The sequence below is a fragment of the Hyperolius riggenbachi genome, chromosome 2, assembly GCF_040937935.1.
Source record: "Hyperolius riggenbachi isolate aHypRig1 chromosome 2, aHypRig1.pri, whole genome shotgun sequence".
NCBI classification, from domain to species: domain Eukaryota; kingdom Metazoa; phylum Chordata; class Amphibia; order Anura; family Hyperoliidae; genus Hyperolius; species Hyperolius riggenbachi.
Genome location: NC_090647.1, coordinates 570,359,175 through 570,431,263, shown reverse-complemented (window position 1 = coordinate 570,431,263; position 72,089 = coordinate 570,359,175). Strand labels below are relative to the sequence as shown.

The window sequence follows — 72,089 nt, the reverse complement described above, 5'->3', positions numbered from 1 at the left end:
AATGCCGGCCGGAACATGCTCGTGATGTAGTGCTCTGAGCGGCCGCTGCACTGCACATATTACACACGTATGCTCATTATTTGCCTTGAGGAAGGGACCCTGCGACATCCTGAAACATAAGATTACACTTTTACAATAAAGACCACATCATTGCTTTTCGGAGGTCTTGCTGAGTCCTTGACCTTGTTTGTTGTGATTAGGGAGGAGTCATTCATCTCTGACTTCATCCTGAAAAGTGCTGGTTGTGCGCCCCTCACTCACCCTCCGCCCTTTCCATAGAGCAGGGAACATTTCTGTATAGATAAAACCCTGTTCAACCTCTCCCTATCCACATGCACCTTCCCCTCAGACTTCAAGCAGGCCACTGTACTACCCCTGCTCAAGAAACCCTCCCTCGACCCCTCGCTACCCTCCAACTACCGCCCGATCTCCCTCCTCCCCTTTGCCTCAAAACTCCTTGAGCGTCTGGTTCACAAACGCCTGACCCAGTACCTCAATGCCAACTCACTGCTAGACCCACTGCAATCTGGATTTCGGCCTGCCCACTCAACCGAAACTGCTCTTACCAAAGTGGTCAATGACCTTGCCTTAGCTAAAGCTGAAGGTAAATACTCCATTCTCCTCCTCCTTGACCTTTCAGCAGCTTTTGACACAGTAGATCATCCCCTACTCCTCCAGTCCCTCCAGTCCATGGGCATTCACGATCTCGCCCTGACCTTTCATCCTACCTCTCCAACCGCTCCTTCACGACCGCCTTCAATGAGTCCTCGTCCACCCCCAACCACCTCTCAGTGGGAGTCCCCCAAGGCTCGGTCCTTGGCCCCCTACTGTTCACCCTATACACATCCTCCATTGGCAAGGTTATCTCCTCCATGGGTTTTAACTATCATCTGTATGCAGATGACACCCAGATCTACCTCCACACCCCTGACATATCCACCACTACCATGGACAAGGTCTCCTCCTGCCTATCTGCCATCTCCTCCTGGATGTCCGCTAGGTTCCTGAAACTAAATCTAGACAAAACGGAATTCATGATCTTCCCACCCCGGCCATCCACGAACCTCCCAGATGTGCATGTCACTGGTAACCACACTACCATTCGCCCTACCTCTCAAGCCCGCTGTCTGGGTGTCACCCTGGACTCAGCACTCTCCTTCACTCCCCACATCCAAAACCTCACAAAGTCCTGCAACTTCCACCTTCGTAACATCTGTAAGATTCGCCCTTTCCTGACCTCTGCCACCACCAAACTCCTCATCCATGCCCTCATAATTTCCCACCTTGACTACTGCCATGCCCTTCTGTCTGGTCTTCCTATGACCTGAACAGCCCCACTGCAGTCCATCATGAATGCGGCAGCCAGAATTATCCACTGCTCCCATCGCTCCACCACAGTGGCTCCCCTCTGTGAATCCCTCCACTGGCTTCCTATCCAGTCCAGAATCAGATTCAAGATATTGTGTCTGACCTACAAATCCGTCCACAAAACCTGTCCAACCTACATTTCCGATCTTACTCAGAGATACACACCAAGCCGCTCACTCCGCTCCTCCAATGAACTTCGCCTGACCGTCCTCTGCATCACCCAGTCCCATGCACGCCTCCAGGACTTCTCAAACACTATGGAACTCCCTACCTCCACCCATTAGGGCAGCCCCCTCCTTCAACATCTTCAAGAAAGCCCTCAAAACTCACCTTTTCACTCTGGCCTACCACCCCTCACAAGTGCTCTAAACATACAGCTGAACTCTGGTCCCCTACCTTTCTTGTCCCTACCTCTCACCCTAGATTGTAAGCCTTTGGGCAGGGTCCTCCTCCTTGTGTCTCCTACCTGATCATGCACCTCCATTACTGTGCACCCATGCTATGCATCTGAGTGAACCCAACTTGCCTAATCTCCATGCTCCATCCAGTGACTAAGCATTACCTTGTACTAATACTGTGCTGTGTGATCTCCATGCTCCCCTCCAGTGACTAAGCATTACCTTGTACTCATACTGTGCTGCGTGATCTCCATGCTCCCATCCAGTGACTAAGCATTACCTTGTACTCATACTGTGCTGTGTGATCTCCATGCTCCCCTCCAGTGACTAAGCATTACATTGTACTCATACTGTGCTGCGTGATCTCCATGCTCCATCCAGTGACTAAGCATTACCTTGTACTCATACTGTGCTGCCTGATCTCCATGCTCCATCCAGTGACTAAGCATTACCTGGTACTCATACTGTGCTGTATGATCTCCATGCTCCCCTCCAGTGACTAAGCATTACCTGGTACTCATACTGTGCTGTGTGATCTCCATGCTCCCCTCCAGTGACTAAGCATTACCTTGTACTCATACTGTGCTGTGTGATCTCCATGCTCCATCCAGTGACTAAGCATTACCTTGTACTCATACTGTGCTGTGTGATCTCCATGCTCCATCCAGTGACTAAGCATTACCTTGTACTCATACTGTGCTGTGTGATCTCCATGCTCCCCTCCAGTGAATGACTAAGCATTACCTTGTACTCATACTGTGCTGTGTGATCTCCATGCTCCCCTCCAGTGACTAAGCATTACCTTGTACTCATACTGTGCTGTGTGATCTCCATGCTCCCCTCCAGTGACTAAGCATTACCTTGTACTCATACTGTGCTGTGTGATCTCCATGCTCCCCTCCAGTGACTAAGCATTACCTTGTACTCATACTGTGCTGTGTGATCTCCATGCTCCCATCCAGTGACTTAGCATTACCTTGTACTCATACTGTGCTGTGTGATCTCCATGCTCCCATCCAGTGACTAAGCATTACCTGGTACTCATACTGTGCTGTGTGATCTCCATGCTCCCCTCCAGTGACTAAGCATTACCTCGTACTCATACTGTGCTGTGTGATCTCCATGCTCCATCCAGTGACTAAGCATTACCTTGTACTCATACTGTGCTGTGTGATCTCCATGCTCCATCCAGTGACTAAGCATTACCTTGTACTCATACTGTGCTGTGTGATCTCCATGCTCCCTCCAGTGACTAAGCATTACCTTGTACTCATACTGTGCTGTGTGATCTCCATGCTCCCTCCAGTGACTAAGCATTACCTTGTACTCATACTGTGCTGTGTGATCTCCATGCTCCCATCCAGTGACTTAGCATTACCTTGTACTCATACTGTGCTGTGTGATCTCCATGCTCCCATCCAGTGACTAAGCATTACCTTGTACTCATACTGTGCTGTGTGATCTCCATGCTCCCCTCCAGTGACTAAGCATTACCTTGTACTCATACTGTGCTGTGTGATCTCTATGCTCCATCCAGTGACTAAGCATTACCTTGTACTCATACTGTGCTGTGTGATCCCCATGCTCCCATCCAGTGACTAAGCATTACCTGGTACTCATACTGTGCTGTGTGATCTCCATGCTCCCCTCCAGTGACTAAGCATTACCTCGTACTCATACTGTGCTGTGTGATCTCCATGCTCCATCCAGTGACTAAGCATTACCTTGTACTCATACTGTGCTGTGTGATCTCCATGCTCCATCCAGTGACTAAGCATTACCTTGTACTCATACTGTGCTGTGTGATCTCCATGCTCCCTCCAGTGACTAAGCATTACCTTGTACTCATACTGTGCTGTGTGATCTCCATGCTCCCATCCAGTGACTTAGCATTACCTTGTACTCATACTGTGCTGTGTGATCTCCATGCTCCCCTCCAGTGACTAAGCATTACCTTGTACTCATACTGTGCTGTGTGATCTCCATGCTCCCCTCCAGTGACTAAGCATTACCTTGTACTCATACTGTGCTGTGTGATCCCCATGCTCCCATCCAGTGACTAAGCATTACCTTGTACTCATACTGTGCTGTGTGATCTCCATGCCCCCTCCAGTGACTAAGCATTACCTTGTACTCATACTGTGCTGTGTGATCTCCATGCTCCCCTCCAGTGACTAAGCATTACCTTGTACTCATACTGTGCTGTGTGATCTCCATGCTCCCCTCCAGTGACTAAGCATTACCTGGTACTCATACTGTGCTGTGTGATCTCCATGCTCCATCCAGTGACTAAGCATTACCTTGTACTCATACTGTGCTGTGTGATCTCCATGCTCCATCCAGTGACAAAGCATTACCTTGTACTCATACTGTGCTGTGTGATCTCCATGCTCCCATCCAGTGATTAAGCATTACCTGGTACTCATACTGTGCTGTGTGATCTCCATGCTCCCCTCCAGTGACTAAGCATTACCTTGTACTCATACTGTGCTGTGTGATCTCCATGCTCCATCCAGTGACTAAGCATTACCTTGTACTCATACTGTGCTGTGTGATCTCCATGCTCCATCCAGTGACTAAGCATTACCTTGTACTCATACTGTGCTGTGTGATCTCCATGCTCCATCCAGTGACTGACTAAGCATTACCTTGTACTCATACTGTGCTGTGTGATCTCCATGCTCCCATCCTGTGACTAAGCATTACCTTGTACTCATACTGTGCTGTGTGATCTCCATGCTCCATCCAGTGACTAAGCATTACCTTGTACTCATACTGTGCTGTGTGATCTCCATGCTCCCATCCAGTGACTAAGCATTACCTTGTACTCATACTGTGCTGTGTGATCTCCATGCTCCATCCAGTGACTAAGCATTACCTTGTACTCATACTGTGCTGTGTGATCTCCATGCTCCATCCAGTGACTAAGCATTACCTTGTACTCATACTGTGCTGTGTGATCTCCATGCTCCCCTCCAGTGACTAAGCATTACCTTGTACTCATACTGTGCTGTGTGACCTCCATGCTCCCATCCAGTGACTAAGCATTACCTTGTACTCATACTGTGCTGTGTGATCTCCATGCTCCATCCAGTGACTAAGCATTACCTTGTACTCATACTGTGCTGTGTGATCTCCATGCTCCATCCAGTGACTAAGCATTACGTTGTACTCATACTGTGCTGCGTGATCTCCATGCTCCCATCCAGTGACTAAGCATTACCTTGTACTCATACTGTGCTGTGTGATCTCCATGCTCCCCTCCAGTGACTAAGCATTACATTGTACTCATACTGTGCTGCGTGATCTCCATGCTCCCATCCAGTGACTAAGCATTACCTTGTACTCATACTGTGCTGTGTGATCTCCATGCTCCATCCAGTGACTAAGCATTACCTTGTACTCATACTGTGCTGTGTGATCTCCATGCTCCCCTCCAGTGAATGACTAAGCATTACCTTGTACTCATACTGTGCTGTGTGATCTCCATGCTCCCCTCCAGTGACTAAGCATTACCTTGTACTCATACTGTGCTGTGTGATCTCCATGCTCCCCTCCAGTGACTGACTAAGCATTACCTTGTACTCATACTGTGCTGTGTGATCTCCATGCTCCATCCAGTGACTAAGCATTACCTGGTACTCATACTGTGCTGCGTGATCTGGTTTTCTTGTATTCCTGTATTGTCATATTGCTGTATGTCACCCCGAAATATTGTCTGTAACCTAAACTAATATCCAGCGCTGCGTAATATGTTGGCGCTTTAGTAATACAATAAATAAATAAATAAATAAATAGAGGGACACTGATAGCCCAATATAGTGTAGTAAGCACTGGTATTATTATTATTATTATTTATTAGATTTATATAGCGCCAACATATTACGCAGCGCTGTAAATGCAGATGTGTGGAAAAAGTATGTGCAATATACCCACAAGAGTGGGTTACCACACAGGCAACCACTGTATAGGCAGGTGAGGAGATTAGACCTGTCCCCACTCAGGGTTAAGAAGTCGCTATCTGTAGATCAAGGAAAAAAGGGGGTAACACCCCTCCACCAAGGGTGGATATGTATGACGTAGTATGGATACAGAGGCGCCAGAAGGGTAAAAAGAGCTAAAACGTATAAAAATGAGGAGGTAGGGGTGGACTTACCTCCTCCGGGCAGACACAAGAACATGCCGATGGTGCTTGGCCTAGTGCCAGATCTGTTTTGTATCTGCTCCATCTTATTGCCTGAGGAAGCGGAGCACTCCTGCGAAATGCGTTGTATTTTACTGGAGTATGTAAATAAATTGTTTTGCTGAAAATTGATGGGCATTTTCTTGTGTCTGCCCGGAGGAGGTAAGTCCACCACTACCTCCTCGTTTTTAAACGTTTGAGCTCTTTTTATCCTTCTGGCAGCTCTGTATCCATACTACGTCATTCCTGTGTAGATAGCACACTATGCGGGCGTCAGTCACCTGTGCCAATCATGGCTCACCTGGAATCGGGTGGATTGTTATGGAGGTTCTATTCTCAGAAGCTGGATTTTTGATGACACAGGTGAGCGTTAAATCCTTCTTGAGTCTCAGTGTCACGTATGTCGGTTTGGAGGACACCCTTGCTCCAGTGGAGTTCAGCCACTCATAGCTGGTGACATCGCTCTCAGCAGACTTGCACGTCACAATTATTTCCTCTTTAGTACTGGAATCATTGATGGTGGGCTTGGAAAGACGTTCTGGAAGAAAAGGACATCAGTCAGACAGGAAACACAAGCAGCACAGTGCGGTCCTTACAGGGAACGTGTTCTGGACAAATATTTTAAGGTAACATTGCGATCAATGCATTTTATGGTATTTTTAATTTAAGTACATGGAAGCGTTTTTTTAAAGGAGAACTGTAGTGAGAGGTATATGGAGGCTGCCATATTGATTTCCTTTTAAACAATACCAGTTGCCTGGCAGCCCTGCTGAGCTATTTGCCTGCAGTAGAGTGAATCACACCAGGAACAAGCATGCAGCTAACCCTTGTCAGATCTGACAAAAATGTCAGAAACACCTGATCTGCTGCATGCTTGTTCAGGGGCTGTGGCTAAAAGTATTAGAGACAGAGGATCAGCAGGACAACCAGGTAACTGGTATTGCTTAAAAGGAAATAAATATGGCAGCCTCCATATACCTCTCACTACAGTTCTCCTTTAAAGAGAACCTGTATAAAAAAAAAAACTGTCCCTGGGGAGGGGAAAGCCTCCGGGTCCCAATGAGGCTTCCCCCTCCCCTGTAGCTGCAGGCAGTCCAGCGCTGGCTCCCCCGAATCCTCCTGCAATCCTCCCCGACAAGGCTTGATATATTTACCTATCCGTGATCCTGCGCAGGCGCAGTAGCGCCTCTTCCTTTGGGCTAGGCGGAGATAGCCAAACCCGATCATATCCGTTCTACTGCGCAGACGTAAAAGGACTCTCACCTGCGCAGTAGAGCGGATCGATCGGATTCAGCTATGTCCGCCTAACGAAAAGCCACTAGTACGCCTGCGCAGGATCACGGAGATGTAAATATTTACATTTCCGCACTTTGGCCTCTATTCATGAAACATTTGGGGCGAAAAAATTAGTGGAGGGAAAATACCGCATCAGTATTTTAGACTTCTGGGTGGTCATTCATAAAAATGTTGTCAGCTGCGATAACAGAGCGGAGATCTCCTGCTGTAGGCTGGCGGAAGGCTGTCGGTACGCATGCGGAAACAGGAGAAGCTGGCCGAGTCCCTCCGTGCGCTGCTCTCTCTGCTGCTGCTTGGGAGGTCTGTCCCATTCACTTACATGTACTCAGCACGCTTCTTGCTACATCCGAGGAAGCTGTATTTCCCGTCCACATACCGCTTCCTCTAAACTTTATGAATGGACATTTTGTTACTTTTTCTAGATAAATCTAGAAAAACACTGGAGAAGGTGGAAATTTCTCGCTCTGCTGGGGGATTGTAGATTTTCATGCGGGAACAGCTTTTATGAATGCCCACTTTGCTAAATGGTCGGGAAAGTCCGCTGTTTTGAGCGGTAAACTTGCGGTACAGTTTTATGAATAGAGGCCTTTGTGGGACCAGGGCAGGCTAACAGAGGCACGCAGGAGGACGGGGGAGGCTAACAGAGGCACGCAGGAGGACGGGGGAGGCTAACAGAGGCACGCAGGAGGACGGGGGAGGCTAACAGAGGAACGCAGGAGGACGGGGAGGCTAACAGAGGCACGCAGGAGGACGGGGCAGGCTAACAGAGGCACGCAGGAGGACGGGGGAGGCTAACAGAGGCACGCAGGAGGACGGGGGAGGCTAACAGAGGCACGCAGGAGGACGGGGGAGGCTAACAGAGGAACGCAGGAGGACGGGGGAGGCTAACAGAGGAACGCAGGAGGACGGGGGGAGGCTAACAGAGGCACGCAGGAGGACGGGGCAGGCTAACAGAGGCACGCAGGAGGACGGGGGAGGCCTCGTTAGGATCCCCCCTCACGAGAAGTACCCCCCAGAGGAGTATTTTTTTTTTAAAACACAAGAAGGACCCGCAAAGCGCTTTTTGGTGTGACAGGGCCCTGAGAGTGAGCTGGGGGAGAGATGCAGAGAGCGCTGTTTCTGCCTGTGGGTGCTCTGCAAGTGTCTGAATCCATCCACCCTGCTGTGCTGCCGAATTAGAATAGTAACTATCCAGCAGCTACAGTTATGCCATAGTTACGGTAACATGCAGAACACCACATCCTCCACCTATGTGGTAGGGCCCCCCACTGACCCGGGCCCCTCTGCAGGGGTGATAGGTAGGCCACTATGAATCACAGGAAGTAGCAGGACGAGTTGTCACTGCGTTTGCCTTCCTCAGTCGACGTGACAATGATTGTTGGTTCCGCTGAAACGTTTGGCTGTTTCACAATTTACAATGGAAGTGTAGACATGAAGCCGGGAATACGAGTAAACGGGTGAATAATCCCATCTCTGTGTAAGACGATGCCGAGCGTAACATTTCTGCACCCACATGAAAATAGGTGGGTGTACAGGCGCTCGACCATAAACAGGGGAGAAAGCTCAGTCGCACGCAATGAGATTGTGTGACCAGCAGGGGGCACTGCGTACAGATATACCTCTCACCCCCCATCACTGACCTGCACACTAAGAGCTGCGAAAATAATTATAACAAACCCTGGTGCGCAGGACAGGTGGGGCCCCAGGTTCTACCGCCACTCGGGACCCCCAACCCGCATGCTACACCAGAGAGGAGCTCAATACTCCGGCTCTGTAAACCTTTAGCACTGTGCTTGCCCCGAGGAAGCGGGATCAGATCCGCGAAACGTGTTGCCTGTGCTTATTATATAATATTGACATATGTGACTGTCGTTTGAGGTAAGCCACCTCCCCCTTTTTCCGATTTTAGTGTTTTTTAAACTAGTCTTATACATTCCTGGGCGCTACATTTCCCTATTGTACACCAGGAGGGCCCCACTGCTCCCACCACCAGGGAAATTACCCACAACTGCCCCTCAATTGAAAGCCAAGCACAAGAGAAGCGAATGCTCACTACCAGACAGCGGTCTGCCATTTACAATGGTCCAGAGCCAGCCTGTCAGCCAATAAGGGACACATACTTACCAGAGACATAACATTTCTTCTAACCTCTTGCGGACGGCAGTAGCTGAAATCTATGCCCCGGTTGTGTCCTGTTATTCCTGCCAGGGCGTAGATTTCAGCTGCTCTCCCCACGCAGACCCGCCGCTCTCGCCACGCTGACATCGCTGTAGCCCGATCGCGTCGCTGACATAATCACAGCAAAGTCGTGTCCGCCGGTCATTGGCGCCCGGACCTGTGATCACTGACAGCAAATTACAGCTCTGTTCTGGGGAAAAAAGAAAGTCGCTGGTCCTGAAGAGGACAGAGACCATGGGAGCTGGAAGATTTGCTAATATGGGGGAGGGGCATAATGCTTCATCATAGCGTGTATACATACCTGCAAAAATCTTATTTCCGGGGCTCCTTCCTCTCTTCAGACTCTGCCATAGAATCGGTTCAATATCCTCGAACAAGCATCCCGCACCTCTATCCTGACACGTGTGCAGCCCCCCTTCCTCTCCAATGTCCTCACTCCCCCACCCTTCAGTTGGTTGAGGAGGCGGAGTGGAAGTGCAGAGACCGTCTACCAGACTTATGTTTAGTGTGTCATGACATCATCATTATGTGCCTGCACCACCAGAACCTGGAGAGGGGCACAAGTGACCTCATCACAGCTGGAGCACATGGACACAGCACCCCGGCGACCATGCTATGCTCAAGGCAGTGACATCACATGCAGGGAGTGTTATTTTGCCTGCCCTGGAACCGGCATTATACCTATATCTGCATTTAATCACACACAGGGAGGGTCAGTGGTGTTATTGTGTCTGCCCTGGAACCAGCAATGTCTATATGTGCATATAATCACACTTACCGTACACCGTGAGCTTGTAATCTGTCTCCTGGAATCGGTTATCTATCAGCGCCTCTGCCTTGTAGTCCCCGGCGTCCGTCTTGTTAAGACCGGTTATAGTCAGACTCCCATTCTGCTGTATAGACGACCTGTCTCTGTTACGATAAAACGTTGGAGGCTGCGGTGGGATCAGCTCCATGTCCACATACTTATCGCCATTCACCTTCCAGTTTATCTCTGTGGGAGTCCCAGTGAACTTTGCTACCAGAGTGATGTTTCCTCCGACCACAGCGTTTGTATCTCCCTGCCCTGTAGAGAGAGGAGGGAGAAATCACCTTCACGCTGACACCCAGGCACGTGCAGCCAGGAAGGGGTAACAGCTATATAAGCCCTGCTGCAGATGGATAGTATGAAGGTGCATGAGGGATAGGGTGTGTGGCTAGGTATATGGGGGAAGTGGGGGTTAGGAAGGAGGGATAGAGGGTGTGGCTAGATATATGAGAGGGGCGGGGTCACAACAAACATACAGGCAGTCGGTATATTACTAAATTATTATTTATTAAGTGTCGACACATTATGCAGCGCATGGGAGTATGGGAGGAGAGGAGCCAGGCCAGTGTGGTGTCAAGTTAGTCTTATTATCGAGTTATGATAAGGGCTTGTTTGCACTATACAGCACAGGAGCAAATGTGTCAACCTCGGGGGCAGCTCTTGCAATCCCATTCATTGCTATGGATAGGATCGCCGGCACAGTCGCCCAAAAATGCAGGCAGCCATGCGCTGCGATTCAGTGGTGACCCGCAGCTCATGTATGGAAACATCAGCATACCACCCAACATTGTGAGATAAGAGGGACACTTAAGCCACACCTCTTCCCTGCCCCTGATCACACCCCCATCACACCCCTAGGCACACAAAGATTTCATAAGAAAAATGTGTTTTATTATTCAAACCACACTGGTCCTTTCTATCCTGGTTCATTTTCCTTCATTTTAACATTTTACAATTAGTAATATATCCATTTAAAAAGGATGCTTAATACAGTTTAGACTAGAGAAAATTAAACATGTTTTCAGTAGATAAAATACATACATTTACACAGATCTGTCCATCAGTCCTGAAAGAGGGACACATGAGGGGGAAAGAGGGACAGAGGGAGCTATGTATACACATATTACACAGATCTGTCCATCAGCCCTGAAAGGAGGGACACATGAGGAGGAAAGAGGGACAGAGGGGAGCTATGTATACACATATTACACAGATCTGTCCATCAGTCCTGAAAGAGGGACACATGAGGAGGAAAGAGGGACAGGGGGAGCTATGTATACACATATTGCACAGATCTGTCCATCAGTCCTGAAAGAGGGACACATGAGGAGGAAAGAGGGACAGGGGGAGCCATGTATACACATATCACACAGATCTGTCCATCAGTCCTGAAAGAGGGACACATGAGGAGGAAAGAGGGGCAGGGGGAGCTATGTATACACATATTACACAGATCTGTCCATCAGTCCTGAAAGAGGGACAAATGAGGAGGAAAGAGGGACAGGGGAGCTATGTATACACATATTACACAGATCTGTCCATCAGTCCTGAAAGAGGGACACATGAGGAGGAAAGAGGGACAGGGGGAGCTATGTATACACATATTGCACAGATCTGTCCATCAGTCCTGAAAGCGGGACATGTGAGGAGGAAAGAGGGACAGGGGGAGCTATGTATACACATATTACACAGATCTGTCCATCAGTCCTGAAAGAGGGACACATGAGGAGGAAAGAAGGACAGGGGGAGGTATGTATACACATATTACACAGATCTGTCCATCAGCCCTGAAAGAGGGACACATGAGGGGGAAAGAGGGACAGGGGGAGCTATGTATACACATATTACACAGATCTGTCCATCAGTCCTGAAAGAGGGACACATGAGGAGGAAAGAGGGACAGAGGGGAGCTATGTATACACATATTACACAGATCTGTCCATCAGTCCTGAAAGAGGGACACATGAGGAGGAAAGAGGGGCAGGGGGAGCTATATATACACATATTACACAGATCTGTCCATCACTCCTGAAAGAGGGACACATGAGGAGGAAAGAGGGACAGAGGGAGCTATATATACACATATTACACTGATCTGTCCATCAGCCCTGAAAGAGGGACACATGAGGAGGAAAGAGGGACAGGGGGAGCTATGTATACACATATTACACAGATCTGTCCATCAGTCCTGAAAGAGGGACACATGAGGAGGAAAGAGGGACAGGGGGAGCTATGTATACACATATTACACAGATCTGTCCATCAGCCCTGAAAGAGGGACACATGAGGAGGAAAGAGGGACAGGGGGAGCTATGTATACACATATTACACAGATCTGTCCATCAGCCCTGAAAGGAGGGACACATGAGGGGGAAAGAGGGACAGGGGGAGCTATGTATACACATATTACACAGATCTGTCCATCAGCCCTGAAAGGAGGGACACATGAGGGGGAAAGAGGGACAGGGGGAGCTATGTATACACATATTACACAGATCTGTCCATCAGCCCTGAAAGAGGGACACATGAGGGGGAAAGAGGGACAGAGGGAGCTATGTATACACATATTACACAGATCTGTCCATCAGCCCTGAAAGAGGGACACATGAGGAGGAAAGAGGGACAGATGGAGCTATGTATACACATATTACACAGATCTGTCCATCAGTCCTGAAAGAGGGACACATGAGGAGGAAAGAGAGATAGGGGGAGCTATGTATACACATATTACACAGATCTGTCCATCAGTCCTGAAAGAGGGACAAATGAGGAGGAAAGAGGGACAGGGGGAGCTATGTATACACATATTACACAGATCTGTCCATCAGTCCTGAAAGAGGGACACATGAGGAGGAAAGAGGGACAGGGGGAGCTATGTATACACATATTACACAGATCTGTCCATCAGCCCTGAAAGAGGGACACATGAGGGGGAAAGAGGGACAGGGGGAGCTATGTATACACATATTACACATATCTGTCCATCAGCCCTGAAAGAGGGACACATGAGGAGGAAAGAGGGACAGATGGAGCTATGTATACACATATTACACAGATCTGTCCATCAGTCCTGAAAGAGGGACACATGAGGAGGAAAGAGAGATAGGGGGAGCTATGTATACACATATTACACAGATCTGTCCATCAGTCCTGAAAGAGGGACACATGAGGAGGAAAGAGGGACAGAGGGAGAAACTTTCTCTCCAAAAGAGGGACAGTTGGGAGCTATGCATCAGTCAATGCATCAATTTTCTACATTTATTTTCAAGAATCACAATCAATTTTTCTGATTAATTTTAATGCCTGGTACACACCATGCAATTTCCCATAGACGGGTTGAATCGATTATTTCCGACAAGTTCAGTCTGATTTTCGATACATTTTTTGAATATTCAGCGCAGCGTAATACAATACGTCAGCCCTGCGTAATATGTTGCCGTTTTATAAATACAATAAATAAATCACTTACAGTGCTGCCTATAATTATTCATACTCCTAGCAAATTTTGACTAAAAGTTACTTTGGTACTTATCCGTTAGCCGGGCGCATCCGGCAGGTGGCGCTAATTACTATTCCCCCTCCAGGCCGACATGGATAGTAGGGAAAGATGTTTCTCTGGTGGAGTTTTGTCGCCACCTAGAGGATGCGCCCGGCTAACGGATAAGTACCGTTACTTTTATTCAACCAGCAAGTAATTTTCTGACAGGAAATTACATAGGTGTCTTCTTAAAGAGGAACTGTAACGACAAAACGTCCCCTGGGGGGTACTCACCTCGGGTGGGGGAAGCCTCAGGATCCTAATGAGGCTTCCCACGCCGTCCTGCGTCCCTCGGGGGTCTCGCTGCAGCCCTCCGTACAGCTGTGACGCAATATTTACCTTCCTGGCTCCTGCGCAGGCGCTCTGATGCCTCTCGGCGCCGAAGTAGGCGGAAATACCCGATCGCCGTCGGGTCTGCTCTACTGCGCAGGCGCAAGTTTCCGGCGCCTGCACAGTAGAGCGGACCCGACGGAGATCGGGTATTTCCGTCTATTTCCGTGCAGAAAGTCGCCACAGCGCCCCCGCTGGAGCCAGCAAAGGTAAATATTGAACTGACAGTCGGCACAGTCGCCGGCTGTTCGGAGGGCTGCAGCGAGACCTCCGTGGGACAGATGATGGCGTGGGAAGCCTCATTAGGATCCTGAGGCTTCCCCCACCCGAGGTGAGTACCCCCCAGGGAAGGTTTTTGTTGTTACAGAGTCTCTTTAATGATAATAAGATGATGTACAAGAGGCATTACTGTGGGGGGAAAAAAAAAACACATTTCTCAGCTGTTATTTACATTTGAGCAAAAAGTGTCTAGTCCAAAATTATTCATACCCTTCCCAAACTGTCACAGTCTGTGGGAAAATCCAAAGTTCTATACCATTCCAAATACTCCAAGCTGTTCTAAAGCATCCTAATTACCCTGATTAATTGGGAACAGCTGTTTTAATCAACTCAACAGGTGAAAAACAGCAGCTCTTTGCAGTTGGTTTGTGGACAGTCATGGCTAAGACAAAGGAGCTCAGTGAGGACCTGCGGCTGCGCATTGTGGCTGCTCACAAGTCAGGAAAGGGCTACAAGGCCATTTCTAATTGTTTTCAAGTTACAGTGCAAAGTATTATTAAAAATACAAGATGTTCCGCACTGTGGAAAATCTCAGAGGATGTGATCAGAAGTCAAAAGTGACACCTGTGCTGGCCAGGAGGATAGTGAGCAGTGCTGCCAACTTATCCCTTTAATTACTGACATAAATACAGGTTCTGGGGCTACTTACACATAATCAGTGCCTTAACTGCATCTACCTAGCCACAAAACCTGTATAATTCATATTTGTCAGCAGGGCTGTGGAGTTGGAGTCGGAGCAATTTTGGGCGCCCGGAGTTGGAGTCGGAGTCGTTGATTTCATAAACTGAGGAGTCGGAGTTGGAGTCGGATGATTTTTGTACAAAATCCACAGCCCTGTTAAGTATTAGACTAAGGACTTGAGGAGTCGGAGTCATTTTGGGTACTCGGAGTCGGAGATTCATAAACTGAGGAGTCGGAAGATTTTAGTACCAACTCCACAGCCCTGTGTGTCAGTAATTAAAGGGCCCGTTTCCACTTGTGCGGTGCGGAATTGCCGCTGACTAAATAAATCGCATGCGGGTGCGATTCCACATGAGTATTTTACCGCGATTTTGCATAGGTTAGTATTTATGTGATTTTAACCATGTCACTGCCTGTGCGATTTCACATTAGTTTCTATGTGAAATCGCAGTAAAATACGCATGCAATTTCCCTATTAAATACATTAGCAGCGATTCGCATAGCGGTGTGCGGGGTATGAATTCTCTGCTCTTCCGTGCAGATTTCTCCCGCACAGAAAAACGCTCAGGATTACTGACAAGTGGAAACAGGGCCATCCACTTGTATTGGCTGTGCGAATCCGCATGCGGATTCGCGATAGTGGAAACGGGCCCAAAGGGATGAGTTGGCAACACTAATAGTGGGAGAGCTGAAAAAGAATCCAAGGATCACCACCAAGGCCATCCTGGTGCATCTGGGCTCTGCTGGTGGCAATGTCACAAGGCGGACAATCCAACGGACACTGCTCACTGCTGGGTTCCACGGATGCAGACCAAGGAGGACGCCACTTCTCCAGATAAAGCACACAAAAGCTCGCTTGGCCCGTGCAAATGCTCATCTGGACAAAGAAGGCTTCAACCCAAAGGACACATCCCTCACTGTCAAACATGTTGGTGGGAGCCTAATGCTTTGGGGGTGTTTTTCAGCCAATGGACCAGGGAACCTAATCACAGAAAACGGTACCATGAAAAAAGAGCAATACATGAGGATTCTCAACGACAACTTCAGGCAGTCTGCAGAGAAACTTGGCCTTGGCCACCACAGCAGGACAATTCAGCATGACAATGACCCAAAACACACAGCAAAAGTGGTGAAGAAATGGTTAGCAGACAACATCAACGTTTTGGAGTGGCCCTGCCAGAGTCCTGACTCAAATCCAATTGAGAATCTATCGAGTGAGCTTAAGAGCAGAGTGATGGCAAGAAGACCCTCCAACCTGAAAGATTTGGAGCTCATTGCTAAGGATGAATGGGCAAAAATACCTGTGGAGACATGGAGAAAGCTGGTCTGCAATTACAGGAAGCGTTTGATTGCTGTAATAGCCAATAAAGGCATTTCTATTAATTATTGAGAAGGGCGAATGATTTTGGACTGGACACTTTTTGCTGTAAATAAAAGCTGAGAAATGTCCCCCCCACACAATAATGCCTCTTGTACATCCTCTTATCTTTCGGGAGACACCTAATGCCATTTCCCGTCAAAAAAATAGTTGCTGGTTAAATTAAAGTAACTTTACATCACAATTTGCCAGGGGTATGAATAATATGGGCAGCACTGTATGTAGAGAATCTAATGGAAATCACATTGAACCTGTCGGAAATAATTGATTTGTCCCGTCCATCTGACGGGAAACTGCACAGTGTGTACCAGGCATTACATTTATAATACTCTGAGCAATGTACTACACGCTTATTCAATTATTCCCCTATTACAAAATAAAGGAATAAAAACTCTGAAAACATTGCTTTGGTCTATACATTAGCAGATTGACAATCTACCCTACACCAGTCAATTTTCATAAAATATGATCAGAAAAATCCACCACTCCTGATTGACTTATATAGAAACAATCGGGAAATCTGACTAAATTTCCCGCTTAAATTGGAAAAAAAAAAAATCACTTTCAATTTTTTTGGGAAAACTAAGTATCGAATTGCCACAAAACTGGATCCTCTATTGTATCATGTGTGGCCACCTTTAAATGACAACTGTAGCGAGAGGTATATGGAAGCTGCCATATTTACCTCCTTTTAAACAATACCGGTTGCCTGGCACCCCTGCTGATCCTCTGCCTCTAATACTTTTAGCCATTGCCCCTGAACAAGCATGCAGCAGATCAGGTGTTTGTGACATTATTGACAGATCTGACAAGATTAGCTGCATGCTTGTCTCTGGTGTGATTCAGACACTACTGCAGCCAAATAGATCAGCAGCGGTGCAGTGCCAGGCAACTGGTATTGATTAAAAGGAATTGAATATGGCAGCCTCCATATTCCTCTCTCTACAGTTGTCCTTTAACCACCCTGGCGTTCTGATTAAATCGCCAGGGTGGCTGCGGGAGGGTTTTTTTTAAATAAAAAAAAAACTATTTCATGCAGCCAACTGAAAGTTGGCTGCATGAAAGCCCACTAGAGGGCGCTCCGGAGGCGTTCTTCCGATCGCCTCCGGCGCCCATAATAAACAAGGAAGGCCGCAATGAGCGGCCTTCCTTGTTTTGCTTATATCGTCGCCATAGCGACGAGCGGAGTGACGTCATCGACGTCAGCCGACGTCCTGACGTCAGCCGCCTCCGATCCAGCCCTTAGCGCTGGCCGGAACTTTTTGTTCCGGCTGCGCAGGGCTCAGGCGGCTAGGGGGGCCCTCTTTCGCCGCTGCTCGCGGCGAATCGCCGCAGAGCGGCGGCGATCAGGCAGCACACGCGGCTGGCAAAGTGCCGGCTGCGTGTGCTGCTTTTTATTTCATTAAAATCGGCCCAGCAGGGCCTGAGCGGCAGCCGCTGGCGGTGTTGGACGAGCTGAGCTCGTCCAGACCGCTCAGCTGGTTAAAGTTTTATACATACCTGGGGCTTCCTCCAGCCCCATCAGCATGGATCGCTCCCACGCCGCCGTCCTCCGCTGTCTCTGTCCGCTGGTACCAGGTCCTGTCATTTCGGCCAGTCGACGCAAGTGCAGTGCGCTCCCTCTGTACTGTGCAGGTGCATGCGTACAGAGCCAGAGGGAGCCCCTGTGCATGCGGAAGACTGGCCGCGTTCGGCGGAAGTGATGGGACCCGGTACCGGCTATAGAGGCAGCGGAGGACGGCGGCGTGGGAGCGATCCAGGCTGATGGGGCTGGAGGAAGCACCGGGTATGTATAAAATCTTTTCCTATTTTTTAGTAGGTTCATCTCTGGTTCCCTTTAAAAAGCATACCTAAAGCGAGAGGTATATGCAGGCTGCCATATTTACTTCATATTAAGCAATACCAGTTGCCTGGCAGCCCTGCTGATTCTCTGCCTCTAATACTCTTAGCCACAGCCCCTGAACAAGCATGCAGATCAGGTGCTCTGACTGAAATCAGAATGGATTAGCTGCATGCTTGTTTCAGGTGTGTGATTCAGACACTACTGCAGCCAAAGAGACCAGCAGGGCTACCATGCAACTGGTATTGTTTAAGGCAGGGGTCTCAAACTCGCGGCCATTTGCGGCCCTCGATACATTATTTTGTGGCCCTCGCTGGCAAAAGCTTCCTTATAGTTCGCTTCAGTGCTCCCAAGTAATCCGCTGCATCCCCGCCGCTAAACGAGGGCTGCAGAGCCCCCAAATCGCCCGGTGGGCAATCCGCTGGCATTTCCTGGAAGGGGCAGAGCTTTCAGCTTCAGCTCTGCCCCTCCTGACATCGCCGCACGGATCGCCGCCTCGCCCCGTCCCTCTCTGTGAAGGAAGAGTGAGAGGGGCAGGCAGAGGCGGCAATTGATGTCAGGAGGGGCAGAGCTGAAGCTGAAAGCTCTGCCCCTTCCAGGAAATGCCGGCGGATTGCCCCTTGGGCGATTTGGGGGCTCTGCAGCCCTCGTTTTGCGGCGGGGACACAGCGGATTGTAATGGGAGCACTGAAGTAAACTATAAGGTCAAATAGGCAAAATAGTTCGCTTCAGTGTGAATTTGATTTTGAAATAAAAATCAATGCAAGGGACGGTGGGGGGGGGGGGGGGGGGGGGGGGGGAAGGAGCGGGAGCTGCTGATTGTGAAATCCCTTATACGGCCCAGCCTCATCCTGACTTTGCCTCCTGCGGCCTCCAGGTAAATTGAGTTTGAGACCCCTGGTTTAAGGGCTGGTTCAGACGGGCGCCTGCGGAGCGTTTACCGTCCGCGTTTGGGACTTGGCGTTAAACGCTCCCATTCAAGTGAATGGGAGCGTTTGTATGAGGCTTTTACGGGCGTTTACGCGAACGCGGTGTTCGGATCCCGATTTTCCCTGGTGTTCAAGGCGCCCCTGGGGGCTACATGTAGAGTCCTGGGGCGGTTAACCGCCATGGGTAATGTTCCCCTAGGGGAAGAAAACCGCCGACCGCATCCGAAAGCTACGCAAAGGCTGCTGAAAGGCCAAACGCGTCACCACCGCGACGCCACCAAACGCAACGCCACAGAAAGCCGAGGAAGACGCCCGTGTGAACCAGCCCTAACAGGAAATGAGCCTGGCAGCCTCCATGGCCCTCTCACTGCAGCTGTGCTTTCAGGTGGGACACTCCTGTGACAGGCTGTGCTGGGGGGGATAGAGCGGGGAGTGACGTCACAGGGGGCGGGGCGTGCACAATAGGGGTCCGCAGGGCTGTCAGTCAGGGTCGCTGTAAGTCTATGGGCCAGTACAGGGGGCGTGGTCAGAGAGAAGCCCCTCCCCTCCCCGGGCACTCACCCTGACACGCGGCCGCCAGCAGCAGGAGGAGGAGGAGCGCTGTCACCGCTGTGCTGCGGGGCGAAGCTCGGGGCCCGGGGCCGCCAGACGCCATGACTCTTCCCCGAGAGGAAGTCACGCCTCTTCCGCTACCGGGGAAACTGAAAGCCACAGCGGGGCCCGCCCACCGGTGACGGAAGCCTTCAGGACTCCGCCCCATTTATAATATATCATTATGGTTGTTGCGCATGTCATATTTGGGCTGCCGGCGTGACGTCATGTGCTGCGGCCCCGCCTCCTGCCGCTCGCGCTGCGGGAAGGCAGAGGGGAGGGCGTGGCCTGTTGTACGGGAGGGGCGGGGCCTGATGTGCTGCGCTGTGTGGAGTCGGGCGTTTCCCCGCCGTGTCCGCCTCACCTTGTGAAGCTCCGCCTCCGAGTCACCGCCCACCTTTCGCTGCAGAGACTGGTAGGGGGCGTCTCCCCGAGTGACGTGTATATATATATATATATACCACACAGCCCCACCCCCCACACCTGTCTGTACAGCCCCTCATAGCTCCTAACTGTCCCTCTTTCCTCCTCATTTGTCCCTCTTTCTATGTAAATATATATATTCCTCTACTAAAAATGTGAATGACCCTAAACTTTATTCCCAACCTGTAAATGGATTGATTACTAATTGTAAAATGTTACTATGAAGGAAAATGAACCAGGATAGAAAGGATTTAAATTGTAAAACAACATATTTTTCTTATGAAATCTTTATGGTATGCGTGACTAGGGGGCGTGCAATGGGCGTGGTATAAGTGTCCCTCTTTCTCATCTCAATAAGTTGGGAGGTATGCAAATCCCTTTATACATCAGAGCATATGATCCTGTGGGAAGCAGTAGATTTGGGCGCATGAGACAAGTGGACAAAAAGGGCGCCCCATTCACTTCCATTATAAATATCGTTTAATGGGCGCCGAACAGGGAAAAAAAGGCGCCGGAGATTATTAACGTTTTAACAAAGGCGCCCGGAGATTTTTAAGGATTTATAACTATGTTTGTGATGATTTAACTTTACAAAATGAGCCCGTGACGAATAACGTTTATACAGATACTAAATCACTATTTCTAAAACATTTCTAAAACATTATTATCCACCCAAAAAAATTATTTACATTTTTTTATTTACATTTTTTATTTATTAATGTCTGTAAAACATTATTATCCATAGGGGTCTTAGGTTTAGGCACCACCAGGGGAGTCTTAGGTTTAGGCACCACCAGGGGGGTCTTAGGTTTAGGCACCACCAGGGGGGGTCTTAGGTTTAGGCACCAACAGGGGGGTCTTAGGTTTAGGCACCAACAGGGGGGTCTTAGGTTTAGGCACCAACAGGGGGGTCTTAGGTTTAGGCACCAACAGGGGGGTCTTAGGTTTAGGCACCAACAGGGGGGGTCTTAGGTTTAGGCACCAACTGGGGGGTCTTAGGTTTAGGCACCAACTGGGGGGTCTTAGGTTTAGGCACCAACAGGGGGGTCTTAGGTTTAGGCACCAACTGGGGGGTCTTAGGTTTAGGCACCACCAGGGGGGGTCTTAGGTTTAGGCACCAACAGGGGGGTCTTAGGTTTAGGCACCAACAGGGGGGTCTTAGGTTTAGGCACCAACAGGGGGGTCTTAGGTTTAGGCACCAACAGGGGGGTCTTAGGTTTAGGCACCAACAGGGGGGTCTTAGGTTTAGGCACCAACAGGGGGGGTCTTAGGTTTAGGCACCAACTGGGGGGTCTTAGGTTTAGGCACCAACTGGGGGGTCTTAGGTTTAGGCACCAACAGGGGGGTCTTAGGTTTAGGCACCAACTGGGGGGTCTTAGGTTTAGGCACCAACAGGGGGGTCTTAGGTTTAGGCACCAACAGGGGGGGTCTTAGGTTTAGGTACCAACTGGGGGGTCTTAGGTTTAGGCACCAACAGGGGGGTCTTAGGTTTAGGCACCAACAGGGGGGTCTTAGGTTTAGGCACCAACAGGGGGTCTAGGGGTTAGGGATAGGTACAGGGAGGGTTTTTAATAAACGTAAATATAAGTTTCACTTTACAAACAGGGAAGATTAACGTTTTAAGAATTGCCGATCTCATACACATTATTTAGTGATTTATAAATTCTTAAAACACTATTTATAAACGAAATTCTACACAATATTTCTATAAACGATATTTCCATTTAACGTTTATACCACGCGCCCTTTTTTCCCGACGCCCTTTTCGTACGTACGCGATCCTGTGGCCGGGAGTGTCCTGCGCAGGTGCAGTACTAGCAGATTACTACTGCACAGCATGCTTCCGGCGACAGGAGCGTGATGAGGACGCGCGCGGCCAGCGCAGTGCACAGTGACAGAAGGGTAAGCGAGCCGCGGCGGGGGAATGGAGGATCGCTTGATAACTTCGTGGGCCCAGGTCAGCTGCAGGGGGCTGGCAAACGCCCCAGTTGAGTGAAACACTTTGGTTTTTTTTTCAATCTTCCTGCTTTACAGGAAAAAATTAACTGTCAAGAAAAAAAAAAAAGTTTCACTCACCATGGGCGTCCCCAACCCCACTGCAGCCGTCCTGTGCCCTTGCCACTCCTCAAGTGCCCGCCGGTCCCCCTCGAAGCTTAGTTTCATTTTCGGCCAACTGACAGTCGCCTGCATGCATACGCACTACACTTGCGCCTGCTTGGATTCAGTACAGTTCAGCAGTCCAGGCTACCACAATGTAAATCCATTTCGGCAATTTCAGGTTCCATCAGCAAAAGGGAACAGTCATGGTGAAGATCATAAGCTCTGCACAAGGTTTTCTACTAAAATGTTAGTACATGCTCTTACAGTGGGTTGCAAAAGTATTCGGCCCCCTTGAAGTTTTCCACATTTTGTCATATTGCTGCCACAAACTTGAATGATTTTTATTGAAATTCCACATGAAAGACCAATACAAAGTGGTGTACACATGAGAAGTGGAACGAAAATCACACATGATTCCAAACATTTTTTACAAATCAATAACTGCAAAGTGGTGTGTGCGTAATTATTCGGCCCACTTTGATCTAAGTGCAGTCAGTTGCCTATAGACTTTGCCTGATGAGTGCTAATGACTTAATAGAGTGCGCCTGTGTGTAATCTAATGTCAGTACAAATACAGCTGCTCTGTGAGGGCCTCAGAGGTTGTCTAAGAGAATATTGAGAGCAACAACACCGTGAAGTCCAAAGAACACACAAGACAGGTCAGGGATCAAGTTATTGAGAAATTTAAAGCAGGCTTAGGCTACAAAAAGATTTCCAAAGCCTTGAACATCCCACGCAGCACTGTTCAAGCGATCATTCAGAAATGGAAGGAGTATGGCACAACTGTAAACCTGCCAAGACAAGGCCGTCCACCTAAACTCACAGGCCGAACAAGGAGAGTGCTGATCAGAAATGCAGTCAAGAGGCCCATGGTGACTCTGGAAGAGCTGCAGAGATCTACCGCTCAGGTGGGGGAGTCTGTCCATGGGACAACTATTAGTCATGCACTGTACAAAGTTGGCCTTTATGGAAGAGTGGCAAGAAGAAAGGCATTGTTAACAGAAAGCATAAGAAGTCCCGTTTGCAGTTTGCCACAAGCCATGTGGGGGACACAGCAACCATGTGGAAGAAAGTGCTCTGGTCAGATGAGACCAAAATTGAACTTTTTGGCCAAAATGCAAAACGCTATGTGTGGCAGAAACTTAAAGAGAACCCGAGGTGGGAATTACTTTTACTATTGGGGCACAGAGGCTGGTTGTGCGCACTAAGACCAGCCTCTGTTGCCCCATCGTGTGTCTCCATGTCCCCCCTGCTCGCCGCTATACCCCCCGCATTGCTGGCGACACGCAGCGTGTCGCCAGCTCAATGTTTACCTTGCGCTGTCAGTCAGCGCCGCTCCCCCGCCTCCTCCGCATCGGCGCCACCCGCCGCGTCACTTCCCTCCTATCAGCGGGAGGGAAGGGACACGGGCGGGTGCGCCGATGCGGAGGAGGCAGGGGAGCAGCGCTGACTGACAGCGCAAGGTAAACATTGAGCTGGCGACACGCTGCGTGTCGCCAGCAATGCGGGGGGTATAGCGGCGAGCATGGGGGACATGGAGACACACGATGGGGCAACAGAGGCTGGTCTTAGTGCGCACAACCAGCCTCTGTGCCCCAATAGTATAAGTAATTCCCACCTCAGGTTCTCTTTAAAGCGGACCCAAACCAAACATTTTTTTAATTAAAAATATTTAGTTGCACCACTCTGACACATACAAAGATAAATAAACACTCCTTCAAACCTATGATCATTTCAGTGCATGCTTTTCACCCTTCTCTTTTCATAGCTAGGGTTATACTGGGGGCAGCGCAGCCATTAGCAATTCCTCCATTGCCAGACACCATCTACTCCACCAGTTTGCCGGAAAAATCCCGGCAATTTGAAAGGAAAGGAGGGGTTTCTCCAATAAATGTAAAATAATTTATATTTGTCATCATGCAGCTGAAAAAAGGCTGCTATTTATTATTATAATTTAGAAAATAGATTTTATTTCTGAAATCTTGTATTTTTAATTTGGGTCCACTTAAACAGTGCACATCACTCTGAACACACCATCCCTACTGTCAAATATGGTGGTGGCAGCATCATGCTCGGGGGGTGCATCTCTTCAGCAAGGACAGGGAAGCTGGTCAGAGTTGATGGGAAGATGGAAGGAGCCAAATACAGGGCAATCCTGGAAGAAAACCTCTTGGAGTCTGCAAAAGACTTGAGACTGGGGCGGAGGTTCACCTTCCAGCAGGACAACGACCCTAAACATAAAGCCAGGGCAACAATGGAATGGTGTAAAACAAAACATATCCATGCATTAGAATGGCCCAGTCAAAGTCCAGATCTAAATCCAATCAAGAATCTGTGGCAAGATCTGAAAACTGCTGTTCACAAACTCTGTCCATCTAATCTGACTGAGCTGGAGCTGTTTTGCAAAGAAGAATGGGCAAGGATTTCAGTCTCTAGATGTGCAAAGCTGGTAGAGACATACCCTAAAAGACTGGCAGCTGTAATTGCAGCAAAAGGTGGTTCTACAAAGTATTGACTCAGGGGGCTGAATAATTACACACACCCCACTTTGCAGTTATTTATTTGTAAAAAATGTTTGGAATCATGTATGATTTCCGTCCCACTTCTCACGTGTACACCACTTTGTATTGGTCTTCACGTGGAATTCCAATAAAATTGATGCATGTTTGTGGCAGTAATGTGACAAAATGTGGAAAACTTCAAGGGGGCCGAATACTTTTGCAACCCACTGTATATCTTCTTGTCTGGACTATTGTAACATCCTGCTTTGTGGACTACCAGCTAACAGACTGGCACCGCTCCAATCTGTTCTGAACTCAGCTGCTCGTCTCCTTCATCTCTCTTTCCGCTCTTCCTCCTCATTGGCTGCCAATTAGTGATAGGATCCAATTTCGGCCCCTTTCATACTTACCAGTCATGTTACAGTACTCTCCCCTGCCGCACCTCACCGCAGTGGCCATGAATGGCTATAAGACATGCCCGGCAGTGTGCACGAGACTGAGGGGTAAGGTTCGAGTCCGCAAGTGTCCGGGGGTCCAGGTCCGGGGGCCGCAAAGAGACCGTACGGGTCTCTGCGGTGGCCACAAGGCGGCACAAGTTGCGGATCCGGAATGTATCAGTTCCGGCTACAATAAAGTAGCCGGAACTAGATACATTGCAGTGCCAGAAAGGCACCGCAAGCATGGGGGATACCGGCGTGTAGTCCGGGCCCCCCAAGTGGCACAGGACCGGTGCTGGAAGCATCCGGTCCTATTGCCAGTGTGATGAGAAACCTCCGTTTCTCATTGCACAGCATGGCCGCATGTGGTGGGTCAGGATACGGCCCGGGTGCGTGGGCCGGATGACCGGACCGGAAAAATAGCGCATGTTGGAAAACTGTCCGGAGTCCGGATCCGATCCGGCTCCGTTCTGTACGGAACAGACGCATGTGTACGTCCGCATAGACTTTGCATTGCTATGCGGAACGTACGTTCCGTTTGTACAGTATACGGTCCGGATCCGATCAGGCGAATCCGGACAGCGAACGCTAATGTGAACCAGGCCTAAGGCTACATACACACTTGAGATAAAAATCTTTGGAAAATGAAAGATCACAGACCAATTTTACCCCCTTCCATGTAGTATGAAAGCCATACCTACACAGTCTATTCTATGGAGCTGCACTCCCCATCAGATAGAAATCTTACCCCCTTCCATGTAGTGTGAGAGCCACACCTACACAGTCTATTCTATGGAGCTGCACTCCCCATCAGACAGAGATCTTACCCCCTTCCATGTAGTATGAGAGCCATACTCTACACAGTCTATTCTATGGAGCTGAACTCCCCATCAGACAGAAATCTTACCCCCTTCCATGTAGTATGAGAGCCACACCTACACAGTCTATTCTATGGAGCTGCACTCCCCATCAGATAGAAATCTTACCCCCTTCCATGTAGTATGAGAGCCATACCTACACAGTCTATTCTATGGAGCTGAACTCCCCATCAGATAGAAATCTTACCACCCTCCATGTAGTATGAGAGCCATACCTACAGTCTATTCTATGGAGCTGCACTCCCCATCAGACAGAAATCTTACCCCCTTCCATGTAGTATGAGAGCCATACCTACAGTCTATTCTATGGAGCTGCACTCCCCATCAGACAGAAATCTTACCCCCTTCCATGTAGTATGAGAGCCACACCTACACAGTCTATTCTATGGAGCTGCACTCCCCATCAGACAGAAATCTTACCCCCTTCCATGTAGTATGAGAGCCATACCTACACAGTCTATTCTATGGAGCTGAACTCCCCATCAGATAGAAATCTTTGCAAGATGCTGCACACACAGATGCTGTACACATGCAACAGATCAGTATCTGCAAAAGATCCGTTCCTGCAAATTGCATTCATAGTCTATGATATCTGCAGATCATCATACACACCTTGTTTAACAGACATTCATCTGCAGATCAGATCCACCAGGATGGATCTTCAGATCTGCAGATGATTGTCTGATCTGCAGATGAATGTCTGTTAAACAAGGTGTGTATGAGGATCTGCAGATATCATAGACTATGAATGCATTTTGCAGATACTGATCATGTGTACAGGCATCTTTGTGTGCAGCATCTTGCAAAGATTTTATCTGATGGGGAGTGCAGCTCCATAGAATAGACTGTGTAGGTGTGGCTCTCATACTACATGGAAGGGGGTAAGATCTCTGTCTGATGGGGAGTGCAGCTCCATAGAATAGACTGTGTAGGTGTGGCTCTCATACTACATGGAAGGGGGTAAGATCTCTGTCTGATGGGGAGTGCAGCTCCATAGAATAGACTGTGTAGGTGTGGCTCTCATACTACATGGAAGGGGGTAAGATCTCTGTCTGATGGGGAGTGCAGCTCCATAGAATAGACTGTGTAGGTGTGGCTCTCATACTACATGGAAGGGGGTAAGATCTCTGTCTGATGGGGAGTGCAGCTCCATAGAATAGACTGTGTAAGTGTGGCTCTCATACTACATGGAAGGGGGTAAGATTTCTGTCTGATGGGGAGTGCAGCTCCATAGAATAGACTGTAGGTGTGGCTCTCATACTACATGGAGGGTGGTAAGATTTATGTCTGATGGGGAGTGCAGCTCCATAGAATAGACTGTGTAGGTATGGCTCTCATACTACATGGAAGGGGGTAAGATTTCTGTCTGATGGAGAGTGCAGCTCCATAGAATAGACTGTGTAGGTGTGGCTCTCATACTACATGGAAGGGGGTAAGATCTCTGTCTGATGGAGAGTGCAGCTCCATAGAATAGACTGTGTAGGTATGGCTCTCATACTACATGGAAGGGGGTAAGATTTCTGTCTGATGGGGAGTGCAGCTCCATAGAATAGACTGTGTAGGTGTGGCTCTCATACTACATGGAAGGGGGTAAGATTTCTGTCTGATGGGGAGTGCAGCTCCATAGAATAGACTGTGTAGGTGTGGCTCTCATACTACATGGAAGGGGGTAAGATTTCTGTCTGATGGGGAGTGCAGCTCCATAGAATAGACTGTGTAGGTGTGGCTCTCATACTACATGGAAGGGGGTAAGATCTCCAAATCCAAATCCAAATCCAAAAAAGCTTTATTGGCAGGACCAAATACATTTAGCATTGCCAAAGCAAAACAAGACAAAACATTAACATGGGGGGGGGGTTTGTGGGAATAGGGAAGGATATAGGGGGTTGGGGTATATAGTCCATAGGTGTGTGGATGATGTAAGGGGCAGCATGGGGGACTGGGATATACAGTCCATAGGGGGGTATTGGGGGGGAATACAGTCCATGTGGTATCATGTTCCTCTCAGTTGGTGGCAGGCTGTGACATATCAGGCAGCTATTTGCACGGTTGTTTCCTCCTCCCCCAGTAGGATGTAGAGTTTCCGCTCCTCATCTGTGGAGGTAAAATCCTGGATGTGGGCGGAGAGTCTCTGGAAGTGGGCGGTCCTCACAGGTGCATATTTGCTGCAGTGTAGCAGGAAGTGGGCCTCATCCTCCAAGACCTCCTGGTCGCATTGTCTGCAGTCTCTCCTCCCGGGGCTTCCATGTCTGTCTGTCTCGCCCTGTCTCTATCTCCAGGCTGTGGGCACTCAGACGGTACAAACTCAAGACCTGTCTGTCTTTGTGGTGATGTAGCCTCCCCAGATATGGAGCCATTGTGTACTCCCTCTGTAGTGATTGATAGACAGCGAGTTTCTTGGAATTCTTTATGTCACTTCTCCATTCCTCTATGTATCGTTCCTTGCAGCTTTCTATAGTCTGTTTTATTTGGGCTTTTGTCAGCCTGTGTTGGTGGCCTTGGCTGGGCTGGCTGCTGATGCTTTGCTTGAGAGCGCGTGGTATGGCCTCGCCCCCCTGGCTCAGTGAGGCTTTATGGTGGTAAGTGCTGGGGTTGCTGCTCTGTATATGCGCCCAGTATGAGAGTGCCCTCTGCTGGATAGTAAGCCATAGTGGGAACCTGCCTAGCTCTGCCCGGCAAGCTGAGTTTGAAGTGCTTCGATGGACTTGGAGGAGATACTTGCAGAACTCTAGATGGAAGATTTCTGTTGGGCTGGAGTCCCATTTTGATTGGTCAGGGTAGGTGACCGGGCCCCATACCTCACTGCTATAGAGCAGGATTGGGGTGATGATGCTGTCGAATATCTTTGCCCACACTCTCACTGGTGGTTTTAGGTGGTAAAGCTGTCTTCTGATGGCATAAAATGTTCTGCGGGCTTTGTCTTTCAGGGCCTGTACTGCTGGTTTAAAGCTTCCTGATTGGTTGATCTCCAGCCCCAGGTCTGTCTGATGGGGAGTGCAGCTCCATAGAATAGACTGTGTAGGTGTGGCTCTCATACTACATGGAAGGGGGTAAGATTTCTGTCTGATGGGGAGTGCAGCTCCATAGAATAGACTGTGTAGGTGTGGCTCTCATACTACATGGAAGGGGGTAAGATTTCTGTCTGATGGGGAGTGCAGCTCCATAGAATAGACTGTGTAGGTGTGGCTCTCATACTACATGGAAGGGGGTAAGATCTCTGTCTGATGGAGAGTGCAGCTCCATAGAATAGACTGTGTAGGTATGGCTCTCATACTACATGGAAGGGGGTAAGATCTCTGTCTGATGGAGAGTGCAGCTCCATAGAATAGACTGTGTAGGTGTGGCTCTCATACTACATGGAAGGGGGTAAGATCTCTGTCTGATGGGGAGTGCAGCTCCATAGAATAGACTGTGTAGGTGTGGCTCTCATACTACATGGAAGGGGGTAAGATCTCTGTCTGATGGGGAGTGCAGCTCCATAGAATAGACTGTGTAGGTGTGGCTCTCATACTACATGGAAGGGGGTAAGATCTCTGTGTGATGGGGAGTGCAGCTCCATAGAATAGACTGTGTAGGTGTGGCTCTCATACTACATGGAAGGGGGTAAGATCTCTGTGTGATGGGGAGTGCAGCTCCATAGAATAGACTGTGTAGGTGTGGCTCTCATACTACATGGAAGGGGGTAAGATCTCTGTCTGATGGGGAGTGCAGCTCCATAGAATAGACTGTGTAGGTGTGGCTCTCATACTACATGGAAGGGGGTAAGATTTCTGTCTGATGGGGAGTTCAGCTCCATAGAATAGACTGTGTAGGTGTGGCTCTCATACTACATGGAAGGGGGTAAGATTTCTGTCTGATGGGGAGTGCAGCTCCATAGAATAGACTGTGTAGGTGTGGCTCTCATACTACATGGAAGGGGGTAAGATTTCTGTCTGATGAGGAGTTTAGCTCCATAGAATAGACTGTGTAGGTGTGGCTCTCATACTACATGGAGGGTGGTAAGATTTCTGTCTGATGGGGAGTGCAGCTCCATAGAATAGACTGTGTAGGTGTGGCTCTGATACTACATGGAAGGGGGTAAGATTTCTGTCTGATGGGGAGTGCAGCTCCATAGAATAGACTGTGTAGAGTATGGCTCTCATACTACATGGAAGGGGGTAACATTGGTCTGTGATCTTTCATTTTCCAAAGACTTTTATCTGAAGTGTGTATGTAGCCTAAGGCCCGGTTCACATTGGCGTTTCGAGCCAAAAGGATTTGGTGAGCGGATCCGGTTTCCGCTTCACTGGATCCGGATGGCTATGTCCGCAGCCAGGTTCACATTAAAATTAAAAGTGAAAACGGATCTGATCAATGATTGGCTCAAATTCGCCCGCAAATACATACCTAATCTTCTGTAGCAGGCTGCGGTAGAGGCTTCCTCTTCTTCCGCTGTGACTTCACAGCGCGTCATGTGACTAGTCACATGACACGTCATGTAGTCCCATGACACGGAAGAAGATGGAAGCCTCTACCGCCGGCTGCTACAGAAGATTAGGTATGTATAAACCCTCCCTCACCCACCCGCCCGGCTGCTGCACCCTCCCCTCACCCGCGTCAGCCCATGCCCCCATCCCCCATGGAACGGTCCGTTTCTTCACTAGTGTGAATAAACCTTCAGTTTTCCATTGCCCCAATGCTGCAGCATTTTTTGTCCGGATCCGTTCCGCTGGGCAGAACGGTCCTGAAAATTAGGGCCTGCAGCAATTTTTAGATCCAGGGACCGGAAACGTACGGAACTTTTCCGTACCAACGGACGCATGTGAATGGATCCAGAGGTTAACATTGGATCCTTTCACATCCGTTCCATTTGTACTGTATACATTCCGGTTCCGAGCCACAAAAAACGCTAATGTGAACCGGGCCTAAGACGGGGGGATATGGAGGGTGCCATGCATTCTGTCGTCTAAGTCTAAAAAGTGATGACATATGTTGGCTCTAGTTGGGCCCCTTTATGTACCGCTTATTGTTTTCTTACTTTGTACAGCGCCACGGAATATGTTGGTGCTTTATAGATCAATAATACTGTAATAATAGGTGGTTTAACAACTTTCTAAAACCTTTATCCTCTCTACTATGGATAGTGGTTGGTGATCTTTGCAGCACTGGAGGTCTACCTTTCCCTATGCCTGTGGTCACGGACTTCCTCACCAATAGATTCCAAGTCATCAAGCTGGGTGCCATCTCCTCACAACCAAGGGTTACCAACACACGGCCCCACAAGGCTGCATCCTGTCACCGATCGTGTTCCCCTCTAGACAAACAACTGCAGATACAAGGCAGACTCTGTCAAAGTCATCAAGCTGACAACACCACTATAGTTGGCCTCAGTACCAAAAATGACGAGCAGGCATACCGCCAGCAGGCTGCCAGAATAGGCCACTGGTGCAGGGAGAACAAGCTGGTCCTCAACACGGCCAAAACAGTACAGATGATCATTGACATTAGGAAGCATGCCCCCACCCCCACCGCCAATCTTCATGTATGGTACGGAAGTCATCAGCGTACCATCCGTTCACCTCCTGGGCACAACCATCTCCAATGACCTGACCTGGAAGGCCAACACCGCCAGCCCCCAAAATAAAGTGCAGCAGAGACTATTCTTTCTTCGACAACTGAAGAAGTTTGGCATGGCCCAAGAGCTTCTGGCAAGTGATTCTGATTTCAGAGACTAATCGTGGGATTGTTTTATGGTTTCCAGGATTCAAGCTTTGCGTTTTGTCAAGAAAGGCTACTACAGTGGTACTACTCAAACTGGGGGTACTTTGGGCGGACTTTCTGTAAAAGATGAATCCTCTAACCCTGGCCTTGGAGCTGGATTACACATTGATGCAGGACTCCCAACAGAAGCTTGGTCATCTGGGGCTGGGCAGTCTCTGTCTTCAGATGGTAAATCCACACTGACAGGCTTGCTGCTCCTCTCCCCTATCTATAGCACAGTACATGCTACTGCTCTCCCCTCTCCATAACACAGTACATGCTGCTCCTCCTCCCCTCTCCATAGTACAGCACATGCTGCTCCTCTCCCCTCTCCATAGCACAGTACATGCTACTGCTCTCCCCTCTCCATAGTACAGTACATGCTCCTCCTCTCCTCTCTCCATAGCACAGTACATGCTCCTCCTCTCCTCTCTCCATAGCACAGTACAAGCTGCTCATAATCCCCTCTCCATTGTACAGTACATGCTGCTCCTCTCTCCATAACACAGTACATGCTGTTCCTCCTCCCCTCTCCATAGTACAGCACATGCTGCTCCTCTCCATAGCACAGTGCATGCTGCACCTCCCCTCTCCATAGTACAGTACATGCTGCTCCTCCCCTCTCCATAGCACAGTACATGCTGCTCCTCCCCTCTCCATAGCACAGTACATGCTGTTCCTCCTCCCCTCTCCATAGCACAGTACATGCTCCTCCTCTCCCCTCTCCATAGCACAGTACATGCTGCTCCTCTCCCCTCTCCATAGCACAGTACATGCTCCTCCTCTCTCCATAGCACAGTACATGCTGCTCCTAATCCCCTCTCCATAGCACAGTACATGCTCCTCCTCTCCTCTCTCCATAGCACAGTACATGCTGCTCCTAATCCCCTCTCCATAGCACAGTACAAGCTGCTCATAATCCCCTCTCCATTGTACAGTACATGCTGCTCCTCTCCTCTCTCCATAGCACAGTACATGCTACTGCTCTCCCCTCGCCATAGCACAGTACATGCTCCTCCTCTCCCCTCTCCATAGCACAGTACATGCTGCTCCTCTCCCCTCTCCATAGCACAGTACATGCTCCTCATCTCTCCATAGCACAGTACATGCTGCTCCTAATCCCCTCTCCATAGCACAGTACATGCTCCTCCTCTCCTCTCTCCATAGCACAGTACATGCTGCTCCTAATCCCCTCTCCATAGCACAGTACAAGCTGCTCATAATCCCCTCTCCATTGTACAGTACATGCTACTGCTCTCCCCTCTCCATAGCACAGTACATGCTGCTCCTCTTCCCTCTCCATAGCACAGTACATGCTGCTCCTCTCCCCTCTCCACAGCACAGTACATGCTGCTCCTCTCCCCTCTCCATAGCACAGTACATGCTCCTCCTCTCCTCTCTCCATAGCACAGTACATGCTGCTCCTAATCCCCTCTCCATAGCACAGTACATGCTGCTCCTCTCCCCTCTCCACAGCACAGTACATCCTGCTCCTCTCCCCTCTCCATAGCACAGTACATGCTGCTCCTCTCCATAGCACAGTACATGCTGCTCCTCTCCATAGTACAGTACATGCTGCTCCTCTCCCCTCTCCATAGCACAGTACATGCTCCTAATCCCCTCTCCATAGCACAGTACATGCTGCTCCTCACCCCTCTCCATAGCACAGTACATGCTCCTCCTCTCCTCTCTCCATAGCACAGTACATGCTGCTTCTAATCCCCTCTCCATAGTACAGTACATGCTGCTTCTCACCCCTCTCCATAGCACAGTACATGCTGCTCCTCCCCTCTCCATAGTACAGTACATGCTGCTCCTCCCCTCTCCATAGTACAGTACATGCTGCCCCTCCCCTCTCCATAGTACAGTACATGCTGCCCCTCCCCTCTCCATTGTACAGTACATGCTGCTCCTCTCCCCTCTCCATAGCACAGTACATGCTGCTCCTCTCTCCATAGCACAGTACATGCTGCTCCTCCCCTCTCCATAGTACAGTACATGCTGCCCCTCCTCCCCTCTCCATAGTACAGTACATGCTGCTCCTCCCCTCTCCATTGTACAGTACATGCTGCTCCTCTCTCCTCTCCATAGTACAGTACATGCTGCTCCTCTCCTCTCTCCATAGCACAGTACATGCTGCTCCTCTCCTCTCTCCATAGCACAGTACATGCTGCTCCTCTCCCCTCTCCATAGCACAGTACATGCAGCCTCCTGCCTCTCTATAGCACAGTACATGCTGCTCCTCTCCCCTCTCCATAGCACAGTACATGCTGCTCCTCTCCCCTCTCCATAGCACAGTACATGCTGCTCCTCTCCCCTCTCCATAGTACAGTACATGCTGCTCCTCTCCCCTTTCCATAGTACAGTACATGCTGCTCCTCTCCCCTCTCCATAGCACAGTACATGCTGCTCCTAATCCCCTCTCCATAGCACAGTACATGCTGCTCCTCTCCCCTCTCCATAGTACAGTACATGCTGCTCCTCTCCCCTCTCCATAGCACAGTACATGCTGCTCCTCTCCCCTCTCCATAGCACAGTACATGCTGCTCCTCCCCTCTCCATAGTACAGTACATGCTGCTCCTCTCCCCTCTCCATAGCACAGTACATGCAGCCTCCTGCCTCTCCATAGCACAGTACATGCAGCCTCCTGCCTCTCCATAGGACAGTACATGTAGCCTGCTCCCTCTCCTCCCCTCTCCATAGTACAGTACATGCTGCTCCCTTCCCTCTCCATAGTACAGTACATGCTGCCCCTCCCCTCTCCATAGTACAGTACATGCTCCTCCTCCTCTCCTCTCCATAGCACAGTACATGGTGCTCCTCTCCCCTCTCCATAGTACAGTACATGCTGCTCCTCCCCCTCTCCATAGCACAGTACATGCTGCTCCTCCTCTCCTCTCCATAGCACAGTACATGCTGCTCCTCTCCATAGCACAGTACATGCTGCTCCTCCTCTCCATAGCACAGTACATGCTGCTCCTCTCCATAGCACAGTACATGCTGCTCCTCTCCATAGCACAGTACATGCTGCTCCTCTCCCCTCTCCATAGTACAGTACATGTTGCTCCTCCCCTCTCCATAGCACAGTACATGCAGCCTCCTGCCTCTCCATAGGACAGTACATGTAGCCTCCTCCCCTCTCCATAGTACAGTACATGCTGCTCCCTTCCCTCTCCATAGTACAGTACACATGCTACTGCTCTCCCCTCTCCATAGTACAGTACATGGTGCTCCTCTCCCCTCTCCATAGTACAGTACATGCTGCTCCTCCCCCTCTCCATAGCACAGTACATGCTGCTCCTAATCCCCTCTCCATAGTACAGTACATGCTGCTCCTCTCCTCTCTCCATAGTACAGTACATGCTGCTCCTCTCCTCTCTCCATAGCACAGTACATGCTGCTCCTAATCCCCTCTCCATAGTACAGTACATGCTGCTCCTCTCCTCTCTCCATAGTACAGTACATGCTGCTCCTCCCCCTCTCCATAGCACAGTACATGCTGCTCCTCCCCTCTCCATAGCACAGTACATCCTGCTCCTCTCCCCTCTCCATAGCACAGTACATGCTGCTCCTCTCCATAGCACAGTACATCCTGCTCCTCTCCATAGTACAGTACATGCTGCTCCTCCCCTCTCCATAGCACAGTACATGCTGCTCCTAATCCCCTCTCCATAGTACAGTACATGCTGCTCCTCTCCATAGTACAGTACATGCTGCTCCTCCCCTCTCCATAGTACAGTACATGCTGCTCCTCCCCTCTCCATAGTACAGTACATGCTGCTCCTCCCCTCTCCATAGTACAGTACATGCTGCTCCTCCCCTCTCCATAGCACAGTACATGCTGCTCCTCTCCATAGCACAGTATATCCTGCTCCTCTCCATAGCACAGTACATGCTGCTCCTCCCCTCTCCATAGCACAGTACATGCTGCTCCTCCCCTCTCCATAGCACAGTACATGCTGCTCCTCCCCTCTCCATAGCACAGTACATGCTGCTCCTCTCCCCTCTCCATAGCACAGTACATGCTGCTCCTCCCCTCTCCATAGTACAGTACATGCTGCTCCTCTCCCCTCTCCATAGCACAGTACATGCAGCCTCCTGCCTCTCCATAGCACAGTACATGCAGCCTCCTGCCTCCCCATAGGACAGTACATGTAGCCTGCTCCCTCTCCTCCCCTCTCCATAGTACAGTACATGCTGCTCCCTTCCCTCTCCATAGTACAGTACATGCTGCCCCTCCCCTCTCCATAGTACAGTACATGCTCCTCCTCCTCTCCTCTCCATAGCACAGTACATGGTGCTCCTCTCCCCTCTCCATAGTACAGTACATGCTGCTCCTTCCCCTCTCCATAGCACAGTACATGCTGCTCCTCCTCTCCTCTCCATAGCACAGTACATGCTGCTCCTCTCCATAGCACAGTACATGCTGCTCCTCCTCTCCATAGCACAGTACATGCTGCTCCTCTCCATAGCACAGTACATGCTGCTCCTCTCCATAGCACAGTACATGCTGCTCCTCTCCCCTCTCCATAGTACAGTACATGTTGCTCCTCCCCTCTCCATAGCACAGTACATGCAGCCTCCTGCCTCTCCATAGGACAGTACATGTAGCCTCCTCCCCTCTCCATAGTACAGTACATGCTGCTCCCTTCCCTCTCCATAGTACAGTACACATGCTACTGCTCTCCCCTCTCCATAGTACAGTACATGGTGCTCCTCTCCCCTCTCCATAGTACAGTACATGCTGCTCCTCCCCCTCTCCATAGCACAGTACATGCTGCTCCTAATCCCCTCTCCATAGTACAGTACATGCTGCTCCTCTCCTCTCTCCATAGTACAGTACATGCTGCTCCTCTCCTCTCTCCATAGCACAGTACATGCTGCTCCTAATCCCCTCTCCATAGTACAGTACATGCTGCTCCTCTCCTCTCTCCATACTACAGTACATGCTGCTCCTCCCCCTCTCCATAGCACAGTACATGCTGCTCCTCCCCTCTCCATAGCACAGTACATCCTGCTCCTCTCCCCTCTCCATAGCACAGTACATGCTGCTCCTCTCCATAGCACAGTACATCCTGCTCCTCTCCATAGTACAGTACATGCTGCTCCTCCCCTCTCCATAGCACAGTACATGCTGCTCCTAATCCCCTCTCCATAGTACAGTACATGCTGCTCCTCTCCATAGTACAGTACATGCTGCTCCTCCCCTCTCCATAGTACAGTACATGCTGCTCCTCCCCTCTCCATAGTACAGTACATGCTGCTCCTCCCCTCTCCATAGTACAGTACATGCTGCTCCTCCCCTCTCCATAGCACAGTACATGCTGCTCCTCTCCCCTCTCCATAGCACAGTACATGCTGCTTCTCTCCATAGCACAGTATATCCTGCTCCTCTCCATAGCACAGTACATGCTGATCCTCCCCTCTCCATAGCACAGTACATGCTGCTCCTCCCCTCTCCATAGCACAGTACATGCTGCTCCTCCCCTCTCCATAGCACAGTACATGCTGCTCCTCTCCCCTCTCCATAGCACAGTACATGCTGCTCCTCCCCTCTCCATAGTACAGTACATGCTGCTCCTCTCCCCTCTCCATAGCACAGTACATGCAGCCTCCTGCCTCTCCATAGCACAGTACATGCAGCCTCCTGCCTCTCCATAGGACAGTACATGTAGCCTGCTCCCTCTCCTCCCCTCTCCATAGTACAGTACATGCTGCTCCCTTCCCTCTCCATAGTACAGTACATGCTGCCCCTCCCCTCTCCATAGTACAGTACATGCTCCTCCTCCTCTCCTCTCCATAGCACAGTACATGGTGCTCCTCTCCCCTCTCCATAGTACAGTACATGCTGCTCCTCCCCCTCTCCATAGCACAGTACATGCTGCTCCTCCTCTCCTCTCCATAGCACAGTACATGCTGCTCCTCTCCATAGCACAGTACATGCTGCTCCTCCTCTCCATAGCACAGTACATGCTGCTCCTCTCCATAGCACAGTACATGCTGCTCCTCTCCATAGCACAGTACATGCTGCTCCTCTCCCCTCTCCATAGTACAGTACATGTTGCTCCTCCCCTCTCCATAGCACAGTACATGCAGCCTCCTGCCTCTCCATAGGACAGTACATGTAGCCTCCTCCCCTCTCCATAGTACAGTACATGCTGCTCCCTTCCCTCTCCATAGTACAGTACACATGCTACTGCTCTCCCCTCTCCATAGTACAGTACATGGTGCTCCTCTCCCCTCTCCATAGTACAGTACATGCTGCTCCTCCCCCTCTCCATAGCACAGTACATGCTGCTCCTAATCCCCTCTCCATAGTACAGTACATGCTGCTCCTCTCCTCTCTCCATAGTACAGTACATGCTGCTCCTCTCCTCTCTCCATAGCACAGTACATGCTGCTCCTAATCCCCTCTCCATAGTACAGTACATGCTGCTCCTCTCCTCTCTCCATAGTACAGTACATGCTGCTCCTCCCCCTCTCCATAGCACAGTACATGCTGCTCCTCCCCTCTCCATAGCACAGTACATCCTGCTCCTCTCCATAGCACAGTACATCCTGCTCCTCTCCATAGTACAGTACATGCTCCTCTCCCCTCTCCATAGCACAGTACATGCTGCTCCTCTCCATAGCACAGTACATCCTGCTCCTCTCCATAGTACAGTACATGCTGCTCCTCCCCTCTCCATAGCACAGTACATGCTGCTCCTAATCCCCTCTCCATAGTACAGTACATGCTGCTCCTCTCCATAGTACAGTACATGCTGCTCCTCCCCTCTCCATAGTACAGTACATGCTGCTCCTCCCCTCTCCATAGTACAGTACATGCTGCTCCTCCCCTCTCCATAGTACAGTACATGCTGCTCCTCCCCTCTCCATAGCACAGTACATGCTGCTCCTCTCCCCTCTCCATAGCACAGTACATGCTACTTCTCTCCATAGCACAGTATATCCTGCTCCTCTCCATAGCACAGTACATGCTGCTCCTCCCCTCTCCATAGTACAGTACATGCTGCTCCTCTCCATAGCACAGTACATGCTGCTCCTCCCCTCTCCATAGCACAGTACATGCTGCTCCTCTCCCCTCTCCATAGCACAGTACATGCTGCTTCTCTCCATAGCACAGTATATCCTGCTCCTCTCCATAGCACAGTACATGCTGCTCCTCCCCTCTCCATAGCACAGTACATGCTGCTCCTCCCCTCTCCATAGCACAGTACATGCTGCTCCTCCCCTCTCCATAGCACAGTACATGCTGCTCCTCCCCTCTCCATAGCACAGTACATGCTGCTCCTCCCCTCTCCATAGCACAGTACATGCTGCTCCTCCCCTCTCCATAGCACAGTACATGCTGCTCCTCCCCTCTCCATAGCACAGTACATGCTGCTCCTCCCCTCTCCATAGCACAGTACATGCTGCTCCTCCCCTCTCCATAGCACAGTACATGCTGCTCCTCCCCTCTCCATAGCACAGTACATGCTGCTCCTCCCCTCTCCATAGCACAGTACATGCTGCTCCTCCCCTCTCCATAGCACAGTACATGCTGCTCCTCCCCTCTCCATAGCACAGTACATGCTGCTCCTCCCCTCTCCATAGCACAGTACATGCTGCTCCTCCCCTCTCCATAGCACAGTACATGGTGCAGAATGTCACGCTGCTTTATTTTGTTTTACTGTGGATGTCAGCCCCTCCAGGCACTCTGTGTGGTAGCGTGTGCGGTAATGTGCAGTAGCGTGTGCGGTAGTGTGTCTTAGCGTGTGCGGTAGTGTGTGCAGTAGCGTGTGCGGTAATGTGCAGTAGCATGTGCTGTAATGTGCAGTAGCATGTGCGGTAATGTGCAGTAGCGTGTGCTGTAATGTGCAGTAGCGTGTGCGGTAATGTGCAGTAGCATGTGCTGTAATGTGCAGTAGCATGTGCGGTAATGTGCAGTAGCGTGTGCTGTAATGTGCAGTAGCGTGTGCTGTAATGTGCAGTAGCGTGTGCGGTAATGTGCAGTAGCATGTGCTGTAATGTGCAGTAGCGTGTGCGGTATTGTGTGCAGTAGCGTGTGCTGTAATGTGCAGTAGCGTGTGCGGTAGTGTGTGCAGTAGCATGTGCTGTAATGTGCAGCTCACGTGTTACATGTGTGTTGGTGCAATACTAGCTCTTGTTGTGTCTATACGGGGTTGTTTTCCAGCAACAATCAGTGCTGTGTGTGTTGGAAGGGATCAGATCCTGCAGATATTTTGGTTGTAGGATAACCAGGGATCAGCACAGGAGGAGGGGGAGGGAATGCCAGGAATGTGCCCTCAGGATTAACTCCTTACTGCCAGCATTACAGCTGCACCTTGTACAGAGGGACTCCCTTGAGTAATGCTGCCTCTGAGTCTATCCAGGGACTCAACATTCCCTAAACTTCCTGGGTGAGGAGAGGGGAGGGCTGGGGGAGCGGCTGGCTGCCTGAGGCCTGTATGAGGGCCTTGTACAGACTGGCTCAGCACTGCAGACGGAGATCTCACCATTACCTCAGCAGGTATTTCCTCAGCAAAGGCTGGCCCAGGACTGGAGACCTTCCTGAGGAACAAATGAGGATATCTTACCACCTCAAGAACTCCAGAGAAGCCTGTGAGGAGATCTTACCACAAACTGACCCAAGACTGGAGACCTTCCAGAGGAACTAGTGAGGAGATCTCACCATAACCCCAACAGGTATTTCCTCAGGACAGACTGGCCCAGGACTGCAGACGGAAATCTCACCATTACCTCAGCAGGTATTTCCTCAGCAAAGGCTGGCCCAGGACTGGAGACCTTCCTGAGGAACAAGTGAGGGGATCTCACCACCTCAAGAACTGATAAAGTCCCAGAGGCGCCTGTGAGGAGACCTTACCACAAACTGACCCAAGACTGGAGACCTTCCAGAGGAACTAGTGAGGAGATCTCACCATAAACCCAACAGATATTTCCTCAGGACTGGAGACCATCATGAGGAACTAGTGAGGAGATCTTACCACCTCAAGAACTGCAGAAGTCCCAGAGGGGCCTGGGAGGAGACCTCACCACCTTAGCACAAGCTGACCCAGGAGTGGAGACCTTCCTAAGGAACTAGAGAGAAGATCTTGCCACCTCAAAAACGGCAAAAGTCCCAGAGGAACCAGTGAAGAGACCATTACCTCAGCACAAACTGGAACTTGTGAGGAGATCTTATCACCTCCAGTACTGCAGAAGTCCCAGAGGAATCTGTGAGGAGACCTCAGCACAAACTGACCCAATACTGGAGAAGTCCTGAAGGAGATCCCACCACCACAGGAGCTACATCCTCAACATAGACTGACCCAGAATTGGACAAGTTCCGTAGGAACCTGTGAGGAGAGCTCACCACTTCAGCACAAACTGACCCACAACTGGAGAAGTCCTGGGGGAGGTCCAACCATCCCAGCAGATATTTCCTCACCTCTACAGCATGGCACTACTGGGGTGTGACTGAAACCAGGCCTGCTCATCATGCAACATGTGGATTTCAAGTTCTAGTAGAAGAATGTGGCACCATGGTTGCCATAAGTAGATGAAGTCCAGAATCTTCAGGTTAAAGTTCTAAATGTGTCCCAAAGTTGTCCAGGACTTTGTGTTCCAATGAATTCGTGTCTGGAGTCCTGGGAAAGGGCCTCTCTTTACTGATTTCCAAGATTCCAAGATTTTGGATTTTATAACTTTGATTGGTGGTTAGTCCACTTGTCTGGATTTCCAGGTTCTTCTTTCCTTCTCTTTAGTGGACTTTCTGGAATCACCGCTCTGGGGGACATGGCGAAAACCGGCTCCCTGGATGAGATCTCAGCCGAGCTGCGGGCACACTGCCCTCAATGCCAGGAGATGTTCTCAGACCCCCGGGTGCTGCCCTGTCTGCACACCCTCTGCCTGGGTTGCCTGCAGAAGCTGGAGCCCTTCACCTGCCTGGAGAGGGGGCAGAAGCAGAGGAGCGTCCTGTGCCCGGTCTGTGACTCAGAAGTGGCGCTGCCACCAGGAGGGGCGAGAGACCTGTTACCAGACACGCTGGCCCAGGCCGAGGTGCTGCGGGAACGGCTGCGGAGCGGGGGGCACCAGATGCCATGTGACTTGTGCGCAGACGGAAAGGGGGAGAGACGCTGCCAGGATTGTAAGATCAACATGTGCGAGTTCTGCTGCCAGGCGCACAGGTGAGGGTGTGACCGTGTGTGTGTGTGTGTGTGTGTGTGTGTGTGTGTGTGTGTGTGTGTGTGTGTGTGTGTGTGTGTGTGTGTGTGTGTGTGTGTGTGTGTGTGTGTGTGTGTGTGTGTGTGTGTGTGTGTGTGTGTGTGTGTGTGTGTGTGTGTGTGTGTGTGTGTGGGCAACGACCAATCACAATCCATGCTTTGTGAGGCGACTGCGACGTGGCTGGAACTTTAGGGCTTGATTCACTAAGACAAATAGCACGACTTATCAGAGTTAACACACCTTATCAGAGTGAACATGCCTTATCAGAGTAGCACAGCGAGCGCTACGAACTTATGCCTACTAATTGGCAATGACGAGAGCTCCACTCGTCCTGCCCTGAGCCCCTGCAGGTCCAATCAAGGACATTATCCCCGCATTTTGATTGGCCCAATAGGCTGCCTGTCACTTGACAGGAAACTTGACAGGCAGCCTATTGGGCCAATCAAAATGCGGGGATAATGTCCTTTAAGTGATTGGACCCGCAGGGGCTCAGGGCAGGACGGGCGGAGCTCTCGTCATTGCCAATTAGTAGGCATAAGTTCGTAGCGCTCGCTGTGCTACTCTGATAAGGCGTGTTAACTCTGATAAGGCATGTTAACTCTGATAAGGCACGCTATTTCTCTTAGTGATAGCGAATTAATCCCATAGAGACACATACGCACACTAGATCAAACTCATCCACTTTGCGTTCCTTTTCCTGCGCTGGGGGGGGGGGGGGGGGTATTTGTGGACTTACCTACTCATAGATGACACAACAATAATGTATCTTTAAAACATATTCAAAATGTATTTCTTACACAAATACCATCTGCATCGCGTTTCGTGGGTCTGTCGCCTGCTTCCTCAGGCAGAGTACAGCAAGGAGCAGCTGAACGAGTGTCTGGATGGGTATTGCACCTCTGTTGCAGCTAATCTAATCCCACTGCAGTCACCTGATCTGCATGCTTGTTCAGGGCCTATGGAGTGGTTAGAGGTGTGACAGGGGTGTGTCTTACGTGTCCCGCTTTCATATCTCATAATGTTGGTAGGTGTGTAGCAGGAGTCACATGACACTACAGCACAGTCACATGACATAACAGAGCTGTCACGTGACTCGACTTCAGTCTATAGCACTGGCTTCAGTTCTGTGGCCACCTTATAGGGGACCTCTGGCACAGCTGGATGGAGAGGGGGTCTGGATGGCCCCGCTCCATCTTGTAGTAAAATGATGGGCGATTCATTTAAACGCCAACGTTAACAGCTGAAGCTCTTAAAGGACACCTGAAGCAAGAGTGATATGGTATTGCTTAAAAGGCAATAAATATGGCAGCCTCCATATACCTATATCACTTCAGTTGTCCTTTTAAGACATTTAATGTTGTTGGCCCAACAGCTGTAGCTTAGCCAATAAAAATACCTGACTTGTAGACACTACGCATTGCGTCCGAGAGAAGACAACGGGATCTACCGCAGCGTTTACACGAAAGCCGCTAAAAGCTGCAACCGCCATTTAAAAAACGCTTCCATTAATCCAATGGATCCCCTTTAAACGATCCTTTCAACATCTGCAGAGAACGCTGTGCTTTCAGCCCATGTAAACCAGCCCTGTGTGCTGTATGTACAACACAGTAATCCCACAGGGTTCCTAACAGAGAGTGTGATATGGGAGTGTGCCTATCTGCTGCTAATACATCATTCTGTGTGTGACAGAGAGTGATATACTGTATATAGTCATATATACAGGAGGCTCCTCCGGCATGGTATATAGAATACTGTTCATGTACTTTTGGTGACCACAGTTATGCATATTAATCAGCTGTAAGTAAGTGCGGTCTGTGCTGCACCTGGGAATCCCCTGTGATTTCCGCAATATCTCCACCCTCCAGATTTCCATATTGTCTCCACCACCCTCACTTCTTCTCTGCTACAGTAACAAGATGTGATGTATGAAGCATATACATTTCACACGCTAACGTGCTGCAATATGTCAGTGCTATATAAATACATAATAATAATATGGTAGGACATTAGACTGTGACTATGGTAGGATTAGAGTGTGAGCTCCTCTGAGGACAGTCAGTGACATGACTATGTACTCTGTAATGTGCTGCAGGAGATGTCAGTGCTATATAAATACATAATAATAATATGGGAGGAGATTACACTATGACTATGGCAGGATTAGATTGTGAGCTCCTCTGAGGACAGTCAGTGACACGACTATGTACTCTGTAATGTGCTGCAGAAGATGTCAGTGCTATATAAATACATAATAATAATATGGTAGGACATTAGGCTATGACTATGGTAGGATTAGAGTGTGAGCTCCTCTGAGGACAGTCAGTGACATGACAATGTACTCTGTAATGTGCTGCAGGAGATGTCAGTGCTATATAAATACATAATAATAATATGGTAGGACATTACACTATGACTATGGTAGGATTAGACTGTGAGCTCCTCTGAGGACAGTCAGTGACATGACTATGTACTCTGTACAGTGCTGCAAGAGATGTCAGTGCTATATAAATACATAATAATAATATGGTAGGACATTAGACAAGGACAATGATAGGATTAGATTGTGACTGAGCTCCTCTGAGGACAGTCAGTGACATGGCTATGTACTCTGTAAAGTGCTGCCGATGTCAGTGCTATATAAATACATAATAATATTATGGGAGGACATTAGGCTATGACTATGGTAGGATTAAATTGTGAGCTCCTCTGAGGACAGTCAGTGACATGACTATGTACTCTGTACAGTGCTGCAGAAGATGTCAGTGCTATATAAATATATAATAATAATATGGTAGGACATTAGACTATGACTATGGTAGGATTAGATTGTGAGCCCCTCTGAGGACAGTCAGTGACATGACTATGTACACTGTAATGTGCTGCAGAAGAAGTCAGTGCTATATAAATACATAATAATAATATGGTAGGACATTAGACTATGACTATGGTAGGATTAGATTGTGGGCTCCTCCGAGGACAGTCAGTGACATGACTATGTACTCTGTAAAGTGCTGCAGAAGAAGCCAGTGCTATATAAATACATAATAATAATATGGTAGGACATTAGACTATGACTATGGGAGGATTAGAGTGTGAGCTCCTCTGAGGACAGTCAGTGACATGACTATGTACTCTGTAATGTGCTGCAGAAGATGTCAGTGCTATATAAATACATAATAATTATATGGTAGGACATTACACTATGACTATGGTAGGATTAGAGTGTGAGCTCCTCTGAGGACAGTCAGTAACATGACTATGTACTCTGTAATGTGCTGCAGAAGATGTCAGTGGTATATAAATACATAATAATAATATGGTAGGGCATTAGACTATGACTATGGTAGCATTAGATTGTGAGCTCCTCTGAGGACAGTCAGTGACATGACTATGTACTCTGTAATGTGCTGCAGAAGATGTCAGTGCTATATAAATACATAATAATATGGTAGGACATTACACTATGACTATGGTAGGATTAGAGTGTGAGCTCCTCTGAGGACAGTCAGTGACATGACTATGTACTCTGTAATGTGCTGCAGAAGATGTCAGTGCTATATAAATACATAATAATATGGTAGGGCATTAGACTATGACTATGGTAGGAATAAGATTGTGAGCTCCTCTGAGGACAGCCAGTGACAAGACTATGTACTCTGTAATGTGCTGCAGAAGATGTCAGTGCTATATAAATACATAATAATAATATGGTAGGACATTAGACTATGGTAGGATTAGAGTGTGAGCTCCTCTGAGGACAGTCAGTAACATGACTATGTACTCTGTAATGTGCTGCAGAAGATGTCAGTGCTATATAAATACATAATAATATGGTAGGACATTAGACTATGACTATGGTAGCATTAGATTGTGAGCTCCTCTGAGGACAGTCAGTGACATGACTATGTACTCTGTAATGTGCTGCAGAAGATGTCAGTGCTATATAAATACATAATAATATGGTAGGACATTACACTATGACTATGGTAGGATTAGAGTGTGAGCTCCTCTGAGGACAGTCAGTGACATGACTATGTACTCTGTAATGTGCTGCAGAAGATGTCAGTGCTATATAAATACATAATAATATGGTAGGGCATTAGACTATGACTATGGTAGGAATAAGATTGTGAGCTCCTCTGAGGACAGCCAGTGACAAGACTATGTACTCTGTAATGTGCTGCAGAAGATGTCAGTGCTATATAAATACATAATAATAATATGGTAGGACATTAGACTATGGTAGGATTAGAGTGTGAGCTCCTCTGAGGACAGTCAGTAACATGACTATGTACTCTGTAATGTGCTGCAGAAGATGTCAGTGCTATATAAATACATAATAATAATATGGTAGGACATTATACTATGACTATGGTAGGATTAGAGTGTGAGCTCCTCTGAGGACAGTCAGTGACATGACTATGTACTCTGTAATGTGCTGCTGAAGATGTCAGTGCTATATAAATACATAATAATAATATGGTAGGACATTAGACTATGACTATGGTAGGATTAGAGTGTGAGCTCCTCTGAGGACAGTCAGTGACATGACTATATACTCTGTAATGTGCTGCAGAAGATGTCAGTGCTATATAAATACATAATAATAATATGGTAGGACATTACACTATGACTATGGTAGGATTATAGTGTGAGCTCCTCTGAGGACAGTCAGTGACATGACTATGTACTCTGTACAGTGCTGCAGAGCATGTCAGTGCTATATAAATACATAATAATAATATGGGAGGACATTAGACTATGACTATGGTAGGATTAGAGTGTGAGCTCCTCTGAGGACAGTCAGTGACATGTCTATGTACTCTGTACAGTGCTGCACAAGAAGTCAGTGCTATATAAATACATAATAATAATATGGTAGGACATTAGACTATGAATATGGTAGGATTAGATTGTGCCTTGGCACACTTCCTCTTTATGCCAGAGACACACTGATGACACTCTTATAATAATAACCAGAATGGCTTTATCTGCATTCTCAGGAGGACTTCTCAGTAATAGAGGAAGCGTTACACCCGCAGCCAGAATAACAACACACTAAGTTATTCCAGTAACTGGGTGGGGACCCTAAACTGCAGCTACAGCACTGAAAGACTCCTCAGCGCTGCAGCCCAACCAATATGCAGAACCAGGGAGGGAGCCCACCAGCCAACACCCGATCCCAGCAGAGGTGCAGGCCAGGCGTACATCAAAAAAGGGAGCGTGGTGTAAACGATAAGCAGTATTATCGTTTATAAAAAATATTGTGTAGAATTTCGTTTACAAATAGTGTTTTAAGAATTTATAAATCATTAAATAATGTGTATGAGATCGGCAATTCTTAAAACGTTAATCTTCCCTGTTTCTAAACTGAAACTTATATTTACGTTTGTTAAAAACCCTCCCTGTACCTCTCCCTAACCCCTAGACCCCCTGTTGGTGCCTAAACCTAAGACCCCCCTGGTGGTGCCTAAACCTAAGACCCCCCTGGTGGTGCCTAAACCTAAGACCCCCCTGGTGGTGCCTAAACCTAAGACCCCCTGTTGGAGCTTAGTTATAAAACCTTAAAAATCTCCGGGCGCCGTTTGTAAAACGTTAATAATCTCCGGCGCTTTTTTTTCCCCCTGTTCGGCGCCCATTAAACGATATTTATAATGGGAGTGAATGGGGCGCCCTTTTTGTCCACTTGTCTCATGCGCCCAAATCTCCTGCTTCCGCAGGCCAGAACCAAGACAAAGGAGCGGCCGGGCCTCTGCCTGGATCTGGGCCTAGTTAGGCCAGTTTATTCAGTGACTGTTGCAGTCACAAATACAACATTTCTGTCTATTTGACCTTTATGAAGTGTTTGAAGGTCGAACAGACAGAAACCTGCTTTTGCAACAAAGGAAATGGATGCAGGGAAAGCAGCAATCCAAGTAGTTTCTACTTGGAACACAATGCCGGTGCCTTGCCTCAGCTGGACTGCTCAAACAGCTCGTAACACATCAAACATAAAAAAAGAGAGATGGCACTCCACTGGCTGCAAATCAAGTTGCTGTGTATTACTCGAACAGGAACACTACATGTTACGAAGGAACATCCTCCTTCATCAGGTGTTTTTACCTGTTCGAGTAATACACAGCAACTTGATTTGCAGCCAGTGGAGTGCCATCTCTCTTTTTTTATGTTTGATGAGAAACCTGCTTTTCACTGCAGCAGACATTGAATAAACTGGCTAATTAGGCCCAATTCCAGGCAGAGGCCCGGCCGCTCCTTTGTCTTGGTTCTAAACTGCATCTAACCAGCCACTAAACCTGTATAATTCATACATGTCAGTAATTAAAGAACCCCCGGAAGTGAAAGAAATGTGGAGGCTGGCATTTATTTACTTTTAAACAATGCACATTGCCTGGCTGTCCTGCTGATCCTCTGCCTCTAATACTTTTAGCCATAGCCCCGGAACCAGCATGCAGCAGATTATGTTCTCTGACTGAAGTGTGACAGGATTAGCTGCATGCTTGTTTCAGGTGTGTGATTCAGCCACTACTGCAGCCAAAGATCAGGTGTGTGATTCAGCCACTACTGCAGCCAAAGATCAGCAGGGCTGCCTGGCAACTGGTATTGTTTAACAGGAAATAAATATAGCAGCCTCCGTATACCTCTCACGTCAGGTGTCCTTTAATGGGATTCGTTGGCAACACTGGGTAGGTGGTGTCACGTAACTATCTACTTGCAGACAGAGCAAGACTTCCTGCACTATAATGTGACCTGTCAGATGCAGGAGCCAGCTGTAGTGATTACTCCACCATCACACCCCTGCAGCTCTGTACATGTGAGCGTAGTGCTGGAATCAGCACCATTTCATTCAATGTGGAGACTGCTGTGTTCTGCAAGCCTGTTATGTGCCTCAAGTCAGGTCTAAGACACGCCCCTTGCAGGCTTGTGGAGCTAAGCAGTGGGTGGCAATGTCCTCACATAGCCCCTCCCACACAGCTGCTGATCACCACCTGACCTGTACTCCTATTACAGTTCTGAGAAGTCAGAAATAACAGAGGATCACAGCACAGGGCCCCTCCCACACACATTCTGGATGATCCCCTCTTTTACTTAAACGGGCACTATGGCGAAAAATTGTACAATTTAAAATATGTACAAACATAAATAAGAAGTATCAGTAAAATGAGCCATAAATTACTTTTCTCCTATGTTGCTGTCACTTACAGTAGGTAGTAGAAATCTGACAGAAGTGACAGGTTTTGGACTAGTCTATCTCTTCATGGGGGATTCGCAGGAATTTATTTATTTTCAAAAGCACTTGGTAAATGGCAGTTGCTCGGTCCAACTGCCAGAAAAGTGAGTAGCGAGCAGGGAAGCTGGCCAGCCTCATTGTTTAAATCCTTTTTAGGGAATATCTTTTTAAAAGCCTTGCTGAGAATCCCCTATGAAGAGATGGACTAGTCCAAAACCTGGCGCTTCTGTCAGATTTCTACTACTTACTGTAAGTGACAGCAACATAGGAAAAAAGTAATTTATGGCTCCTTCTACTCTGGAAAAAATGTACTTCTTATTTGTATGTTTGCACATATTTTACATTTTACAATTTTTCGCCATAGTGCCCCTTTACATTAGTAAAACTGTCTGTTGTTTCTGTACAGGAAGTGTGCCAGCATGTGTGAGCAGACTTCATGGCATGCTTGGTGTTGGGAGTGTTTAGACGGTAACAGCAGTTGTGTTTTGTCTTCCCGCACGCAGGCGTCAGAAGCGCACCGCAGCTCATTCCTTACTGCTCCTCCGGGACCTGCCCACCGGCTCCTCCCTCTCCCCAGCACAGTATTGTTCCCTCCATCCAACGGAGGAGCTGCGTCTTTTCTGCGAGGCCTGCTCTGCGCCTTCCTGCCGGGACTGTGCCCTCATCAAGCACCAAGGACACGAGCTCCGCCCCGTGGGGGAGGTGGCTGTGAAGCACAGGGAACACCTCCGAGGAGCCTTATCGAGGTCAGAGCCACGCCTAGCAGATCTGGAGGGAACACTGCATGCTGTCTATCGAGCAGGGGAGGACTTGAGGCTACGAGCTGAGGTCCTGCGGAAGGAGGTGGAGATCTTCACGGAGGAGTACATACGAGCGGTACAAGAGCACAGGCTCCGCCTCCTGCGTGATATTGATGAGGAGGTGCGTCGGAAGGAGCAGGCCCTAAGCCTGCAGAGAGCCCGGATACAGCAGCAGCTGTCAGACCTTCGTACCGCCACCACCTTCAGCAGAGGCCTCCTGGAGCGCGGGCCCGACCTCCACGTCGTGCGGGCCAAAGTCCTGGCCCTGAGCCGCCTCAGAGAGCTCAGCCAGGGCGGCGCGGTGGAGCAAGTCGAGTCTGTCACGGTGCGATTCAACCCTCAGGAGGAAGCAGAGCTGTACCGCGGGTACCAGATGTACGGCGCTGTGCAGAAGGGAGGAGTTGACCCCGACAGATGCGAGGTCAAAGGCAAAGGTATGGAGTATATACTAGAATAGGCAGGTACACAGTGTAATTACAGTATGTTGAAAAACACTGGTTTACACGCATCACTAAGGCTTTATCCCCTGGTACACACTGGTACACACTTTCAATTTTGATTGGTCAGTGATTGGCTAATAATAATTGGATGTACTGTATGTACCAGGGACCACTATCATAAAAAAGTACACTTTTCCAGAGTAAAATGAGCCATAAATTACTTTTCTCCTGTGTTGGTGTCACTTACAGTACGTAGTAGAAATGTGACAGAGCTGACAGGTTTTGTGCTAGTCCATCTCTTCATGGGGGATTCTCAGCATGGTCTTTAACCACTTGCCGACCGCCTACTTCATATTGGCGGCGGCAAAGTGGCAGCCCCAGGACCACGTAACGCAGATTGGCGTCAGGTCCTGGGGCACTCTCTGGCCGGGGATCGCGCGCTGGGATGCGCGCGCATCCACCGGCAATAGGCTCCGCCCACCCGCGACGTCAACCCGCCGGCCAATCGGAAGCGCCGGCGGGTTGTTAACCCGACGATCCCCGGATAGGAAGCGTATAATACGCTTTGTAATGTTTACAAAGTGTATTATACAGGCTGCCTCCTGCCCTGGTGGTCCCAGTGTCCGAGGGACCACCAGGGCAGGCTGCAGCCACCCTAGTCTGCACCCAAACACACTGATCTGCCCCCCCCTGCCCCCTGATCGCCCACAGTACCCCTCAGACCCCCCCCTGCCCACCCCCCAGACCACCATTTGCACACAATCACCCCCCTAATCACCCCCCATCAATCACTCCCTGTCACTATCTGTCAACGCTATTTTTTTTTTTAGTCCCTAAACTGCCCCCTGCTCCCTCCTGATCACCCCCCCCACCCCTCAGATTCTCCCCAGACCCCCCCAGACCCTCCCCCCCCCCTGTGTACTGTATGCATCTATCCCCCCTGATCACCTGTCAATCACCCGTCAATCACCCATCAATCACCCGTCAATCACCCCCTGTCACTGCCACCCATCAATCAGCCCCTAACCTGCCCCTTGCGGGCAATCTGATCACCCACCCACACCAATAGATCGCCCGCAGATCCGACATTAGATCACCTCCCAAATCCATCGTTTACATCTATTCTCTCCTCTAAACACCCACTAATTACCCATCAATCACCCATCAATCACCCCCTATCACCACCTGTCACTGTTACCCATCAGATTAGACCCTTGCGGGCACCCAATCGCCCGCCCACACGCTCAGATTGCCCTCAACCCCCCCCCCCCCTTATCGATTCGCCAGTGCATTATTTACATCCGTTCTTCCCTGTAATAACCCACTGATCACCTGTCAATCACCCCCTGTCACTGCCACCCATCAATCACCCCCTGTCACTGCCACCCATCAATCAGCCCCTAACCTGCCCCTTGCGGGCAATCTGATCACCCACCCACACCAATAGATCGCCCGCAGATCCGACATCAGATCACCTCCCAAGCGCAGTGTTTACATCTATTCTCTCCTCTAAACACCCACTAATTACCCATCAATCACCCCCTATCACCACCTGTCACTGTTACCCATCAGATTAGACCCTAATCTGCCCCTTGCGGGCACCCAATCACCCGCCCACACCTCAGAACGCCCTCAGACCCCAGCCCTGATCACCTCGCTAGTGCATTGCTTGCATCTATTTCCCCCCTCTAATCACACCTTGAGACACCCATAAATCACCTCCTGTCACCCCCTAGCACACCTACCCATCAGATCAGGCCCTAATTTGCCCCGTGTGGGCCCTGATCACTCGGCCAAACCCTCAGATCCCCCTCAGACCCCCTTCCGATCACCTCCCCAGTGCATTGATTGCATCTATTTTCCCCTCTAACCGCCCCCTGAGACACCCATCAATCACCTCCTGTCACCCCCCTAGCACTCCTATCCATCAGATCAGGCCCAATTCATCCTGTCATCTAAGAGGCCACCCTGCTTATGACCGTTTCCACAAAATTTGCCCCCTCATAGACCACCTGTCATCAAAATTTGCAGATGCTTATACCCCTGAACAGTCATTTTGAGAAATTTGGTTTCCAGACTACTCACAGTTTTGGGCCCGTAAAATGCCAGGGCAGTATAGGAACCCCACAAGTGACCCCATTTTAGAAAGAAGACACCCCAAGGTATTCTGTTAGGTGTATGATGAGTTCATAGAAGATTTTATTTTTTGTCAAAAGTTAGCGGAAATTGGATTTTTATTGTTTTTTTTCACAAAGTGTCATTTTTCACTAACTTGTGACAAAAAATAAAATCTTCTATGAACTCACCATACCCCTAACGGAATACCTTGGGGTGTCGTCTTTCTAAAATGGGGTCACTTGTGGGGTTCCTATACTGCCCTGGCATTTTAGGGGCCCTAAACCGTAGGGAGTAGTCTAGAAAACAAATGCCTCAAAATGACCTGTGAATAGGACGTTGGGCCCCTTAGCGCACCTAGGCTGCAAAAAAGTGTCACACATGTAGTATCGCCATACTCAGGAGAAGTAGTATAATGTGTTTTGTGGTGTATTTTTACACATACCCATGCTGGGTGGGAGAAATCTCTCTGTAAATGGACAATTGTGTGTAAAAAAAATCAAAAATGTGTCATTTACAGAGATATTTCTCCCACCCAGCATGGTTATATGTAAAAATACACCACAAAACACATTATACTACTTCTTCTGAGTACGGCGATACCACATGTGTGACACTTTTTTGCAGCCTAACTGTGCTAAGGGGCCCAAAGTCCAATGAGTACCTTTAGGATTTCACAGGTCATTTTGAGACATTTGGGTTCAAGACTACTCCTCACGGTTTAGGGCCCCTAAAATGCCAGGGCAGTATTGGAACCCCACAAATGACCCCATTCTAGAAAGAAGACACCCCAAGGTATTCCGTTAGGAGTATGGTGAGTTCATAGAAGATTTTATTTTTTGTCACAAGTTAGCGGAAATTGATATGTATTGTTTTTTTTTTCACAAAGTGTCATTTTCCGCTAACTTGTGACAAAAAAAAAATCTTCTATGAACTCACCATACCCCTAACGGAATACCTTGGGGTGTCTTCTTTCTAAAATGGGGTCACTTGTGAGGTTCCTATACTGCCCTGGCATTTTAGGGGCCCTAAACCGTGAGGAGTAGTCTAGAATCCAAATGCCTCAAAATGACCTGTGAATAGGACGTTAGGCCCCTTAGCGCACCTAGGTTGCAAAAAAGTGTCACACATGTGGTATCGCCGTACTCAGAAGAAGTAGTATAATGTGTTTTGAGGTGTATTTTTATACATACCCATGCTGGGTGGGAGAAATCTCTCTGTAAATGGACAATTGTGTGTAAAAAAAATCAAATAATTGTCATTTACAGAGATATTTCTCCCACCTAGCATCTGTATGTGTAAAAATACACCCCAAAACACATTATACTACTTCTCCTGAGTACGGCGGTACCACATGTGTGGCACTTTTTTGCACCCGAAGTGCGCTAAGGGGCCCAAAGTCCAATGAGTACCTTTAGGATTTCACAGGTCATTTTGCGACATTTGGTTTCAAGACTACTCCTCACGGTTTAGGGCCCCTAAAATGCCAGGGCAGTATAGGAACCCCACAAATGACCCCATTTTAGAAAGAAGACACCCCAAGGTATTCCGTTAGGAGTATGGTGAGGTATTCAGAGAGTAGCATAGTGAGTCCGTGGCAGATTTCATTTTTTTTGTCGCAAGTTAGAAGAAATGGAAACTTTTTTTTTTTTTTTTTTTTGTTACAAAGTGTCATTTTCCGCTAACTTGTGACAAAAAATAAAATCTTCTATGAACTCACCATGCTCCTAACACTCCCTGCAAAGGATTTATACAAAGATGCTGGCCAGTCTCCCTGCTCGCTGCACACTTCTTTGTCAGTTGAACAGAGAAACTGCCATTCACTAAGTGCTTTTGAAAATAAAGAAAACCCTGAGAACCCCCCCCCCCCCCCCATAAGAAGATGGGCTAGTCCAAAACCTGTCGGTAATGTCAGATTTCTACTACCTACTGTAAGTGACAGCAACATAGGAGAAAAGTCATGTATGGCTCATTTCACTCTGGGAGAAACATACTTCCTATTTGTAGGGGTTTACATGTATTGTACATTTTATGATTTTCGTGACAGAGGTCCTTGAAGGTTTTATCACCTACAGATACCAGTTAGGTCTGGTTCAATACAGACATCGCTAAGCTTTTATTACTGGCAATATTGTTGTGCATTGTCTGCACATATTCATATTACTGCATCAAGAGGAAATCTCATAGAGCCAAATACAGACACATACTGTATGCTGTACACACATGTACTGTACACACACTATACACACATACATGCACTGTATACACACACTATACACACATGTACTGTACACACACACTATACACACACTGTACACGCATGCACTGTACACACATGTACTGTATACACACACTATACTGTACTGTACACACATGTACTGTACACACTGTACACACATGTACTGTATACACACCTGTACTGTATACACACACTAAACACACATGTACTGTATACACACACTATACACACATGTACTGTATACACACATGTACTGTACACACACACTATACACACATGTACTGTATACACACACTATACACACATGTACTGTACACACACACACTATACACACATGTACTGTACACACACACTATACACACATGTATTGTACACACACACTATACACACATGTACTGTATACACACATTATACACACATGTACTGTACACACACACTATACACACATATACTGTACACACACACTATACACACATGTACTGTATACAGACATGTACTGTACACACACACACTATACACACATGTACTGTACACACACTATACACACATGTACTGTACACACACACACTATACACACAGGGACGGATCTAAGGGGGGGGGGGGGTATCTTGCCCCAGGCGCAGTTTGTTGAATACTTAAAAAGGTGTCAAAATGAATGGCAGTTTACGCACCAAAACCTGACCTTGCCCCAGGCGCAACTTGGTCTTGATCCGTCCCTGTATACACACATGTACTGTACCCACACACTATGCACACATGTACTGTATACACACAATATACACACATGTACTGTACACACATATACTGCACACACACTGTACACACATACACACACATGTACTGTACACACACACTATACACACATGTACTGTACACACACAATATACACACATGTACTGTACACACACACTATACACACATGTACTGTACACACACACTATACACACACATGTACTGTACACACACTATACACACACATGTACTGTATACACACACACTGTACATGCATGCACTGTACACACATGTACTGTATACACACAGTACACACATGTACTGTACACACACACACACACATACACACACACACACTCACACACACACTGTACACGCATGCACTGTATACACACACTATACACACATGTACTGTACACACACAGTATACACACATGTACTGTATACAGACAGTATACACACATGTACTGTATACAGACACTATACACACATATACTGTATACACACACTATACACACATGTACTGTACACACACACACACTGTACAAGCATGCACTGTATACACACTATACACGCATGTACTGTACACACACACCTTACACACATGTACTCTATACACACACTATACACACATGTACTGTATACACACACTATACACACATGTTCTGTACACACACACTATACACACACTATACACACATGTACTGTACACACACACACTGTGCAAGCATGCACTGTATACACACTATACACGCATGTACTGTACACACACACACCTTACACACATGTACTCTATACACACACTATACACACATGTACTGTATACACACACTATACACACATGTTCTGTACACACACTATACACACACTATACACACATGTACTGTATACACACTGTACACACATGTACTGTACACACACACACTATACACACATGTACTGTACACACACACACTATACACACATGTACTGTACACACACACACTATACACACGTGTACTGTACACACACACTATATACACACTATACACACATGTACTGTACACACACACACACTGTACATGCATGCACTGTACACACATGTACTGTATACACACATGTACTGTATACACACAGTACACACATGTACTGTACACACACACACATACACACACACACACACACTCACACACACACTGTACACGCATGCACTGTATACACACACTATACACACATGTACTGTACACACACAGTATACACACATGTACTGTATACAGACAGTATACACACATGTACTGTATACAGACACTATACACACATATACTGTATACACACACTATACACACATGTACTGTACACACACACTGTACAAGCATGCACTGTATACACACTATACACGCATGTACTATACACACACACCTTACACACATGTACTCTATACACACACTATACACACATGTACTGTATACACACACTATACACACATGTACTGTATACACACACTATACACACATGTTCTGTACACACACACTATACACACACTATACACACATGTACTGTACACACACACACTGTGCAAGCATGCACTGTATACACACTATACACGCATGTACTGTACACACACACACCTTACACACATGTACTCTATACACACACTATACACACATGTACTGTATACACACTGTACACACATGTACTGTACACACACACTATACACACATGTACTGTACACACACACACTATACACACATGTACTGTACACACACACTATACACACATGTACTGTACACACACACTATACACACACACTATATACACACTATACACACATGTACTGTACACACACACACACACACTGTACATGCATGCACTGTACACACATGTACTGTATACACACACTATACACACATTTACTGTATACACACTGTACACACATGTACTGTACACACACACTGTACACACCTGCACTATACACACATGTACTGTATACACACTGTACACACATGTACTGTACACACACACTATACACACATGTACTGTATACAGTCACACACGCACATTGTATTATGATAATTTACATCTGGGAATATGCTTGAGGAAGGGGTTTAGATCCCTGAAAGAAGCATTTTTAAGCTTTTTACAGTTAGACAAATTAAACATGAGAAAAGTCCAGCACAGGAATTATAATTGCCTGGGCTCCCTGCAGCCCCCTGTAGCTCCCAGTGTCGGTCTGGCCCTCTAGGTTGAGCCGCTGTGGAGTCTGCGCTCCATCCAAATTGAGGGCCACTGTGCATGCGTATTCCCAGCTAGGTGCGCCCCCTAATCGTGTGGCTTGGGTGTGCTCTGCACAAGCGCCGTTACAGTTTTAATGAACGCAATGGGAGCGAGATCAGGGGGTGCACACGGCCAGGAGCACGCATGTGCACAGTGGTCCCTGACTGACTTTACCAGGGCTGACAACAGCAGTGCAACAGGGGGGACCGAGGGATGGCGGGAGAGCAGCCGGCTTACAGGGGGCTAGAAGCCGTAGGTGAGTATTATGGTAATCCTTGTGCTAGCTTTGTCTCACGTACACCATAAATAGATCGCTTTTTCACACTATTTTACATTTCCTGCCTTATGTCACACAGCACAGAAATACTCACTTCTGCTGGAGGCATCTCTGGAAGTATCTGATGAGGAGACTCTCACCTTTCACTGCAAACACTGCAGCTTTAAGTGTACAGACTGCGTTATTTATCCCAGGAAACCCCTATTGTATTCTGCACTGCGGGGAGCCTCCTGCCTTCTGCATAGGACATGACAGAGATAGATTAATATAGCATGGGGCCCTAGACAAGGTGGTATATTTGGGGCCAACTCTGCTCTGGGACATGATATATGCACCACTGATATATGTACATACTGTTTTTCTAACAAAAGTGGAAGAAGAGCTACAGGATAGATAGATAGATAGATAGATAGATAGATAGATAGATAGATAGATAGATAGACGGTGTAGAGCTGTGCCAAGTCAATGGTCACTTAAAGGGGATCTGAAGTGAGAGGGATATGGAGTGTGCCATATTTATTTCCTGTTAAACAATACCAGTTGCCTAGCACCTGCTGATCTCTTTGGCTGCAGTAGTGTCTGAATCACACACAGGGCTGGATTTGTGCTCCTTACCGCCCTAAGCCACAGTAAACAGCCCCCCCCCCCCCTTTCAGTATAGTAGCCAGATGACCCCTCCGCCTCTAGTATAAGCTTCCAGATGACCTCCCCCCCCCCCCCCCCTCCTCCAGTATAGGTAGCCAGATATCTCCTCTCCTCCAGTTTAGATAGCCTGATGACCCCTCCCCCCAGTATAGGCAGCCAGGTGACCCTCCCCCCCCCAGTATATCCTGCCCACCCACCTGCCCATCCGCCCTTGATCCTGTGGTGCCCTAGGCCATGGCCTATGTGGCCTTGGCTTAAATCCGGCCCTGAACACACGCCTGAAACAAGCATGCAACTAATCCAGTCCTACTTCAGTCAGAACACCTGATCTGCATGCTTATTCAGGGGCTGTGGCTGATAGTATTAAGCCTGGTACACACTTTAAATTGTGATTGACCAATCAATGACCAATGTTACCGCCTCTAGGTAGTATGAGGGCATACCTACACAATCTGCACATAGTTTTTAATATCTGTTGACTCTCATACTACATGGAGGTGGTGAAATTGGTCAGTGATTGGCCAATCATGATTGAAAGTCTGTACAAGGCTTTAGAGGCAGAGGATCAGCAGGACAGCCAGGCAACTAGTATTGCTTAAAAGGAAATAAATGTGTCAGCCTTCATATCCCTCTCACTTCAGTTGTCCTTTAAGGGGACCTCATTACCCAGATATATCATTACAGCTTGTATACAGTCATGTGACCCCTCGTATACAGTCATGTGACCTCTCGTATACAGTCATGTGACCTCTCGTATACAGTCATGTGACCTCTCGTATACAGTCATGTGACCGCTCTGACTGACGTGTGTCCTCCACAGGTCTGCAGTCTGTGGTGTTGGGGGGTCTCTGTAGCTTCACCCTCATCTGTAACCCCCAATCAGAGGAGGGGCGAGAGCAGCCGCGGGTCACCATACTGCACAAGGACTCCGGCAGGTGAGATTATACGCTGTCTATCAAAAAATGTCTGAGATTGCAACTCAACACAACACATCTAAATGTGAATTCAGCCTGAATGAAAAAAGTATTTGATCCCCAAGCAGAACATGAGCTACTTCTCGGGGGAGAACCCTTGTTGGCCAGCAGAGGTCAGGCGTTTTCTCGTAGTTGGTTGCCAGGCTTGCACACATCTCAGGAGGGAATTTGGTCTACTCTTCCTTACAGAAACTCCTATAAATCCTTTGGGTTTTTTGGCTGTCGCTTGGCAACTCAATGCTTCTTCTCCCTCCACAGATTTTCTATAGGATTGAGGTCTGGAGACTGTTGGGGCCACTCCATGACCTCAATGTGCTTCTTCTTCAGCCTCTCCTTTGGTATATTTGGGGTCATTGTCTTGAAGTCCCAACCCACCCTGACATTCTTCAGTGTTTTGGCTGAAGGACGGAGGTTCTCATCCAAGACTTTATGATACAAAGTCCTGTCCACAAAGTCCTGTCCATCGGCCCCACAATGTGGTGAAGTCATCATGTACGCTTAGCAACTAAACAACTTCAAAGCAAATCATTTCCACCTCTGTGCTGGTCTAGGGCAGGGGGAATCTCTGGGTCACACTCAGAATTTCTCTTCTTCCAAGTATGACAGCTTCATTTGATGTCAAAAGCTTGACTTTGGTCTCCTATGGCCTCAGAACTTTGTCCCAAGCATTTTTCATTGGCAAACTACAGATGGGCCTTTATATGTCCCTTCCAGGCATTTCAATCCATTAAGGTGGATGTAGCGTGTTACCAATGATGTTCTTCGTGACTGTGGTCCCAACTGACTTCAGATCATTAACAAGCTCCTCATGTGTAGTTGTGGGCGGATCCCTCACCATTCTCATAGTCATGCTTATCCCACGAGGCCACATCCTGCATGGCGCTCCAGACTGAAGGTAACTGGTGGCCATTTTATATTTCTTTCTGAATAATTTCACCAACAATGGTCACCTTCTAACCAAGCTTCTAGCTGATGGTCTTAAAGCCCATTCCAGCATTGTGCAGGTCTACAGACTTGTCCCATATGTCCTTCAGTAGCCCTCTGTTCTTGGCCATGGTGATGGACAGGGTGTAATGGAAAGAACTTATTCTGTGGGCAGCTGTGTGCCACGTGGAAGCCGGAATTCTGTCTGGGTTGTATGGGATCAAATACTTGAGATCCATACACACATCATATTTTTATCTGCAGATCACAGACCAATTTTACCCCCTTCCATGTAGTATGAGAGCCATACTCTACACAGTCCATTCTATCTACCTGGACTCCCCATCAGAAAAACATCCTTCTGCTGCAGAGGTTTGTCAGGGAGGTTTGAATCCAAAGACATAAAAGTTGTTTAGGTGATACCTTTAATAACTAACTGTACAAGATTTATCTGCTAGCTTTCCAAACTTTAAAGGTGGCATGCATTAGACAACTTGGCGGCCGATCGACCATCCAATTCGATTATAATCGATGCATGCCCGACCAACAAATCGACCAATTTCGGAACAGGTCGCATTGTCGATTGCGCATGCCGCAAGATGTTGGGCCGAGGTTGGTTAGTCGGGTGTACGGTGGTACGGCGGCCAATTTTGGAACGAGTGATGAAACGATGAAACCCTCACCGCCGCAATGTATAAATGTACCCAGTGTGTGCATGTATACATTACCTGTCCGGTAGCAGCCTCCATGCAGTGACCGTCCCTCTCGCCGGGTTCTGCGTACACGCTGACGTCAGACGCTATGCGCCGCTAGCGTGTATGCAGCTGCCCGGTATGGACGGTCACCGTGCGGAGGCTGCTACCGGACAGGTAATGTATAAACACACGCTGGGGGGCAGCGGCAGTCTCAGGTGATTCCCTGAACATTTCATGATGAAATTGGATGGGAATCGGTCTGCAGTATATGGGCAGCTTCAACCAAGAGACTCATTTATCTCTAATCAGATTCAATTAGAGATAAATTTGTCTCTTTGTCGAATCTGCCCATCATCGTCAGGTGTATGGCTACCTTAGGTTTCTTCTTCACGCATGTTTCAGAACTGGATCAGAAGCATACGGTGGTATGGTTCTTTATCCTCTGCAGCAGATACATTCCTTAGTTTGCAAAGATTTGCATCTGATGTGTGTACTCAGCTTGATAGAACAGACTGTGTAGGTGTGGCTCTCATACTACATGGAAGGGGGTAAGATTTCTGTCTGATGGGGAGTTCAGCTCCATAGAATAGACTGTGTAGGTGTGGCTCTCATACTACATGGAAGGGGGTAAGATCTCTGTCTGATGGGGAGTGCAGCTCCATAGAATAGACTGTGTAGGTGTGGCTCTCATACTACATGGAAGGGGGTAAGATTTCTGTCTGATGGGGAGTGCAGCTCCATAGAATAGACTGTGTAGGTGTGGCTCTCATACTACATGGAAGGGGGTAAGATCTCTATCTGATGGGGAGTGCAGCTCCATAGAATAGACTGTGTAGGTATGGCTCTCATACTACATGGAGGGTGGTAAGATTTCTGTCTGATGGGGAGTGCAGCTCCATAGAATAGACTGTGTAGGTATGGCTCTCATACTACATGGAAGGGGGTAAGATTTCTGTCTGATGGGGAGTGCAGCTCCATAGAATAGACTGTGTAGGTGTGGCTCTCATACTACATGGAAGGGGGTAAGATTTCTGTCTGATGGGGAGTGCAGCTCCATAGAATAGACTGTGTAGGTGTGGCTCTCATACTACATGGAAGGGGGTAAGATTTCTGTCTGATGGGGAGTGCAGCTCCATAGAATAGACTGTGTAGGTGTGGCTCTCATACTACATGGAAGGGGGTAAGATTTCTGTCTGATGGGGAGTGCAGCTCCATAGAATAGACTGTGTAGGTATGGCTCTCATACTACATGGAAGGGGGTAAGATTTCTGTCTGATGGGGAGTGCAGCTCCATAGAATAGACTGTGTAGAGTATGGCTCTCATACTACATGGAAGGGGGTAAGATCTCTGTCTGATGGGGAGTGCAGCTCCATAGAATAGACTGTGTAGGTGTGGCTCTCATACTACATGGAAGGGGGTAAGATTTCTGTCTGATGGGGAGTGCAGCTCCATAGAATAGACTGTGTAGGTGTGGCTCTCATACTACATGGAAGGGGGTAAGATCTCTGATGGGGAGTGCAGCTCCATAGAATAGACTGTGTAGGTGTGGCTCTCATACTACATGGAAGGGGGTAAGATTTCTGTCTGATGGGGAGTGCAGCTCCATAGAATAGACTGTGTAGGTGTGGCTCTCATACTACATGGAAGGGGGTAAGATTTCTGTCTGATGGGGAGTGCAGCTCCATAGAATAGACTGTGTAGGTGTGGCTCTCATACTACATGGAAGGGGGTAAGATCTCTGTCTGATGTGGAGTGCAGCTCCATAGAATAGACTGTGTAGGTGTGGCTCTCATACTACATGGAAGGGGGTAAGATTCCTGTCTGATGAGGAGTGCAGCTCCATAGAATAGACTGTGTAGGTGTGACTCTCATACTACATGGAAGGGGGTAAGATTTCTGTCTGATGGGGAGTGCAGCTTCATAGAATAGACTGTGTAGGTGTGGCTCTCATACTACATGGAAGGGGGTAAGATTTCTGTCTGATGGGGAGTGCAGCTCCATAGAATAGACTGTGTAAGTGTGGCTCTCATACTACATGGAAGGGGGTAAGATTTCTGTCTGATGGGGAGTGCAGCTCCATAGAATAGACTGTGTAGGTGTGGCTCTCATACTACATGGAAGGGGGTAAGATTCCTGTCTGATGAGGAGTGCAGCTCCATAGAATAGACTGTGTAGGTGTGACTCTCATACTACATGGAAGGGGGTAAGATCTCTGTCTGATGGGGAGTGCAGCTCCATAGAATAGACTGTGTAGGTGTGGCTCTCATACTACATGGAAGGGGGTAAGATTTCTGTCTGATGGGGAGTGCAGCTCCATAGAATAGACTGTGTAGGTGTGGCTCTCATACTACATGGAAGGGGGTAAGATCTCTGTCTGATGGAGAGTGCAGCTCCATAGAATAGACTGTGTAGGTGTGGCTCTCATACTACATGGAAGGGGGTAAGATTTCTGTCTGATGGGGAGTGCAGCTCCATAGAATAGACTGTGTAGGTATGGCTCTCATACTACATGGAAGGGGGTAAGATTTCTGTCTGATGGGGAGTTCAGCTCCATAGAATAGACTGTGTAGGTATGGCTCTCATACTACATGGAAGGGGGTAAGATTTCTGTCTGATGGGGAGTTCAGCTCCATAGAATAGACTGTGTAGGTGTGGCTCTCATACTACATGGAAGGGGGTAAGATTTCTGTCTGATGGGGAGTGCAGCTCCATAGAATAGACTGTGTAGGTGTGGCTCTCATACTACATGGAAGGGGGTAAGATTTCTATCTGATGGGGAGTTCAGCTCCATAGAATAGACTGTGTAGGTGTGGCTCTCATACTACATGGAAGGGGGTAAGATCTCTGTGTGATGGGGAGTGCAGCTCCATAGAATAGACTGTGTAGGCGTGGCTATCATACTACATGGAAGGGGGTAAGATTTCTGTCTGATGGGGAGTTCAGCTCCATAGAATAGACTGTGTAGGTATGGCTCTCATACTACATGGAAGGGGGTAAGATTTCTGTCTGATGGGGAGTTCAGCTCCATAGAATAGACTGTGTAGGTATGGCTCTCATACTACATGGAAGGGGGTAAGATCTCTGTCTGATGGGGAGTTCAGCTCCATAGAATAGACTGTGTAGGTATGGCTCTCATACTACATGGAAGGGGGTAAGATTTCTGTCTGATGGGGAGATCAGCTCCATAGAATAGACTGTGTAGGTGTGGCTCTCATACTACATGGGAGGGGGTAAGATTTCTGTCTGATGGGGAGTGCAGCTCCATAGAATAGACTGTGTAGGTATGGCTCTCATACTACATGGAAGGAGGTAAGATTTCTGTCTGATGGGGAGTGCAGCTCCATAGAATAGACTGTGTAGGTGTGGCTCTCATACTACATGGAAGGGGGTAAGATCTCTGTCTGATGGGGAGTGCAGCTCCATAGAATAGACTGTGTAGGTGTGGCTCTCATACTACATGGAAGGGGGTAAGATTTCTGTCTGATGGGGAGTGCAGCTCCATAGAATAGACTGTGTAGGTATGGCTCTCATACTACATGGAAGGGGGTAAGATCTCTGTCTGATGGGGAGTGCAGCTCCATAGAATAGACTGTGTAGGTGTGGCTCTCATACTACATGGAAGGGGGTAAGATTTCTGTCTGATGGGGAGTGCAGCTCCATAGAATAGACTGTGTAGGTATGGCTCTCATACTACATGGAAGGGGGTAAGATTTCTGTCTGATGGGGAGTGCAGCTCCATAGAATAGACTGTGTAGGTATGGCTCTCATACTACATGGAAGGGGGTAAGATTTCTGTCTGATGGGGAGTGCAGCTCCATAGAATAGACTGTGTAGGTGTGGCTCTCATACTACATGGAAGGGGGTAAGATCTCTGTCTGATGGGGAGTGCAGCTCCATAGAATAGACTGTGTAGGTATGGCTCTCATACTACATGGAAGGGGGTAAGATCTCTGTGTGATGGGGAGTGCAGCTCCATAGAATAGACTGTGTAGGTGTGGCTCTCATACTACATGGAAGGGGGTAAGATTTCTGTCTGATGGGGAGTGCAGCTCCATAGAATAGACTGTGTAGGTATGGCTCTCATACTACATGGAAGGGGGTAAGATTTCTGTCTGATGGGGAGTTCAGCTCCATAGAATAGACTGTGTAGGTATGGCTCTCATACTACATGGAAGGGGGTAAGATCTCTGTGTGATGGGGAGTGCAGCTCCATAGAATAGACTGTGTAGGCGTGGCTATCATACTACATGGAAGGGGGTAAGATTTCTGTCTGATGGGGAGTTCAGCTCCATAGAATAGACTGTGTAGGTATGGCTCTCATACTACATGGAAGGGGGTAAGATTTCTGTCTGATGGGGAGTTCAGCTCCATAGAATAGACTGTGTAGGTATGGCTCTCATACTACATGGAAGGGGGTAAGATCTCTGTCTGATGGGGAGTTCAGCTCCATAGAATAGACTGTGTAGGTATGGCTCTCATACTACATGGAAGGGGGTAAGATTTCTGTCTGATGGGGAGATCAGCTCCATAGAATAGACTGTGTAGGTGTGGCTCTCATACTACATGGGAGGGGGTAAGATTTCTGTCTGATGGGGAGTGCAGCTCCATAGAATAGACTGTGTAGGTATGGCTCTCATACTACATGGAAGGAGGTAAGATTTCTGTCTGATGGGGAGTGCAGCTCCATAGAATAGACTGTGTAGGTGTGGCTCTCATACTACATGGAAGGGGGTAAGATCTCTGTCTGATGGGGAGTGCAGCTCCATAGAATAGACTGTGTAGGTGTGGCTCTCATACTACATGGAAGGGGGTAAGATTTCTGTCTGATGGGGAGTGCAGCTCCATAGAATAGACTGTGTAGGTATGGCTCTCATACTACATGGAAGGGGGTAAGATCTCTGTCTGATGGGGAGTGCAGCTCCATAGAATAGACTGTGTAGGTGTGGCTCTCATACTACATGGAAGGGGGTAAGATTTCTGTCTGATGGGGAGTGCAGCTCCATAGAATAGACTGTGTAGGTATGGCTCTCATACTACATGGAAGGGGGTAAGATTTCTGTCTGATGGGGAGTGCAGCTCCATAGAATAGACTGTGTAGGTATGGCTCTCATACTACATGGAAGGGGGTAAGATTTCTGTCTGATGGGGAGTGCAGCTCCATAGAATAGACTGTGTAGGTGTGGCTCTCATACTACATGGAAGGGGGTAAGATCTCTGTCTGATGGGGAGTGCAGCTCCATAGAATAGACTGTGTAGGTATGGCTCTCATACTACATGGAAGGGGGTAAGATCTCTGTGTGATGGGGAGTGCAGCTCCATAGAATAGACTGTGTAGGTGTGGCTCTCATACTACATGGAAGGGGGTAAGATTTCTGTCTGATGGGGAGTGCAGCTCCATAGAATAGACTGTGTAGGTATGGCTCTCATACTACATGGAAGGGGGTAAGATTTCTGTCTGATGGGGAGTTCAGCTCCATAGAATAGACTGTGTAGGTGTGCCTCTCATACTACATGGAAGGGGGGTAAGATTTCTGTCTGATGGGGAGTGCAGCTCCATAGAATAGACTGTGTAGGTGTGGCTCTCATACTACATGGAAGGGGGTAAGATTTCTGTCTGATGGGGAGTGCAGCTCCATAGAATAGACTGTGTAGAGTATGGCTCTCATACTACATGAAGGGGGTAAGATTTCTGTCTGATGGGGAGTGCAGCTCCATAGAATAGACTGTGTAGGTGTGGCTCTCATACTACATGAAGGGGGTAAGATTTCTGTCTGATGGGGAGTGCAGCTCCATAGAATAGACTGTGTAGGTGTGGCTCTCATACTACATGGAAGGGGGTAAGATCTCTGTCTGATGGGGAGTGCAGCTCCATAGAATAGACTGTGTAGGTGTGGCTCTCATACTACATGGAAGGGGGTAAGATTTCTGTCTGATGGGGAGTGCAGCTCCATAGAATAGACTGTGTAGAGTATGGCTCTCATACTACATGGAAGGGGGTAAGATTTCTGTCTGATGGGGAGTTCAGCTCCATAGAATAGACTGTGTAGGTGTGGCTCTCATACTACATGGAAGGGGGTAAGATTTCTGTCTGATGGGGAGTTCAGCTCCATAGAATAGACTGTGTAGAGTATGGCTCTCATACTACATGAAGGGGGTAAGATTTCTGTCTGATGGGGAGTGCAGCTCCATAGAATAGACTGTGTAGGTGTGGCTCTCATACTACATGAAGGGGGTAAGATTTCTGTCTGATGGGGAGTGCAGCTCCATAGAATAGACTGTGTAGATGTGGCTCTCATACTACATGGAAGGGGGTAAGATCTCTGTCTGATGGGGAGTGCAGCTCCATAGAATAGACTGTGTAGGTGTGGCTCTCATACTACATGAAGGGGGTAAGATTTCTGTCTGATGGGGAGTGCAGCTCCATAGAATAGACTGTGTAGGTGTGGCTCTCATACTACATGGAAGGGGGTAAGATCTCTGTCTGATGGGGAGTGCAGCTCCATAGAATAGACTGTGTAGGTGTGGCTCTCATACTACATGGAAGGGGGTAAGATTTCTGTCTGACGGGGAGTGCAGCTCCATAGAATAGACTGTGTAGAGTATGGCTCTCATACTACATGGAAGGGGGTAAGATTTCTGTCTGATGGGGAGTTCAGCTCCATAGAATAGACTGTGTAGGTATGGCTCTCATACTACATGGAAGGTGGTAAAATTGGTCAGTGATCTGCAGATAAAAATTTGACATGTGTATGGAGCCTTAATTCACTCATGGACTTGCAAAACAAAGTATAACTTTTATGTAATGAGGGTTTTTTTTCAGGATTTGTCATTGATATTCATCAAAATGAAACAACCATTAAAAATGACCAGCTGTTTGTTTGTTGGTAAGTGGGCAAACTAACAAATATAGCAGGTGATCAAATATTTATCTCCCACACTGTATATATGTCATTTATATTTACTTATACCATGTTTGCCCATTATGGATTGTCTATTATATGTCATCTATTATATATCATTTGTATGTTATATCCTGTGACCTGAAATGCTGGTTTAATATGGAGCGACTCATTAGTAATCTGTCCCATCCATGCCTTCTCCTGTAGAGCTCTCCAGCCCTCCATTCAGGATAACCACGACGGAACGTACCACATCTGCTACACCCCCACGGAGGCGGGGCAGCTGTCAGTCAGCGTGTGTGTGAAGGGGCGGCACATCAAGGTGGGAGTTGATGTCACTGTGTGAGGCGGGGTCTTATATACATTTTTGTTCCAAAAGATAACTGCGAACCTGAATTCCAGTGGTGTAGCAATAGGGGTTGCAGAGGTTGTGACAGCACTGGGGCCCCCCTTCATCCATCTTACTAGCTTTGCATTGGTGCTATGCTGGTAATGAACACCTCTGTATGTGCATTGCATAGTGGTAATCCTTAACAAACTGTTTCCTTACTCTGATTACACCTCACTGACACTGAAGCTGTCCCCTCCCCTGCTTACACCTCTCTGACACTGCAGCTGCCCCCTCCCCTGCTTACACCTCTCTGACACTGCAGCTGTCCTCTCCCCTGCTTACACCTCTCTGACACTGCAGCTGTCCCCTCCCCTGCTTACACCTCTCTGACACTGCAGCTGTCCCCTCCCCTACTTACACCTCTCTGACACTGCAGCTGTCCTCTCCCCTGCTTACACCTCTCTGACACTGCAGCTGTCCCCTCCCCTGCTTACACCTCTCTGACACCGCAGCTGTCCCCTCCCCTGGTTACACCTCTCTGACACCGCAGCTGTCCCCTCCCCTGCTTACACCTCTCTGACACCGCAGCTGTCCCCTCCCTTGCTTACACCTCTCTGACACTGCAGCTGTCCCCTCCCCTGCTTACACCTGTCTGACACTGCAGCTGTCTCCTCCCCTGCTTACACCTCTCTGGCACTGCAGCTATTCCCTCCCCTGCTTACACCTCTCTGACACTACAGCTGTCCCCTTCCCTGCTTACACCTAACACTGCATCTGTCCCCTCCCCTGCTTACACCTCTCTGCCACTGCAGCTGTCCCCTCCCTTGCTTACACCTCTCTGACGCTGCAGCTGTCCCCTCCCCTGCTTACACCTCTCTGACACTGCAGCTGTCCCTTCCCCTGCTTACACCTCTCTGACTCTGCAACTGTCTCCTCCCCTGCTTACACCTCTCTGACACTGCAGCTGTCCCTTCCCCTGTTTACACCTCTCTGACTGCAACTGACCCCTCCCCTGCTTACACCTCTCATACTGTGCATGTCCCCTCCCCTGCTTACACCTCTCTGACACTGCAGCTGTACCCTCCCCTGCTTACACCTCTCTGACTCTGCAACTGTCTCCTCCCCTGCTTACACCTCTCTGACACTGCAGCTGTCCCTTCCCCTGTTTACACCTCTCTGACTGCAACTGTCCCCTCCCCTGCTTACACCTCTCATACTGTGCATGTCCCCTCCCCTGCTTACACCTCTCTGACACTGCAGCTGTCCCTTCCCCTGCTTACATGTCTCTGACACTGCAGCTGTCCCTTCCCCTGCTTACACCTCTCTGACACTGCAGCTGTCCCCTCCCCTGCTTACACCTCTCTGACACTGCACTGTCCCCTCCCCTGCTTACACTTTTCTGACACTGCAGCTGTCACCTCCCCTGCTTATACCTCTCTGACACTGCAGCTGTCCCCTCCCCTGCTTACACCTCTCTGACACTGCAGCTGTCCCCTCCCCTGCATGCGCGCTGACATGCGGTGGTGACAGACCTAGAGCCCGTTTTTAAACAGGCTTAGCTCTACTACTAAATACATAATAATATGGTAGAGCATTAGACTATGACTATGGTAGGATTAGATTGTGAGCTCCTCTGAGGACATGTACTCTGTAATGTGCTGACGGAGATGTCAGTGTTATATAAATACTTAATAATAATATGGTAGGACATTAGACTATCTATGACTATGGTAGGATTAGATTGTGAGCTCCTCTGAGGACAGTCAGTGACATGACTATGTACTCTGTAATGTGCTGCAGGAGATGTCACTGCTATATAAATACATAATAATACTATGGTAGGACATTACACTATGACTATGGTAGGATTAGAGTGTGAGCTCCTCTGAGGACAGTCAGTGACATCACTATGTACTCTGTAATGTGCTGCAGGAGATGTCAGTGCTATATAAATACATAATAACAATAATATGGTAGGATTAGATTGTGAGCTCCTCTGAGTTTCCAGTTCTGAGTGATTTTCAGACTGTCTTCTCTATCCCTGGATTGATCGGAGTATTGATGTAGTAATATTTGTCGTCATTCCCCCCCCCCCCTTCCTGCAGGGATCTCCGTTCACAGTGACGGTGAGAGGCACCCAGCTTCAGCACCGCGGCATCTACCACTGCTGCACATTCTGCTCCAGCGGTGGCCAGAAAGATGCGCGCTGTGGATGTGGCGGCACTATGCCTGGTAAGTGGCTGTATATCTGGGGTATCTATGTCCTGCCAACCATCCATTGACTAATAACCTTTCCTCCCTCCCTAGGTGGGTACCAGGGCTGCGGACACGGCCACAAGGGTCACCCTGGACACGCCCACTGGTCGTGTTGTGGATCCGCACAGGAGATATCGGAATGTACCGGCGTGAGGGACTCGGCTCCTCTGAACCTGCTCAGGACTGTGGCTGTATGACAAAAGCCCCACCGAGCTGAGGAGGCCACCAGCGGGGTCCCACAGAACTCTGAGCGTTAGCTGTTCTGGCAAAGTCATCAATTGTGCCTTACAAGGGATCAGCAGGAAGTGGTACTGTGCAATTTCCTCAGGGAAACCTCTCTCTGATCTGTAAGGTCTTCAGATACCAAAACCGACCAACGGGACTTCCCAGCCTGCAATCTATCTATGCAGCTCTATATACCGTCCCCCTGCACTTTACAGCAGTGACCAGAGACAGGAGGGGGCGTTACCCCGAACACCATCGCTGTGACCACCTGACACTGGCGTCACCCATCACCGAAATCACCCTTCACTCCACCACTGGGATCACCAGTAACTGGTACAGTCAAGGAAAGAAGTATTTGATCCCCTGCTGATTTTGCTTGGTTGCCCTCTGATCAAGAAATCACCAGCCTATAATTGGAATGTTAGGTTTATTGTAGTTGTGAGACAGAACAACAACAGAAGAACCCTCATAACCCGGCACCCCAAAGTCAGAGCTTGATGTGCCTTGATATGAGTGACAGAAGTATTTGATCCCCTATCAGCCAGCAAGAGTTCAGGCTCCCAGGTGTCTTCCCTGTATGCAGGTACTGAGGTGAGGTTAGGAGCAGCCTCTGTAAGTGAAATCCTGTAATCCCAGCTCGTTACAGGATTTATCTGATGCTAAATACACATAATAAGATTTTCTGTCTGCTTTACTGGCAGATCGACTATTTCCAATCCGATTTCCAATTGATTTTCCATAGAAGGGAATGGAAAATTGATCAGAAATCAGATCGGACCAAATCGATCTGACAGTAAATCTTGTGTGTACCTAGCATACAAGACACCTGTCCACAGAGGCAGATTCCAAACTAGCCAGCCTGACCAAGACCGCAGAGCTGTCCAGGGATGTCAGGGACGAGAGTGTGGACAAGGCCGGACTGGGCTACAGGACAAGCAGCTTGGTGACAAGGTGACAACAGTTAGTGTAATCA

General features: G+C 48.4%; 2 protein-coding genes across 2 annotated transcripts in view; one reads left to right on the top strand and one right to left on the bottom strand.

Moving 5' to 3' along the window:
• The window catches only part of LOC137547435 (hepatic and glial cell adhesion molecule-like), a 97,212-nt gene extending 77,177 nt beyond the window's left edge, over window positions 1–20,035 (bottom strand). The window contains exons 1-3 of the mRNA XM_068271022.1: window positions 19,768–20,035; window positions 10,202–10,489; window positions 6,251–6,487 (exon numbers count right to left, since the gene is read on the bottom strand). Coding sequence (XP_068127123.1) covers window positions 6,251–6,487; window positions 10,202–10,489; window positions 19,768–19,966 — 724 coding nt within the window. The 5' untranslated portion in view covers window positions 19,967–20,035. The remainder of the gene's footprint in view (window positions 1–6,250; window positions 6,488–10,201; window positions 10,490–19,767) is intronic.
• Window positions 20,036–40,236: 20,201 nt separating this feature from the next.
• Window positions 40,237–71,554, top strand: TRIM45 (tripartite motif containing 45). Its single transcript, XM_068271021.1, has 6 exons — window positions 40,237–42,045; window positions 49,814–50,544; window positions 59,632–59,746; window positions 68,512–68,626; window positions 70,741–70,867; window positions 70,943–71,554. Exons 1-6 carry the CDS (start codon window positions 41,654–41,656, stop codon window positions 71,086–71,088), a joined length of 1,626 nt encoding a protein of 541 aa, XP_068127122.1. The 5' UTR covers window positions 40,237–41,653; the 3' UTR covers window positions 71,089–71,554.
• Window positions 71,555–72,089: the final 535 nt, after the last annotated feature.

Bases quoted from the DNA above. Each gene is read 5' to 3' on its own strand.
- TRIM45 (XM_068271021.1), top strand. From the start codon at position 41,654: ATGGCGAAAACCGGCTCCCTGGATGAGATCTCAGCCGAGCTGCGGGCA. The intron at 59,747-68,511 runs GTGAGATTATAC...CTTCTCCTGTAG, and splicing joins CTGCACAAGGACTCCGGCAG to AGCTCTCCAGCCCTCCATTC. The intron at 68,627-70,740 runs GTGGGAGTTGAT...CCCTTCCTGCAG, and splicing joins TGAAGGGGCGGCACATCAAG to GGATCTCCGTTCACAGTGAC.